At 30.5% G+C, this 67,344-nt stretch overlaps 6 protein-coding genes across 11 annotated transcripts; 1 reads left to right on the forward strand and 5 right to left on the reverse strand.

The window, feature by feature from the left end:
- Nucleotides 1-13,563: 13,563 nt before the first annotated feature.
- Nucleotides 13,564-15,298, reverse strand: LOC114178539 (myb-related protein 306). The gene is made up of 3 exons (XM_028064519.1): nt 15,031-15,298; nt 14,805-14,934; nt 13,564-14,645 (listed from the first exon to the last, which is right to left on the reverse strand). Exons 1-3 carry the CDS (start codon nt 15,161-15,163, stop codon nt 13,895-13,897), a joined length of 1,014 nt encoding a protein of 337 aa, XP_027920320.1. The 5' UTR covers nt 15,164-15,298; the 3' UTR covers nt 13,564-13,894.
- A 20,299-nt stretch (nt 15,299-35,597) lies between these two features.
- Nucleotides 35,598-38,914, reverse strand: LOC114173405 (F-box protein SKIP24). 5 transcript variants are annotated; one of them, XR_003602503.1, is made up of 7 exons: nt 38,646-38,914; nt 38,340-38,513; nt 37,579-37,741; nt 37,373-37,511; nt 36,995-37,085; nt 36,285-36,341; nt 35,598-36,109 (listed from the first exon to the last, which is right to left on the reverse strand). XR_003602503.1 is itself a non-coding variant. In XM_028057799.1 (5 exons), coding segments are annotated over exons 1-5 (705 nt in total). In that variant the 5' UTR covers nt 38,873-38,914; the 3' UTR covers nt 35,598-36,107. The 5 variants fall into 5 exon arrangements, 2 of the variants coding, with proteins under 2 accessions (XP_027913600.1, XP_027913592.1); XR_003602501.1 differs by having other exon boundaries at nt 36,285-36,446; XR_003602502.1 differs by lacking the exon at nt 36,285-36,341.
- A 5,636-nt stretch (nt 38,915-44,550) lies between these two features.
- On the reverse strand, nt 44,551-46,295 carry LOC114175129 (presenilin-like protein At1g08700). Its single transcript, XM_028059899.1, has one exon. It carries the CDS (start codon nt 46,058-46,060, stop codon nt 44,819-44,821), a length of 1,242 nt encoding a protein of 413 aa, XP_027915700.1. The 5' UTR covers nt 46,061-46,295; the 3' UTR covers nt 44,551-44,818.
- A 171-nt stretch (nt 46,296-46,466) lies between these two features.
- LOC114175123 (GDSL esterase/lipase At3g26430-like) lies at nt 46,467-50,701 on the reverse strand. The gene is made up of 5 exons (XM_028059893.1): nt 50,262-50,701; nt 47,803-48,015; nt 47,517-47,686; nt 46,963-47,233; nt 46,467-46,878 (listed from the first exon to the last, which is right to left on the reverse strand). Exons 1-5 carry the CDS (start codon nt 50,641-50,643, stop codon nt 46,616-46,618), a joined length of 1,299 nt encoding a protein of 432 aa, XP_027915694.1. The 5' UTR covers nt 50,644-50,701; the 3' UTR covers nt 46,467-46,615.
- A 902-nt stretch (nt 50,702-51,603) lies between these two features.
- On the reverse strand, nt 51,604-54,608 carry LOC114175136 (DEAD-box ATP-dependent RNA helicase 6-like). The gene is made up of 5 exons (XM_028059908.1): nt 54,258-54,608; nt 53,756-53,990; nt 53,101-53,339; nt 52,163-52,343; nt 51,604-51,825 (listed from the first exon to the last, which is right to left on the reverse strand). Exons 1-5 carry the CDS (start codon nt 54,381-54,383, stop codon nt 51,821-51,823), a joined length of 786 nt encoding a protein of 261 aa, XP_027915709.1. The 5' UTR covers nt 54,384-54,608; the 3' UTR covers nt 51,604-51,820.
- A 1,574-nt stretch (nt 54,609-56,182) lies between these two features.
- Nucleotides 56,183-60,694, forward strand: LOC114192952 (protein GrpE). 2 transcript variants are annotated; one of them, XM_028082664.1, is made up of 4 exons: nt 56,183-56,503; nt 58,817-59,335; nt 59,708-59,847; nt 60,133-60,324. In XM_028082664.1, exons 1-3 carry the CDS (start codon nt 56,255-56,257, stop codon nt 59,810-59,812), a joined length of 873 nt encoding a protein of 290 aa, XP_027938465.1. In that variant the 5' UTR covers nt 56,183-56,254; the 3' UTR covers nt 59,813-59,847; nt 60,133-60,324. The 2 variants fall into 2 exon arrangements, with proteins under 2 accessions (XP_027938465.1, XP_027938464.1); XM_028082663.1 differs by lacking the exon at nt 59,708-59,847 and having other exon boundaries at nt 56,190-56,503; nt 60,133-60,694.
- Nucleotides 60,695-67,344: the final 6,650 nt, after the last annotated feature.

A 67,344-nucleotide genomic window follows, 5' to 3' on the forward strand; every position in this document is an offset into this window, starting at 1 on the left:
AGGTGATAGAAATGTTGGACGATTACACTTAATTGCTTTAAAAAATATTTCTACACATGATCTATTCTTAGCTTTTATTTGATAATTTTTCACATGAACCACTATTTCAGTTGAAAGCAGTTCTTTTATAAATCTGTTTAACTTTCTTTTCTTATTTTGAATTGGTTCTGAGATCTCCTAAGCATGGACAAACTGAAGACAAAACTAACACAAACTTGCACTATTATTGAAGTAATTGCGAGCATTACCCTAATTTTGTGGTATCTATGGTCCAAGTGGGGCAAGGGATAGCGTGGTGCTTTGGGCCATGGAGATGAGAGTGAGAAGACAAGTCCAGAAGAAAATTGATTACTCTGAAGAGTCACTTGGTTAAGTTTTTATATCTAAATAAATTTATTTGGTCAAATGGTTTATTTTATATTCATTGCAATAGGTTTTTCTCAAACTCGAGTCCTTTTCATCTTTTTATTGTAATGAGACTACTCAGTCTCATCATATTCACAGTGTAAGTGACTATTGTTGTAATTGTAAGACCTCATGTGTGAGCTATTTGTGTGTTATTTCTGATTTACCTAATTTCTTTTCAGGTAAATTCAAAACTGTGATGAAGAAGGCAATGTTATTGAAAGTTACTCTTATCAGTTTTTTGGCAATTCATATTTTTCATGTCTGCATTTCTAAAACCTTAATGTATTTGGTGAAAATACGATTTCCAAGTTGAATTTGATTAACAACAACAATTACTCAATGAATTTCATACTAATACTTACCACTATTTGGAGATATACTATTGTTAGTTATCATGAGAAAGTGATATTGCTGAATAATTAATTATGAACCAAAATTTTAGTGACAAGGTTTGAGAATCATGATGCAATTTTAAAAAGATTTGGTCATGATTGACAAATTTACCTGTTTTAAAATGAGGACATGCAGAATAATTACTTTTAGTTATTAGTGATAAAATAAGTATTAATATTTTAACATGTATAATTCAAACATTTCTTCTACCTGTGTACTAAAGAAGGTTACCACTAACAAAATCTTTATTAGTGGTCCATAATGACCCCTGTTATAATTTTGAAGAAAATGGCACTCCTTTTCCTAATTTGAAGGCCAATTAAATGCTGTGGACTTGTAGTAAGCAAACCACTTCATTTTCCACTTTATTGCATAGATGTTGATTTTCATAGAGAGAACACAAAGATAGAACCCAATGGGTTTAATTATACTTTTTAGGAACAGGACAAACTTAAATTGCATTTAAGGTAGTGGGATCACAGTTGTAATTTGGCAATAACAATGATTTAGTAGGTTGCCCTGTTTTGTCTTAATTTCCTCTGTAGCTGTCTTTTTTTCGATCCACACTCAACCAAAGAGAAAATTTTCAGTCCTATGTTTTTCATACCCTAATGAACAACAAAAAGTCTCATGCTTTCATTCATCATCGAACATTTAACCAAAAGGGTTCATCTTGCAACCCATCATTTATTTTTATTTCTTCAAAATGACATGTGAAGTGTTTCTTATGTGATAATGGGTGATCCATTAGTGCACCGATAGACTCTGATACCATGTTAAGAAGTGGGGTTTTAAATCTAACTTAATTCCACAAAATCAATTTGTAAGGTGATGTTTGCATCTTATTTATATATTATGAAATGACCTTATTTCTAGTCGACGTGGTACCTCCAACAATATGAAAATGAGAGTGATTAAAAAATGAATTTGAATATTTGGAAAGATTAATGGAGTATGAAGGTTTGGTTGGTATGTTGATGTGGTCCCAGGTGTGGACTTGTGTTGTGTTGTGCAGAAAAGGGAAGGCCTATTGATGAGGATCTAACAAATGCAACTCTTATCTTAATTCACATGACAGCCATGCAATGTTAGGTAAAAAATATAATAGCAGTGAGGCAAACAGATTTATTACTGCTGCAAAATTTTACACCATTACCATTGTTTTTCACTTAATTATTGTCATAATTTAAAGATACATTATTGAGTTATGTTTCTGATACTGGATTTTGCTGTTAAATACTTCTGCAAGTGTCTATGCATAGCAAAAACTAACCTAACTTCTTGAACTCTCATTATAACATTGCAACTCTATCATAAATCTATTCTCTCCTACTACCAATTCAACTTTTAAAACTTTAATATTGATTAGAAAAGAGACAGAAAATTAAATTTTAATCAATTCTAGTTTCTTTGTAAATTATTACAAGGATTTTTTTTTTTTGCAGCAGTTTTATTTTTAAGATGCAGAGATGTTGAAACATGCATGACCTATTTTTTTGTCAAACAAGTTTCTTATATTTAAAAATATATTTGTGACACGTGTACATTTATTGTGCTTAAGCCAGTTGTGTTAAATGGCACAGTCCTCCTGCAATATATACCACACCACTCTTAATTAAAAAAAATAATATTTTTACGATAAAAAAAAAGAGCTAAGACATAGTTTTAGATTTTTTGTTTGAATATTGAGGTTAGATCTTTACTCGGATAAAAGAAAAAAATTGGTTATACTAAAATTCATATACTTACATTTCGGATTAAAAGAAAAATATTCGGATATTCAAAAGAGCCTCTTAAACCGGTGCTTAATCATTTTCAAGTACAAGGGTAGAGAATCTGTATTAGAAAATAAACTCTAAAGTTAATTTTCTTTTCCAAAATCAACTTTGAAAATAAATTTTCTATTTAATAATTTAATTATATATCTAATAGATATAAAATTTTCAACACTTGAACATTTCAAGCATGAAAACAAAAGTCAAATAATAAATAATATAATATATTTAATAAATCTCATAGGATATACTCTAATATACTAACTTACAGAAATATTTGATGAGATTAGATTTTTAAACTATTTTATATAGTATAGTTCAATTATATATGAGATCTTCAACCCAATTTCTTATATAGAAGAAGACTTAGACATGTGAAGTGTTAAAATAAATATTTTTGAGTGATTCAAACAATAACTAATAAAATACAAGTTCTACAAATTTATTAAGAAATATTTTAATATCATATATTAAAATGTAGACTTTAAATTTAAGTTAACTTTATATAATTTGTGTGTAAGACGAAGTTTTCCTTCAACTAATATGTTATAATTTGATTATGTTTTAATAGATGTGAATCTCCCATACGTTTAACTAGTTGAAAAGCTTCATAATTTTATTCTACATTTTACAAGTTACTAAAGGGTGAAAAAGGAGACTAACACGTGGATCATATAATTGTGGGTTCATCCTTTTGAAAACTACATTTGGATCACGTTTCAACATTACTCTTGGAGAGGCAATTACCCATACCTAGCTATGCCCGATTCATTGTCAAAAGATAAACAAAATTTTGAAAATTCTTATTCGACAACCACTTTTTCTTTTTCGGAATGAATGAGAGATGAGGAACCGCCTCTATGACCATGAAAATAAAATAAATAATTATAAGAGAGTGCCTTTGAGATAGAGCAAATCATGTGTGCATGCACTAATAAAGAAAAAAAAACTTTGGATTCTTTTTAAATAAACAAATTCTTATACCTTTGAATATAGGTAGGACTGATATTTATTCCTTGACATACTCGTTTCTTTTTAAAAACGTTTTCTTGAGAAGTTGAAACTTTATGATCGATCCATTTGTTAGTTACCTCTTTGGTTTAAGGTGTTGATACACTCGGATGATGTAATTTAAGAAAGTAATTCATTTATTTAGAGAATTTGAATTTCTTTAAAGAATAATGACTTGTTTGGACGAGAAAATTAAAAAGAAATTGAAATTGAATTTTTTTTGAAAAGTATTTCAAATAATTAAAATAATAGAATTTGAAATTCATTAAAAAAAGAAATTAAAATTTCATAAATTGTGGAATTCCTCGTTATAGTCAGAATAAAAAAAAAAGGTGGGGGCTAACTCAACCCACAATCAACTAGGATTGACTCGACTGAATTCGGTCGAATTTGGTCAAATTTCGGTCTTATTGACTTCGCCAAAATTTTGGGTCAGACTAACTTGGTTGAATTCGGCCAAATTTCGGTTGGAGTCGATTTGGCTGAGTTTGACCAAATATTTGGCTAGAGTCAACTCGACCAAATTTGGTCGAAACCAACTTGATCAAAATTAGGTTGGAGTAGTACGACCAAATTTTGGTTGGGGCCTACTTGACCTAATTAGGTTAAGATCGACTCGGCCGCAATTCGACCAGGGTTGACTTGATCAGATTTGGCCGAGTTGATTTTGGCTGAAATTTAGCGAGCGCCATCGTTCGAAATTGGGTTGCATTCGGCCGAGGTTACCCCAGATGAAATTAGTCGAATTCGACTAAGTCGTCCCCCCAAAAAATTTGGCAGAATGCAACAAAAGTTGAACTTGGCCGAAATTTGGCTGATTATGCCGAGTCGAACATGTTCGATATTTGGCCGAATTGACCCTAGCCGAATTATGGTTGAATTCGGTAGAGTCAACCTTGGTCGAATTCGATCGAATCGATTTCAATAAAAAATTTTGCCAAATTTAACCTTGTAGGCCGAGAGAGAAATTCAGAAAAATTTGGCCGAGACGACCCCATTTGAAATTCAACTAAATTTGGTCGAGTTGACTCGAACTAAAATTTTGAAAAATTTAGTCGAGTTAGCATTAGCTGAAATTTAGCCAAGTTAACCTCAACCAAAATTCAATCAAGATGGCGCGCCCAAAATTCAGCCGAATTGTCCCTAGTCGAAACTTGGAAATATTTTGATGAGTCAAGCCCCATCAAAATTTGGTCGAGTCGACCGCAATCAAAATTCGGTTAAGTCGATCCCGATTGCAATTAGGCCAAATTCGATTAAGTCATCCCCAACCAAAACTAGTTGAATGCGGTAGAGTTGTCCCTAGTCAAAATTTGGCGAAATTCAACCGAGTCGGATCTGTGGAAATTTTGGCCAAATTTGGCCGAGTCACCTTGGACAAATTCGATTGAGTCATCCCTGACCTAAATTTTGCCAAATTGATGAGTTTATGCTAATAGAAATTTGGCCGAGTTCGGTCAAGTCAACCTGATTGAAATTTGATTGAAATTAAATATTTTAAGTTCTATTTTTTCTAAAATTTAATTTCAAATTTTTATATATTAAAAGAAATATTGTTAAAATGAAAGTTTATCTCATCGGAAAAATTAAATTATTTTATCCAAACAAGAAATTGAAATGTAAGATATTTCAACTACTCTATCAAAACACATTATTTAGAAAATGGAGAGAATTTAATTATAAGGATTTCAAATGCAATACATTTCAATTTCTTAAAATTGTTGAAGTGCATTCACAATGTATAGTAAAACAAAAAAGATGTATTTATTGTGTGAAAGGCTTTTTTAGATTATGAATTTTCACTCATAGTTGACATTATTATGTTTTATTTTTTGTTTATTTTAATTTCTTATTATTATTTGATTTATCTTTTTAGATGTTTTGGGTTTTATTTAATAAAATTAAAAATATAAGTATTTGATTTACATATTTAATATTTTACAGATAAGTGAAAATATCAAAAAAATTAAGAAGAATATCAACAAAATTTAATTATCAAAGTTATCAGCAAGAGGAAATATCGACAAAGTTAGTTACTTTCTTAATTTCTTTGATATTTTCACTTATCTACAAAATATTAAATATGTAAATCCTAAATACTTATCTTTTCTAATTTTATTAAAAAAAACCTAAAATATCTAAAAAGATAATAATAAAATAAAAATAAATAAAAAATAAATAAAACATGATAATGTGAATTATCAAAATACCTCAAACTTTAAACTTTTTCATGTCTTCATGAAAACTTAAGTCATAAAGTAAGAAAAATTGAGGTCAACTCAATTTAGTCATATAAATTACCACATTCTATTTAGGTTAAAATATTCTTTTAGTCTTCTAATTCTTATAAAAAAATAAAATTAGATCTCTAAATTTTCGTTAAAATTAATATATCAAATCACTTCACCTAAAAAGTCTAAATATTTAAATTAATTTTATTTTGTAAGTGGAGTGATTTTATGTATAGATTATAAAGAAAATTTAACGTTAATCTAAAAAAAAGAGCCTAATCAAATTATTTTAAAGAATTAAAAAACTAAATTAAATCAAATATAAAAATGAAAGATAAATGTTTCATGAAAATTAGAGGACCAAAATAGGATTTGAACCTTCTAAGGTTATTGATCTTTGATACCAAAAATAAAATATAATAATATAATTTAATGAAATAATTTATTAGATTATTTGTATTTCCGTATTCAATCATGAATAATATAATTGATTGCTATTAAAATTAATTGATTAGATGAGAAAAAAACCTTTTATATAAAAAGTTTTATGAAAATTTTGAAGTTAAGAAGTTTTAATTATTACAAATCAAGTTCTCTAGCCAACAAGCATTCTTCAAGAATACTAAACTTTTTCATCTTCATACATCTTTGAAGAAGTTTCTCATTTTTAGACAATCGGTGAAATCATCACATATACTGTTGGTCTTAATTTCTTTTGGAACATTCATTAGAATAGGTTTATCTTTTTTTTAACTTTTATTATCAAAATTTAATTTTCACTACACCTAGGATTGATGTCTTTAGTACGTTTTTACATGACATTGTAGTATTTTTAATGGGTTTTCAAGAATCTTTGTACATCTTGAGTATTGCAAGTTTCACAAGGGGAATTTGGTTATTATTATTTTTTCAATGAGAAACAATCCCAATAAATTATATGGTGAGTAAAACTAAATGTAGATAAATAAAAAAATTATTTTATCTTCTTTATCTCTATTTTAAATTCTTTACAATTTAGTAGTTTGTTTGAAATATTATGTTTTATGTTTAATACCCTTTTAGTCTCTGTTTTTGTTCAAAAATATCAAGTTAATCATTTTGTTTTTTTGTCTTAATTTAGTTCCGATTTTTGAAAAATTTAAAAAATTTAGTCATTTTTGTTAAATTTCTTTAAATGGATCAAAGATTTTTCATCAAAATTGACACAAGAATTATGTTAATTACACTAAAAAAATAAACCATTTTTATTAATAACTTCAACTTTTGATGAAAAATCCTTGATATGTTTCAAAAAATTTAACAAAAAGAACAAAATTACATCAATTATTCAAAAATATGGATCAAATTGAGAATAAAAAATCAGGAGAACCAACATAAACATTTTTAGACGAAAAAATATATCAAAAAAGTAGTTAAACATATCATTTATATTCCAATCTTATCAATCAAGAGTTATTAGAAGATCTTTGAAAACATCAATCTACCCATTAGTAGTGTATAAGTTATAACACATTATTATTTACATTAAACTACTTTATCTTTTACCAAATAAAAATAGTTTCATAGTACAAAATGCTAAACACAACTCATCTACTTACAAGTATCTATATTACCTCGTCACTTATAAGTAAATGTTAAATGATTAAAAAATATCAGTTAAATGTTAAATCCTTTCAAAACCATTTTTTCTAAAATTAACTAATAATTTTTAAGACCATATATATATATATATATATATATATATATATTATTGGATTTATGAAAATAACATGTCTTGAAAAGTCTCAGTCTTAGGACAATCAAGGAATTGAGTGTTAGTGACTATATGATGGACTCTAAGTTATGATGTTCCTTGTTCCGAGTCAAAGACACTTTCTGACTATATAATGGATTTTAAGTCATGATTTCCTTGTCCCGAGCTTCAAACTTGTGTATTTAATTTTTTTTATTTCTTATACTATTGTGGAGAGTGTGATGTACTCGGGATCAAAGCATGAGTATGTTGTTTATGTGTTTATTTTATTTCTCTTTTAATAAAGTGATTTTTAAAAATTTATATATATATATATATATATATATATATATATATATATATATATATATATATATATATATAATTCGAACCTACTTTATGAATAACATGAGTTTTGTTAATATATATATTATTTATATCATTTTTAGTATGCATAAAGTTCGACCCTACGTAATGAATAACATGACTTGTGTTATTATATAAATTATATCTTTATTGTCATTTTAATACGAATTTTCATTTTATTGGAGGATGGAAATCCCTTACAGTGTATTTTAAAAAACTCACAACTATTATTGATTTATGCATATGCACCATTTGTGAGGGCACTTCAAATATTTATATATACTAACATGTGCAACTAAATGCTGTCTTTATCTTCATTAATTAAGTTGGCTATCGTGTGTCTTGTTTTTTTTCTTTTGTATGGAAAGGAATTTCCACAAATATGTGAAAAAGAAAAAGAAAATAGTTGTAGTATTTAATTTATAGTCATGAAGGGTTTGGAACTAAGAAAAAAATTGGGGTAATTTTAGAAAGAAAAAGTTATTGTGACAGTGTATGGGTACAAAGATTCAGATCTGAAATCAGTGGATACTCCTGAAATCATACTCACTTTTTATGACCCTACACTGTTACTCTCCTTTATCTCATGATACAGACTCACGTATTCATCCTATGATACAATAATATAATTTTATTAAATTTATTCATATGAAAATATAAAATTTTTTACTAAAATTCATAGAAAACTCTTCGATATATATTTTTCCAAGTCTAAATTTATTTTGACCTACTCCAGGAAAAAAACAACTTCTCAAGGCTTTTAATCTTTAAAGCAATTTTTTTTTAATAAATGTTATCATTTTTTAATTTTTATAAAATAAGAATTGCACCCACTTATATATTATGAATTGATTTTATTTTTAATCAATGTGGGACTTCTAACGTATATGAAATAAATGAAAAACACATTACACTCCATGCATAAATAACGGATTAAATTTTAATGACATTTTGCAATTTTCTTATTATACATTTGTAATACCCGCCATTTATTTGTCTTGTTTAAGTTTTTGTAAGACACAGTGAAAAAAAGAGTAATTAATATTACTTTAAACATATTGAATATGACAGCTAAATACGTAAAATATTTCAAATACACAACTCTTAGAAAGTGAGGGAAGGGAGAACTATTTATATTGCAATTTTAATCTTTACAAACTACTTAGTTATTGTCAAAGTATATGTTGTAATATATTGTAAAGAATTAAAAGGTGTTAGTTTAATGTTATATTGTTAAATCATCAATTAAAGAGTTTCTGCATAATTTTTTTTTACAATTTCATTTTTAAAAGAGGACAAATAAAAAAAAAAGGTTAATTATTATAAATATATGATGATTAGATATTGAGAAAATGTAGTATAAAATATTGTGCAGGGAATTGTGGTATAAAGGGTTAAGAAGGAAAGTGAGAGAGTGAATGTGTTGAATGGTCACCACCTGTTTTCTGAATTGGCAACATTATATAATATTAATGAATGAGTCAGAAATAGTAAATATTCTACAACTGAAGATAGCATCAATGGACAATAAATTTTTGACACCCAAATAAGATTTACTATTTTATCATTACCATCATAAAAGTTAAATTTTTTGAATGAAGAAAAAATTATGATATTTTTGGATGAAAAAAGGGAGATTTTTATTAGGATTACCCAGAAAAGTAGGCAATGAAGAAAAGGTGTGGCCTACAAAGGCATATTCATCACAACAACATAAATGATCCAACACTCCTCCACCACAACCCTACATACTCATTTATTTCCTCTTACTAACTTCACTTTTTTTACTTTTCACCACTTTTCACCACTTTTCACCAAGTTCACATCACTCACATGCTTTCTTTCTCCCTCACACTTTCACAATATTATCTACATTGCAATTTTTCTTTCCTATTCTACAACCTTTTCTTAATATTTCTACCCACCCCTAACCCTAAATATTGCTACACATTCAACACTCTCAAAATAAATCACTCAAACATAACTAATTCTGTCAATAATGCAACTTTATTACTTTGTCTTCCACTGTTTCTCTCTTGTGTTAGATACTACATTTTTCACTCACATTTTCAACTTGCATTATTCAGATTACATTTTGAGTTTTGTCTAATATCTTTTACATTTTAAAAGCCTTTGAATAATTATCTATTATTGAAGTATCTTATTTAATCAATAATACAATTTTGTATTAGTTTTAAAGTATACATTATATGTTAAATTAAGAGTGGATGAGTTGATCGATGAATTGAATATCAAAATAGATAAATATGTCATCTAATAAACTGTTTGATCATATAATGAATATTTTTTTTAATAAAACTTAATTAAAAATGCATCAATTCATGAAATAATTAAATCTAAATTAAATTGATATGATGAATCACATTTTAATTTAATTAAATAATTCTATGCATATTTTAAATTGAATAACCAGAAATACCCTGATTCTTGGCAAATTGTGATTTCATTAGAACCATTGTATTTTTACTATTTTTTATTATAATGGGTTAAGTATGGAGCTTTTTAAGAAAATTATAATATAAGGTTAAATATTAACATGAAATTTTAGATAATACCTTTTCATTTTAATGTGGATAACAAGTTTATATATATATATATATATATATATATATATATATGAGATAAAGAGAGAGAAAGAAAAAAAAGAGGATAATAGAAATAAGATAAAATAATAAAAAATACACAAATTTGTAATTACTGAAATATTTATTTTATTTAATAAGACTTTATCTTATCTTACAATAAATATTTTTTTATCCAAAAACAATTTTATTTTATTTTAAATACGGGATGTGACTAGTAAACTTTATATTTTATTTTCTCTTACATTCTATTTCTAGAGTTAATTAAATTAAAATAAATTATTTTTTCTTAACAAAGTTAATGATAACACGAGAGAATTACTCGTTCTTAATTTTTTTAACTCTAAATCAGTCTTCTTTTTATTTTTAGTTATAATTTGTGATGCGGTTATATTTCAACTTCACGTATCCGTATTTGATAACTATTTTTTAACGTATTTTAAAATACTTTATCGATAGTTTTTAATAAAATATCTAATTTATAAAGTTTAATACATTACAAAAAAATTTTTGAATAATAATCAATTTTTGAGAAAAAAAATAATTAGTCACTGATTAATTTAGGTATCAATTTAAAAACTAAAAATTATTGACAACTAAAATAGTTCCAAAAATTATACTTGGTCTCTAAATTGACAATTAAAACAATTTCTATTGTGAATTTGTTTTTAAATGATCACTTACATTAGCTATCAAGATTTTGACTACCAAACTAATTAGTTTTTAAATTGGTCACTAACATTAGCTATCAAGGTTTTAGTTACCAAAATAATTTGTCACTAAATTGGTTTCTAATTAGGAAATTGGTCTCTAACATATTTTTTGTTACGTTATTATTTAAGAGTTTTTTTGTAGTGGTACTTTTATGATGATAATAATTTATATTTTTTTATGTTGACAACTTTAGTATATATAGTTCTAATTTGGATTCACAAAATAATAATCATATATTTATTATGTTTTTAAGAATTATTGTACACTTCTCAATATTTATATATCACGTATCGTGTAAAATAAACATATTAACGTATCAGATACATGTCTTATTCGTGCAGATTATAAATATTTGTATGATTGTATTTCGTTTTGAATATTCATACCATATATGAGAAAAACAACTAAACCTTTTAAAATAAATTTAAGATAATAATCAGTTGAATATAAAAAAGTAATATATATTATTTTTAGTTTAAGAAAAAAAATTAATATAAAATTATAGGTTTAATATTTTTATTTGAATTTCATTGATAAATGAAATAATTAAACACATATTTAATTTTGAATAATTGGCACGTGTATTTATTAAAAGAAAAATTAATATTATACATAATTAGTCATAATTTTCTTGTTTTTATTTTATAAATTTAGAATTTATAAGAGTTATTTCAAAATTAATTGTGTATTAATATTAATTTTTTTATTAAACACACATGATAATCCTTAACTATCAAACATGAAATTACTTTAAACAGAGTTCAAATAAAATTATAACTATTATATTAATACTATACTTTTTTATGCTAAAACAAAACATGTCAATAATAATTTATTTTAAATTTAATTAATAAATTTTTTTGTGATGTACTAAATCAATTATTTATTTTAAAAGTAATTAATGATAAGTTATATGACATAAAAATATGTATTTTGTATTTAAAGAAATACGTATTTTGTAGTTTGAGAAAGAGGTGAGTGAGTAATATTGTAGAGACATGAATCCTGATTTGGTGAGTATTTACAAGGTATGCAAGTACTACTACAACTATGCATGAAACAGAAAATTATTGTTTTCACGTTAAAACTCAGTAGGCATATAGTTATAATAAATTTGTGTTATAATTATTATTTATTTAGTTTGGAAAATAGGAAATTATTAGAAATATTAAATGATGCACCTCATCTCTAGTTGTGCACTGCCAATCACAACATGCCGCATTTAGTCTTAAAGCTGCTGCATTAAATACACTCTTAAAGTCAAGCTGGCCTATCCACAAATTTAACATCAAATTATTGACTTTATTATTTATTACCCAATCAAATTAAACTATTTATCACACTTCATATCAACTTTTATTTTATTTTTTTACTTAATAAAATAAATAAAAAATAATCATGAATGTATATAGACTACTCTATTAACATTTTTTTCAAACAATTAGGAGCACTTTTTAGCCGTAGATGGTAAATTAATTGGTGAAAATTAGAAATTTGAAGCAATAAAAAAAAAGTGAATTGTGATTGGTGGAAGTAGGGTAGAAAGATGCAGCGTAGGAGCAGAGGATTGGAACCCGAATTGTTGCATCTTGTGAAAGTTATAAGCATATATGGGAAGCATGATATTAGCAATGGTAGACAGCTTCTCACACCGAAAGGTAAAAAGAAATCACATGCTTCCCATACCATTTTTTTTTTTTTTCCAAAAGAAAAGGAGTTTCAAGCACCCATTTCCCTTATTTGCTAGCAAGACTTTCGTGACACCATCATGTTTCACTCAGATATGGCTATTCTTCCTCTTTTCTAGACCTCATTTCATGCTTAATCACATGCTCCCATCCCACATAACATTACTTAATTCTCATTAATCATCAATTAATCAAAACAATAATTATGTTCCAGTCACCAAAATATCCCTTCTCTGCTATGAAAGAGAAATAATGGTTTGTTTCTATGTATCTGATTAGTGATAATTAATAATTCAACTGTGATTTAGCATAACAATTCATAGAGTAGGGCGATAAAGGTTTCTGGCCACAACATCCAAGATTTTTATGTGTCCATTAACTTGTACACTTGGACACTCTAGTCACATCAATTTTTTTCCCTACGTCAATTATTGACACTTGAGCTGATATATGCTAATTAACACCAAGATGCTTAATCTCTCTCTCTCTCTCTCTCTCTCTCTCTTTCTCTCCACACTAAATTAACTGTTCTTCATTTTTTCAACTATGTGTAATTTGCTAAAGAATAAAAAAGAAACCACATAGAGTTATATATTCAAAATGCATCTTCATGCAGATATTTTACCACCAAAACTGATAAGATTTTGTGAAGCCTTTGAAAATATATATATATATAACTGTTATTGAATTATTCTTCATGGACTGAAGTTAACATTAATTTGAAGTTTCTACAAGAGAAAGAGCAACATGCACTAAGCATAGTATTACTTGAAATAATTAAACCATTGATAAAGTTTCCAAGTTACAAGTTGGAGGAGATCCCAGCTGCTTCTGAGAACCTCGACCCATGTAATGGATTAAACCCTAGTCAGATCTCAGAAGAGTTTCCTTTCTCTTCTTTCTTCTGACTAGTCATATATGATTTTGAATGTCACATATCCCAAACTTATAGGGACTGTGATTTCCATGTCAATTAGAACATTGGAGACAACTCCATCATCTCCTCCACTTGACCAACGCTTTCATCTAAGAGCCACTTCTCCAGAAATGACAATGGAGGAGCACTGTTGTTGTTCTCAGATTTTTGCCTAATCCTCTCTTCATGACAGACTTCATGAGAAGATTCCGCAGCCGCTTCAGGACTCTTATCAGGCATGGAATCGCATGTGGACTTGTCCCAAGCAGCATTGTTTAGGTTCTCAAAGGACAAAATAGAATCAAACTCTTCATGAGCAGAAGCCATATCTACGCCACCCTCTTGCTCATCTTTGTTCCTTTTGTGCTGATGATGAAGGTTCAAAGCAGGCAGTGATGCACACTTCACCAGTTTGTTAGTGCTCTCAAAGTTGTTGTTGTTGTTGTTATTATCATCATCAATGCTTTGGAGCTCTTCATCATGGGATCTCTTGAGTGGCTTTGGGGAAGATCTCATCCAACCTTCCAAGAGTCTTGAGATGTTCTCGGTGCTTGACGCATATGTGGAGGACTGAGACTGACTAAGCTTAACGGAGGAGACATGGTTATTGTTGTTGCTGCTCATGTCTAAACTTCTTCTGTCGTTAAAGCTCTTTGGTAGATACTGGCCACTGGTGGCTGAGTCTGATGCTGAGTGGGGATCCATGGCAGCTTGAAATTTCTTAAGCTTCTTCTTTAGATGGGTGTTCCAATAATTCTTTATATCATTATCTGTTCTTTGCGGAAGGTACGAGGCTATGGCTGCCCATCTGCTCAACAATCAACAACTTCACAGATTCAGGCATATCATATGCATATACATAAACATATATGCTAAAATCATAAACAAATAAGTAAAAAAATCTGAATATATTGATTCTCCTTTTGTGGTTGAGAAGAGAAAATCATGATATTTGACCGAGAATTACTTGTTACCCAGTAGAGCTTGCAAATGAATTATCATTCCTTCCTCATGGGGAGTGAAGTTCCCTCTCTTGATTCCTGGCCTGAGGTAATTTGTCCATCTAAGCCTGCAACTTTTGCTGCACCTTGACAACCCTTTTCAAGGATTATATATGATCAGTTTGATTCAAGAAGATATAGTAAACAAAAGAGGAAAAGGATTTGAAGATATGAAATTAGGTAATTAATTACCAGTATTAGTAGGCACTGATCTCCAATTTCCTGGACCATGTTCTTGGATGTATGAGACAAGGATGATATCCTCCTCAGGTGTCCAAGGACCTTTCTTGATGCCAACTTTGTCACAGCAAGGAGGCCTCCCCATGAGATCCTTTGCTTGAATCCACCTTCTTTCTTTCTCCGCAAAAACTCACCACTCTCTGATCTCCTTTTCTAGCTAGGCCAAACTTCCCAAGAGAGCTTGCAAATAGTACCAATGCATGTGAGTGCTTTATATACTCCATGACTTTGATGAAACCAAAACTAAAGGGTTTTTACCATCCTTCATCTACCCATCTAAGTCACCTAACTCTTTTACTACCTTTATAATTATGCAGTCAATGTGGAAACCAAAGTCAGCGACCGAGGAGTTTCACCATTTTCTCTCTTTTTTCCTTTTCTTTTTCTTCTCTTCCTCACGTGCCACTCTCTCACCAAAACTTAATCTAATTTAATATTTCTTACCCTTCATGTCGTTACCACACTAATCAATCACCATGTTGCCTTTTTCACATATACAACTTTTGTCCACATCTAATAAATTGTGTACATTTTTCTTCTAATCTATTCTTCTGATTTATTAAAATTGAAGTCCCTAACCAAACGTAAAATTCAAAGCAAACTTAATTGTGGCATTCATTATTTTCCAACGAATACCCGGTTGTTTTTCATTTTTCGTTTTATTTCTGATTTTCATTTCCCTCTGCACAATTCAATGGCTGGTACTGCCAAAATTTAGCGGACAGCTAACAATAAATGAAATTTTCACAGAGAGGAGCAGAAAATGGCGTAAGGATCCCCAGAGAGGGTAAGAGATTTTGGTAAGGTTGTTGCTGGCTTTTGGGGAATGTTTACAGAATCTGGAACAAGTGAATAATGATTTGTGGTTACTTGTCTGTTATTGTGCAGGATAACTATTTAATTTGTACTTGTTAGCTTGTAAATATGTTGAATTCAACCCTGAATATCCATTATCATATATATATATATATATATATATGAAATTGTTATATACATATGAAGGAGACATGGAACTATGTTGTATATGGTTCCATAAGGAGTAATGCTTTCACTTTTCTGTGGTGTCAAATTTCAGCCTCTTATGTCTTCTTTTTGGACTGATGGGACTACTTAGAGCAACAGAATGCAAAATAATGAAAGATGATGGATAAAAAAAAAGGTTGAATTGTAAAAGGGTAATGATAGGATGACACCCCAAACTTACCACTTTCATTACCACCTTAAAATTAATTTGTAACTCAAGACTAATTAACTTGTAACCTATGAAAGTGGTAATGAAAGTGGTAAGTTTGGGGTGTCAAAGTATCATTTTTCTAAAAAAAAAGGTTGAATTTTCATGAGAATTGAGTTTGTTTTTCATCTTCTGGTACGAGAGAGAGAGAGAGAGAGAGAGAGAGTGTGTTTTTGCTTCTTTATGAGGAGCAGCGAGAAGCTCCTCTGAAGCATGTGTCCGAGCTGTGGCATGTACTGAAGTGGTGTGTTAGTACTTAGGTTGTGTCACTATCCATTGATCTTAATTACTCCTTCTTCTGTGTAACAGGATAACGATCTGCTATGCCACTGCTCCAAGGGTGAGTTTCATGAACATTCTGCTAAAACAACACTTCAAGATAAATTGTATTATACTCTATGTTGTGTGAGTAAGAGCACTGTTGGATAAAACAAATGAGACAAATTTACAAAAACAAATGGTGCAATTTTATTTAGAATAATAAATATAGATAAGTGGTGGTGCTTGAAGATATGAATTCTAAAAAAAAGGTTATATTTTTGAGTCTTTTTTGTCTTTTTTGTTTTACATAAAACTGTGGTTACATTTTAGTCCCTTTTCGTTTTTTTAAAGGTAGAGACGTTTTCATTATTATTATTTTTTTTATTTCTTAAAGATCTGATTGATAGTACGTTTTCGCATTTTTTTTTTTATAAGTTGTGAGTCGGTGAAGAATTTTATGATGTAGGGAATATTTTTTAATAAGTCCTGATTTATTTTAGCACTGATGTTTAATTTTGAAGTTTTGAAAATCATATTTTATGTTTAGTTGTATTTTCATGTTGTAGTTAAAGTGTAATTTTGTGAATTTTGTTCACTTGGATTTAAAAAATAATAATTGACCATTATGTTGTAATTTTTATTTTTAAAATTTTAGTTAATTTAATTAATTAATCAAATTAAAACAGTAATACTAATTAAGTATATGTCCACATTGTAATAAAATAAATTGAAATGAAAATAAATTTTGAATGACATTTATACGTGAAAAGTAATGCCATAAGGTGGCACTTTAGTAGTCGTCTTTTATGCATTTTATGCCCGTGGACGGGTGAGGTTGTAATCTAAATTGAGTGCGAATTTGTGATCGAATAATCATCATGTAATGGTTAAGTTTAGAGATGTGAAAACAGGTTATCCGGTCCGGTCTGGTTCGATTTATCACGGGTTGATCATTTAGTGAGCTAATTAAATCTAGCTCACTTATTAGCCAACCAAAAAAATTTGAACCCAATTCGGACCATCATGAGTTAGTCAGTTAAACGGGTTAGCTCACGGGCTCATTTAATTAAAAAATACAATTTTTTTTAATATTTTTTCAGTCAAAACTAAATTGTAATTATAATTAAAATTCAAATAAACTTCAATATAATCCAAATACAAACTAAAATAAAAAAATTATAAAATTATCTATGTGTTGGTTAAAAAAACAACCTAACATGATCCAAATGCAAAGCTTAACTTAACAAAAAACACTTGTGTGACCTTTTATTTGCGAATTGATGAGCGAACTTGGCTCACCATGGGTTCAACCTGGGTGAGCCGGGTAAAAAATCAATCCGTATTGAAATTTATAAAAAAATTTCAACTCAACCCAGCCTGAACCCATGGTGAATTGGGTTGGCTCGCGGGTTTCAATCCATTTTGATAGCTCTAGTTAAGTTAGATAATTGATAGTGTGACGGTGAAAAGTTTCAAGTTCTTCAATTAATCTTATCAATTATGTTATTAATCTTATCAATTAATAACATTTGTTGATCCAATGTGCACTTTAGATAATATTTATAAGACTTACAAAGTTCAATTTCATTTAGTCCAAAATAAGATCCTCTGTTTACTTATACGGGTCCAAACTTTATTATAATTCTCAATCGTGCTGTAAACCGTTAAATTTTTTACCGAGTCAACACTGACCGAATTAGGTCAAGTTGGCCCCGACCAAAATTTGGTTGTACTCACCTTCGACCAAATTTTGATCGAGTTGGATCTGACCAAATTCGGTTGAGTTAGCCCTAACCAAATATTTGGTCAAACTCAGCCGAGTTGGATCTAACCAAAATTTGGTCGAATTTGGCCAAGCCAGTCTGAACCAAATTTCGGCCAAGTTGACATTGACCGAAATTTGATCAAAATCAGTCGAATCAGTCATGGTCGATTATTGGTTATGTCGGCCTCAACTTTGTTTTTATCTTACCAATGAGGAATTCCATAATTTATGAAATTTCAATTTCCTTCTTTTTTGAGTAAATTTCAAATTCTATTGTTTAGTTATTAAAAATACCTTCTTAAAATTCCTCAATTTCAATTTTCTTTTAATTTTCTCATCCAAACACATCATTTTACTTCAAAAAATTTAAATTCTCTAAATAAATGAATTATTTTCTTAAGTTATCCCATCCAAACACACCATAAAGTTTTTCCATTGAATAAGATTTTCAATTTCATTCAATCAAACTTAATTTTTCTAACTGCAATCCAAACACACCCATATTATAGTCATATTCTTAATAAAATAGTTAAATTTTGTCAAAACAATCTAAAAAAATTCTTATTATCGAAAGTAAGGTTATTATCCAAAAAATTGTTCATATCTCCAATAATAAATAACTTTTATAATTTTTATTTTCTCAATTTATTAGAAAATTACATTCAACTAATATAAATAATTGAATTCAATTATTTATTATAATGAGAACATATACCTTAGTATTATTTTAAAATTTTTCCAAATTACATGCAATTAACATAAATAATTTGATTAATTAATCAACTTAACTAAAATTATAAAAATAAAAATTACATTATGTTAAAATATGTTTAAGAAGTATCAAATTAATAAAATTCGAATTGTATTGTATATGACTAAATTACTCTTGGTCACAACTATGGATTTCAAAAAAATTTGTACCAACGGGTATCCACAGATAAAATCCGTAATGGGTAGAAAATGGATATTGTAAATGGATACTTGCGGATAACATGTACGGGTATTTTTTATACCCGCATGTTAACGGGCGGGTATGAGTAGTATCATAATATCTGTACCTGTGGATACTCATACCTCTTAGCTTTAATAAGTTTTGATTACTGTCGGTTATAAGTGTTTTATCCATGTATAAATACTTTCTTTTTACTTTTGTGCAACAGTAACACAATTAGTAAAGTTTTTCTTCTCGCAGTTTCTCATTGCTTTTTTCTCTATTCTCTGTTTTGCTTCTGTATTCACACATTTCCTCTCCCGAGACATCAATTGTTGATCACTACCATGAAGATGAAATTCTGATATGGTATCAGAGCTCTTCGTAGGAAAAGCTCTGCTGCGCCATCTCTGATTGATTCTTTCCCTTCTGGATTCTTCGTCTTTTTCTTCGATTCTTGCCCTAGATTCTTGTCGAAGAGCTTTGCTTCTCCTTTATCTTCTTTCATCGATGGCAGAAGAAAAGATTCAAGCCACATCTGTGGATAGTTGCTTGTACATTCACCCTAGCGAAAATCCAACCACTTGTCTCGTTTCTCCAGTTCTTGATGGTAACAATTACCATTCTTGGAGCAGAGCAATGGAGACTGCGTTAAGCGCAAAGAATAAGCTGGAGTTTATGGACGGGACATTGTCTGAACCAAAAAGGGAAGATAAAGATTATGCTTCTTGGAGAAGATGCAACAAGATGGTGGTTTCTTGGATTATTCACTCGGTTTCTGAACAAATTCGTCAAAGTGTGTTGTGGATGGAAAATGCGGAGGACATCTGGAATGATTTAAGGTCCAGATACTTCCAAGGAAATTTGTTTCGCATCTCTGAATTGAAGGCTAACGCTGCTGCCCTTAAACAGGGCGACCTTACTATCACAGAGTACTTTACCAAGCTATGTATCATGTGGGACGAGTTGGACAATTTTCGCCCCGACCCTGTGTGTTCCTGCAAGGAGAAGTGTCCATGTGGAGTTCTTTCCCTAATTTGTCAACGAAAGAGAGAAGACCAAGCTATGCAGTTTCTGAACGGGTTGAATGATCAATACTCTAATGTGAAGTCTCATGTTCTGTTAATGGAGCCCATACCTACCATAGCCAAGATTTTCTCTTATGTGTTGCAGCAGGAGAGGCAACTCAATGGAGACGCTGTCCAGAATGAGTCCAAAGTTAACAATGTCAGCTCCATAAATTCTGTCAATTCCAATGCTTGTCATTTTTGTGGGCGTCCAGGACACGCAGAGGCTGTATGCTATAAAAAACATGGATTTCCTGGTCAAGAAAACAAAGATAAGGGCAAGAAGATGTGTGTGCATTGTGGAAGAACAGGTCATACTGTGGATAATTGTTACAGGAAACACGGGTTTCCTCCTGGGTTCAAATCCAATAATTCAAGGGTAGCTGTTGAGAGTAGTGCGAATAGCATTGAAGCTGTACGAGAAAATGCCAATGAGAATGCAGGAAATGGTTTTGGAGTGCCACACAATTCTGACAGTACTGGTGATCTGAAACTTTCACAACAGCAATATCGAACCCTTTTGAAGATGATACAGAAGTCTGAGACTGATGGTAACATTGAACCCACAAATAATCAAGTTAGCTCCATCAACACTTGTGTGAACGGTAAGCTTGGAGGTAAAGTCTTTACGGTTAACAGCTTTAATAGAGATAAAAGTTGTTGGATCCTTGACTCTGGTGCAGCAGATCATGTATCCTGTTGCATAGATAATTTTCTGTCTTACTATCCTGTCATTCCTGTCATGGTTAAACTGCCTAATGGAAGGAATGTTAGGGCTACTCACAAAGGAGTTGTTAAAATTAGTGAAAAACTTTTTCTTCAAGATGTTTTATACATTCCAGATTTTGACTACAACCTTATTTCTGTATCACGGTTGGTTTCCAACCACAATTTTGAACTAATTTTCTTTTCAAAATATTGTATAATTCAGGACATAAAGACCAAAGAGAGGATTGGTATAGTTGATGTTGACGCTGGATTATATGCTGTTTGTTTGCAAAATACTGATTCTTGCTGCCTGAATGTTACTTCTCTTCATGATGATGCTGATATATGGCATTTAAGGATGGGACATTTGTCTGCTGGCAGACTTGAAATAATGAAGAGGCAATATCGTTTTATTAGTAGTAGAAATGATTTTGTTTGTAACACTTGCCATCTGGCAAAACAGAGAAAACTTCCCTTTGTTAATAGCAAATCTAGGGCTGAGTGCCAATTTGACTTGATTCATGTGGATATATGGGGACCTTGTCCCAGTGTTTCAATGAATGGAAATAGGTATTTTTTTGACCATTGTTGACGACTACACACGTCATACTTGGGTAATTCTCTTGAAAAATAAATCTGAAGCTAGGAATTGCTTGATTAATTTTATCGAACTTGTGATGACTCAATTTGAGAAAGTAGTTAAATGCATAAGATCTGATAACGGTATAGAATTTAAAATGGATAGTTTTTATGCTTCCCGTGGCATCATTCATCAAACCACTTGTGTTGAGACACCCGAGCAAAATGCCATAGCTGAAAGAAAGCATCAACACATTCTTAATGTGGCTAGATCTTTACTCTTTCAAGCAAACTTATGTGAACAATTTTGGTGTTTTGCTGTGAAACATGCTGTTTATCTCATAAATAGAATTCCCACTCCATATCTTAATAATGTTTCACCTTATGAAAAATTGTATGATAAGTTGAGTGACATTTCTGATATTAAAGTGTTTGGTTGTTTATGTTATACCGGTACTCTTACTGCACAGAGGAAGAAACTTGATCCTAGAGCCAGTCCTGGAATGTTTTTGGGATAAACTTGATCCTAGAGCCAGTCCTGGATTGTTTTTGGGATATAAGCCCAACACAAAGGGATATTTAGTTTTTAATTTGAAAAATCACAGTGTCACTATATCCAGAAATGTGCTTTTCTATGAAACTGTTTTTCCCTATAGGAAACGTGATGATGACAATGAGGATAGACAACAACTTCCCTTACCTATGTACAACAGTTTTGATTACTGTGGTGACAGTGAAGCTCCTCTGTCAGATGGAGACCAATCAGCTGTTGATAAAGATCCAAGCACCAGTTCAGACTTTATTCAGGAAGACACTCACACCACACGGGTTAGAAATCTGCCTTCCTATCTTAAGGATTATGAGGTAATTATCAACTCTGCTAGCAATAAAAACGTTTTAAGTAGCAAGTATCCTATCTCCTCTTTCATGCGTTATGACAAACTGTCTTTGAGTTTTAAAAATGTTGTTAATTCCATTGATGCTGACCGTGAACCAAGAAGCTATAATGAAGCCTGTAAACATTCTTATTGGATAGAAGCCATGCATAATGAGATTAGTGCTTTAGAAAGTAATAATACCTGGACTGTCACTACTTTGCCACAAAGTAAGATTGCTATAGGGTGTAGGTGGGTTTATAAAATCAAAAGGAAGGCTGATGGGAGCATAGATAGATACAAGGCTAGGCTTGTTGCTAAGGGTTATACCCAGTTAGAGGGTCTAGATTTTCTTGACACCTTTTCCCCTGTAGCCAAACTTACCACTGTTAGACTTTTACTTTCTATTGCTACTGTGAATGACTGGCACCTTAAGCAGTTAGATGTGAATAATGCATTCTTGCATGGAGAATTGCATGAGGAAATTTATATGCAGGTTCCACCAGGTATGGACAGCAGTGCTGGACAGGTTTGCAAATTAAATAAGTCTCTTTATGGGCTAAGACAAGCCAGCAGACAATGGTATGAAAAACTGTCTTCTTTCCTTATCTTTCAAGGTTATGCTAGATCTAATGCAGATCACTCATTGTTTCTTAGACGTACTGACAATAGCATAACTATTGCATTAGTTTATGTGGATGACATAATTTTGGCTGGAAATGATGTAGTTGAGATAGAAAAGCTGACACACCTCCTTAATGAAACTTTCAAAATTAAAAACCTTGGAGATTTAACATATTTTCTTGGATTAGAGGTTGCTAGAAAAAAACAGGAATTCATTTATGTCAAAGAAAATATGTTTTAGATCTTCTTGAAGATGCAGGAATGATGAACTGCGCTCCAGCCATTACTCCTATGAATCACAAGCTTGCTGCTGATATGGGAGACATCCTTCCTGATCCTTCTTCTTATAGAAGACTGATAGGGAAGCTTATATACCTGACAAATACACGACCCGATATCACCCATGCTGTCCAACATCTAAGCCAATTTGTTTCTGCACCAACTAGTGTACATCAACAAGCTGCCATGAGAATCCTAAGGTATTTGAAGAAAACTCCAGGAAATGGTATCTTCCTTGCTGCCAACAGTGAAGCTCAATTGAAGGGGTATAGTGACTCAGACTGGGCTGGATGTGCAGAGACAAGAAAGTTTGTGACAGGTTACATTATATACTTTGGGAATTCTCCTGTTTCATGGCGTTCAAAGAAGCAGCCTACTGTTTCTAGAAGTTCAACTGAGGTTGAATATAGGGCCCTTGCTGCCACAACTTGTGAGATTCAATGGTTAAAATACCTACTTGATGATATTGGAATTAATCATAGGAGTCCTGCTGTCCTTTACTGCGATAATCAATCGGCTATCCAAATTGCATCTAATCAAGTCATGCACGAGAGAACTAAGCACATAGAGATAGATTGTCATATTGTGAGGGAAAAGATAAACAATGGATTGCTGAAGCTTCTGCCTGTGTCAAGCAAATCACAACTTGCTGACATTCTTACTAAGCCTTTGCCTCCTGTTGATTTCAATAGTATATGTTTCAAGCTGGGAATGTTAAACTTGTACTCCCAGCTTGAGGGGGGCTCTTAGCTTTAATAAGTTTTGATTACTGTCGGTTATAAGTGTTTTATCCATGTATAAATACTTTCTTTTTACTTTTGTGCAACAGTAACACAATTAGTAAAGTTTTTCTTCTCGCAGTTTCTCATTGCTTTTTTCTCTATTCTCTGTTTTGCTTCTGTATTCACACATTTCCTCTCCCGAGACATCAATTGTTGATCATTACCATGAAGATGAAATTCTGATAATACCCGATATACTTTAATTTAAATAAAAAAAACATGATTAAAACATTAACACATTAATTTTGAATGGGTTATTTTTTATTAATTGGTTTTAAAAAATCTCAATTTATTTGTAAATTGTCATTGAACACTATCTAGATGGGTTATTTGCACTTTGTTTGAAATTTATGAATGTTATGCATTGTATTTTTATTTGAATTTATGGTTAAAATATGTTGTTAAATATTACAATTTTCTTTTGTAAATACCCGCAGATACCCGTGGATATTAAAAAAATATGCGGGTACCCGCATAACGGTTACCCGCATGGATATGAGTATGGATACGGGGCAAATATTTATCCAGCGGGTAGGGTACGAGGGAACTACTACACATATCCTACCTGCCCCGTTGACATCCCTAGTCACGACAAAACTTGCTCCTAGATAAGTGCATGTTCAACTAAGATGACATTGCTATGACTGTATTAGTCACATTATCCACAATAAGTCACAATAATTCAATATTAGCAAGTAAATGGGCCACGTGGTCCATACCAATTTAGGTAAGGATCCATCAACAATAGTATAAATAACACATTTTACGAAGTAGGTTAATAATGTTTATTAATTATCGCATACTATTCGCTGACACACTTGATTGATTTGAGCGTTATAGTGTCTTCTCCAAGCACAATCCCTACCCTTAGAGATGTCAAAATGGGTTTTAACCCGTGAGTCAACCCTGCTCACCATAAGTTTGAACCGAATTGGGTTGAGAAAAATTCAGTTTTTTTGAAAATTGGGTTGAACTCAACCAGGCTCACTTAACCCACGGGTTAAATGGGTTTGAGCTGGATTGAAGGTGGGTTGACCCACTTAACCCACCAACATTGTTTTACAATTTTTTTATTTTTTTAATAATTATTTACTACTCCTAATTATATAGGTTCACAATTTCATATTTTTAAATGCTAGAATGTTGCTCAATGATATTTGAATAGTTTAAATGTTTAATTAATTTGATTGCCAAGTTATATACTTTAATATTTAACTATAATATTTATAGTAAATTACTCAAGCAACCGTTTTATAAACAAATTTTTCTAAATTAGCATGACAAAAATGTGTAATTTTTTTATTTATATTTTTTGATTAGCATAACAGAAAATATGTAATATTAGTCATGTTTTCTTGGATTATATGGATACTTTCTTTGGAAACAATTCATCATATATTGGTAGTGAGCATGATGAAGACATTGGTTCTTGATTTTACTGTGATTGTCATCTCATGGATTACTTAAAAAACTATTTAAATATTTAAATATTTAAAAGTAAATAAATATATATTTTTTATGTGAGTTGGTGAGTCAATCCACTTAACCCACCAAACCCATGATGGGTTAAGTCGGTTTGCAAAATTTTGGGTTCATTATAAAGTAAGTCGAGTTAGATTCACTCATTTTCAATCTGACTTATGGTGAGCCAACCCGTGTGAGCCGGATTGGTTCATTTTGACATATCTATCTTCCCTAAAGAAAGACAAATATCCTGAAGGAGGATGAATACCTTTGGAGATAAAGACTTAGAGTGTTGGAAGTGCTTTTGAAAATCTTGACAAGATATATGTTCGGCTATGTAAGAACACAAACAATTGCACCAAACTATAACAAAAATTACAACCAAATATAAAATATTATTTTAAAAAATTTAAAATTAAAAACATTTGACAAAAAACTGTGAAGTAAGTACACTTTAGGTGAAATGAAAAAAAAAATTAAACCAACTCATTTTATTGTGAAATACTTTTTGAACCAAAACATATACAAGTTTGAATCACTTGTAGTTAAAAAATATGAATGCAATAATATTATAATAGACCTCAATTCAGTATCCTAAGCATTAACTTGTCCACTAAATTTTTCAACTTCCTTATATAGGCAATGCAACACATCCATGTATCATTATGGGTGAAATAAACTTCTTCATTACATGCTTTGGTTTTTACTTATGATCTGTTTCAACTTTCAATCATTTCACTTCTTTCATTCACAATAATTAATTACCTATTATGCCTTTAGATAGCATTTCTGCTTATTTAATTCGCATTAATTAACTCTTTCCATTATTATCATCTTCAGTTAATTACCGCTTGAATTTGTTTACTAGAGTAGGAAGGTAGGCTCTGTGCCATTGACACTTTACATATAAAAGTTTTTATAGTGTTGAAAATAAATAAAATTATCAAATAGCATAGACAATTATTTACACGTGAAATAAACAATGTTATGTTTTTAAGTATCAGTTTAATTTTCACATTTATATTATAGTTTAATTTCAAAATGTGTACTTTATTAATTAATAATTTTGACTTGTATCATCGTTTATTATATAATGGAACATGTTTACTTGAATTTTTGTTGAGAAAGACTTTCGATACATAAATCATATTGTACTCATCTGAGTCGGCCATCAAGACAAATCTTTAGATCTGATACTAATGATGAGTCTTTCAAAAAGATTCACTTGGAAGACACAAAACCAAAGAGATACGAACTCGTCCCATATAAAAGATTGACATCATCTTCAATTCAAAATCTTAAGATAATGAGTTTATGAGTTTTATTCTTTATGTATAAACATTATCTCACCACTCAAAAACTCATAGATTTGTCATTGATAACACACCATTGAAAGTCTACTTGAAAATTAAAAAACAAAAAATATATAGAAATTTTTACGTTGAAAATGGCAAAGAAAGAGAAGAAAGAAGGAGGGATTTGAAGGAGAAAAAAAAGGACACGTGAAAGAATGGTACTAAAGAAAAAATAGGTTAAGATAATTTTGAAATTAAGTTGAGAGTTAGATAGAAAGTGTAGTGGTAGCATTGGATAAGGAAAAAGTCATAGGGATCATTAATTTGTAAATCAAAAGACTAAGCAAGTATTTTAGAATGGTTGAAAGTCTTAAATATTTGAAGAAATGATGCATAAAATTAAAAGGAGTGGTCGGTCCTTTGAGTAAAAAGCATTAAAGAGGAGGCTTGAAGGGTTCCATCCTCTTCCATGGATGAGTTTGAATGTGTTCATCAAAGTCATCAAATACATACCCCACAAACAATTGACCTTCGTGTAACTATCTACAACACATACTTCTACGTAATCTTCCCATCCTCCTACTCCTATTTCATGTACTTTCAAACCCTTTTAATCTTTACAATTTTTTCTATCTCTCATTGAAAAATAATATGCTTTTCTAATCACCTTCTAAAAAAATCTCCTCATATTTGTTTTTATCACCAAAAACAAATATAATACATAGAAACAATATTAACCAATAATATATACTATATATCAACTTAATGTATTACTCAAATATGCTTAGATTAGATTAATTAAGTGTCATAATAGTCTTGTCATGTGATTAATACTCTAAGTAAGATATGATCGACCACTAGTTGCAATCACATTAAGAGGTGAAGATGTTAATGTTTATTAGGCCAAGACGAGTTCCATCTATAACATGGATGATATTTTTTATTTTGGGTTAAATATGTTTTTGATCCCTCGAATTTCAGTGAAATTTGGAATTATTCTCTCTTCTAAACTTTATGCTAATTTAGTCCTTCATTTTTAAAAATACGTGAATTTAGTCCTTTTAACCAAATTTTGTTAAGTTTATCTGACGTTTTAAGTGCATTTCATGATAGTACTTGAATTGTTTACACCGTTTGACACATTTTTGCTTCATTGTTAACTTAAATATTATCATAAAATGCGTTTAAAAAGTCAAATAAACTTATTAAAATTTGGTAGAAAGGAATAAATCCACGCATTTTTAAAGATGAAGGACTAAATTGGTATAAAGTTTCGAAGATGGACTAATTCCAAAACTCACTAAAACTTGAGGGACAAAAACATATTTAGCCCTTTTATTTTTTTGTTTGTCTATCATCATTTGTTTGTGAGTAGAAATTACAAAACTAATTTATGAAATTGTGATGGGTTTATACTTATCATAGTTTATTGTGATAAATTATTCAGCGTATCGGTTAAAAATTATTTTTAACAACATTTCTTATCGTAAAAGCCAAGTTATAAAATAATAAGTCAAGATGGTTGTTGCATTTTTTTTCTCCCTCTCTCTCACTACTTTCCTTTTCATGGTCATTATAAAAACATAGTATTAAAAATATCTAAACATAATTTTAATGCATGTCCCCTTTTCATTTACGTCCACAATGAATTTTGGGTCCATTTGTGCTTCGGTAATACTAAATTTCGTATAGTTGTATTTTTTTTTATTATATATAGAATTTCTTTAACTAGTAAAGAATCAAAGTTGTAATAACTAAGTGGGTAATTAAAATTGATTTCTAATTAATCAGTATAAATGAAGAAATGCAGTGTCATAGTTTTAGTTTTAGCCTAAGTTTTGCTTCCCAATACATTTTGTACGTGTCCTCATCAGGATTTCCAGAAGAAACCACACCAACATTGACATCACTTGCATATTGTCAACAAAGAAAGAAAAGTTAGTACTATGTGATATTCAATCAATTAATAAATAACAAAACATATAATTAATTATATGTGCAGATATTTTTAGTTAAATTGATATATTAATCATTTTTAGTTAATTGAAATTCTTTTTCTGATAATAAAAAAGTAATTTAAGTAAAAGTTTTAAGTTTCGATTGCGAGAAAGTTTATTGTTTTGAATTGTTAGTCTGTCTATTGGTAAATTTTCTTCTCTTTGATTTTTTAACTATTATCATAATTATCATTGTCATCACTTTATCATCATTTTTCCGTTGTGATAAATTACCACTAACTAACTTCACTACATTTATAATTATCACACATTTATTAACTATTTTTATATCATGCTAATCATCTCTCATTCTCATAACCATTACATAAAAAGATTTAGATTATATATATATATATATATATATATATATATATATATATATATATATATATATATATATATATATAATCAATATGACATAAGTTTTACTCTATACTGAAAAACAATTGTGCAGAGATAGAAATATTTTGGTTTTTTAGGTGAGAAATATTGTGAAGGAAGTAAAATAAATAAGTGAAATTATATGAAAAAGAGAAAATTAAAAAAAATTTGGTAGAAAAAAAGGAAGATAAAGAAGAAAAAAAAACATATAAAAAGAAGGGATATAATGAATTCTACTAATTTTTAAATTATTTATACTTTATTTACTCTTCTTTAAAAAAATGGAACTTATTTTCATTTGTCCTTCTTAATGCACTATTAGTATTTTAATTAAAGAGAAATAATTCTGCCTTTTATCTAAAATTAGTGATAAAAAAAATAGTAAAGTCCATCTAATCTTTATTTAATTGCTCCCTTTCTGAATCATACCAAATGGTTAAACGTTATGATCTTGAATTATTATTATTATTAGGGTTAAATATATTTTTGTTTCTTAACTTTAAGTGAAAATTGAATTTAGTCCCTCTTCAAAATTTTGGTCTAATTTAGTCCTCCAATTTTAGAAATGTTTGAATTCAGTTATTTTAACCAATTTTTTGAAAGTTTATTTAACGTTTGAAACACGTTTCATGAGAGCATTTGAGTTGTTTACCCCGTTTGACACATTTCTACTTCAATGTTAACTAAGAAACTATCTTGAAATACGTTTGAAATGTCAAATAAACTTAATAAAGTTTTGTTAAAAGGACTAAATCCAAACATTTATAAAGTTGAAAGACTAAATTGTGTCAAAGTTTTTAAAAAGAACTAATTTTAATTTTTACTGAAAGTTAAGGGACAAAAATATATTTAACCCTTATTATTATTATTATTGTGGTGGCCTACATGTCTCCTTCCATGGTTGTAGAGAAAGTGGTAGATTAAGAGGACTTAAATATTTCTTTACTTAGTTAAAAGTAGTAATAAATGTTTGTTGTTTTTTACCTCCTTTTTCTCCTTTACTTTCTTTATCTATCTCTGATTCTTGCACATGGTACAACCTATTGGTTTATCTTTATCATCTCATAATAATGTTAAAGAATAATAGTGGATATTAATTAATTGTGAAAGCAAAATTTGCTTATGATGGTAAGTGATAACGTTTATCTAAACTGGTCATACACGCAAACCCTTCTTCTGTACCGATTAGGTAAATACTAGCATGGTACCACACCCTACTCAACAATAATATTACAAATCACATTTACAAAATCATCTCAATATATGTACTTTATGTACACCACTTTTGTTAAGGTTTCCAAGTCAAACAATCAAATTATTCATTATTCTTTCTAGTAGTTATATTTTTTTTTTCTAATTATAAAATTGGATTTCAAAATATCATTTAAGAATATTCACGCTAATATGCTCCTCTTAACAATTAACGAAAATTATATATATAAATTGAGTCTTTGAGATATGTATATCTCATGCATGAACTAATTATTTATTCATTATAACAAGGGATATAATAAGTTTAATAAACTTTATTAAAATAGATTATGATCACTACTAAAATAATTCATATTTTCTCCCAATTTTGTTTTGAAAATTTTTTCGTCAAAAATACTTACAAATTTTGTTGTAAAAAAAAAATTATAAGAAATTGTTACAAATTTTCTTGCAAAATATTTTGTATAAAACACTTTTTACAATAAATTGTGTAGGAAATACTTGCAAATTTTATAATTTTGTAGAAAATGATTATCCATAAAGGAATTACTTGCCAATTAAAATTCTTAAAAAAATTGACACAAAAAAGTCTTTTTTTATAAATTTTTTTTAGCAAAATTGTAAGAAAAATTTTATGTAATATAAAAATTTCTATCAGTAAATATTATATTAAATGAGTAAGTTTAGATCTAACTTATTCATAAAATTAATTTGTAAGATAATAATCATCTTTATTATATATTTTTAAATTTATTATTATTTATAATTGACGTAAAACTTCCAATAAATATATCAAAATCTTCTGGGTTTGAAAAACAGAGAGCTTCAACTCTTTTTATTTTCACTTGAAGAAGATTTTCAAATATGAATATTTTAGTATGAGAAAATAATGACCAAGATAACGTGTAATTTAATGAAAAGTTATATAAATAAAACGTGTGTATAAAATGAAAACGAAAAATAAAAAAGAAAATAGAGAAGCACAGTACTGAGTAGAGTGATACTGATCACATATTCTCACGTTTTGGATCTGTGTATAGAAAACATTAATTAATTAGAAAGCAACTTATCTCACTTTCAAAGTTTCAACTTAAAACTTTTCTAAAAAAATTTAATGTCCAAATAGGTCGCACCGTTCACTGTTGATGTGAAAGTATTACGTAATTTAAAGTCCAAATCGCCATCAAATGTATTGTATATACCAAACTTTATTACGTGATTATCCTATTTCACCTACACTATGTAAAATAAGCCTTATTAGCGAATTAAATGAAAAATGGAAAGATAATTATATTCTATATTTCACATGGTCATGATTGTAACACCTAATTTAGTAATATCAATTTATAGTATTACATAATTGATAAAGAAAAGTATAAATCAACATATAATCATATAAAATATATTTACAAATTTTTTATAAGAAAACAAAACTGAACATTTTAAAGAAAATTAATATTTCATCAATTAAGAGAATTTATACAATATAAAAATACATATCTAAACAACAACTACTCTCTCTAAGAAGACCATCAAGAGTCTCATTATTTCACACATTCACTCACATATATTATCTTATATTTATGTAAAACATATGATCATTGCAGGTGGACAAACCACAACATAACATATAAGATAAGCTAGTACAGCTATAAAAAACCATATGTATTATAAATTTTCTAATCATCTAACTAGCCAATCACATATAACAAAAAAAAAAAATCAAATATCTACACAAAATATGCCCTCTCTGACATAAATCACAATTTACGGACTCTCAAGACTTAGACATTTGACTCATTTATGAAAAGCACATGTATTGAGCTAACTCAGATTTTACATTTGTCATGTGAACACTCAGTAGATTTTTGAAATTACCACATGGGCTCTATTACACCCTTAATATATCAGGACCTATGTCCTCATCACCATGACAGGGTTAATTTCTATAGTTTGCTAGAATGGTTCCCTTTTCACACAAAAATCCAAGTATAGAAACCTTCATCGATTCTCACAATTAGATATCTTGCTCTGTGTGAGTTGGATGCTAACTAAATCAAGATAATCTTATCAGCTCTTCCATACACTCTCATTACATCGACATTCAAAACATCATATTTCTCATCACAAATTATCTTCATCATTCATATAATCCAAACGTCACATTTCTCATATCATCTTAAATCATTACACCATGTCATGCATATGTATTTAACCTCAACCCAAATTCATCACATATCATTTATTTCAATTGAAATGTTAACAAAGTGAAAAATGTAATTTTATAATGACAACCCAAAAATTAAACTAAGGTAGCACCCATCACCTTGTACTTGTCGCTAAAATACCAGAATTTCTTGTAACTTATTGTCAAGTGAGCTCCCAGTGGTATTAGGTGTACCTAAATATGGTATGCAAATATGTGTTATCCAGTTTTAGATTCTCGTTAAACCATCTAATATTGTATAATAATGATGAATAACTGAACTCATCACTGTTAACCATGATTACTATAACCATTCATACTTCAAAATGATATGAAAATTACATGTAATGTGGTATTAATCATTCTAACTAGTCCAAACTTCGTTCTACGTAGATATGAATCCATACAAAGTAAATGTTGCACAAAAATAAACTTAGAATAAAATTATAAACATCAACTTTGTTTCTAGAAAAACATACAAATAATCGAAATAAAAAAAAAGGACAAAAAAACACGGGCTTCCACTAAACTAAGGTGTTAAAAGAAATTACACTCGGATGAGTAGTGTCCTTATGAAAAACTTTACCTATTAAACCTTGGGTTAAATATGTTTTTGATCCCTCAAGTTTCAGGGAAATTTGGAATTAGTCCCTCATCAAAACTTTTGATCAATTTAGTCCTTCATCTTTCAAAATGTATGAATTTAGTCCTTTTAACCAAATTTTGTTAAGTTTATCTGACGTTTCAAGCGCATTTTATGATAGTATTTAAATTATTTACACTGTTTGACACATTTTTGCTTCAATGTTAACTTAAATACTATCATGAAATGTGCTTGAAACGTCATATAAACTTAACAAAATTTGGTTAAAAGGACTAAATTCACGTATTTTGAAATATGAAGGACTAAATTGGTATAAAGTTTTGACGAGGGACTAATTCCAAAATTCACTGAAACTTGAGGGACTAAAAACATATTTAACCCTTAAACCTTTAGTAACTAGCATGAAATTAGTCCTTATATATTCTATGAAATATTTTATATAATGAAAATTTTCCTTAACAACTAAATACTTAATGCCATTGATTTTGACTTGTTGGAGAAAAGAACTCATAATTGATTATCGGAAATTCACAATAGAGTTTCAATGATTTTTCAATACCATTGACCGACCACATGCAAACTTATGGAGAAGTTTCACAATCATATCTCAATGTTGGATGCTTCAAAACAAGTAATAAACTTTATGGCCAGGTTGAAGAAAATACCATAGTTTGTTTAGTAGACTTTTAAGAGATAACTCCTCCAACCAACAAATACATGTATCTAGCAAAATCAAAGTGAGAAAGTGACTAGAAATTTCTTTTGTACTTCTCATAATTTTTCTAAGTGGAGAAGTTTGATTTAGGAGAATTTCATTCTTCTTACCTAGACTCTTGTTTGTTGAAAACTTTACATAATAAAATTCCCTCATATAAGGAGATTCAATTTATGGGAATTAATATGTGCTACATGTGTTCTTTAAGCAAGCAATAATACAATGCTGCCAAATTATGGAAGGTTTCAACAAAGTCTAAATTTGGATTTGGCCATATACACAATTTAATGGTACATCTAGATGTCATGTAATTGTTTTTAGAAAAATGTGAATATTGATATTACTAACTTTACTATTTTAAAGTTCTTTGATATTTGAAAAATATCAAAAAAGAAAGTAGCGCACTCCAAGTCATTTGGAAGATGCCTAATATTGGTTGGATTGACTTTAACACTGATAGAATTGTTAAAAAGGCCTTCTTAGTCATATTGCTTTTGGAAGCATTTTCAAGGAGTTGTCAATAAATTTTATTATTACTATATTGACACTAAATATTTCAAGGAGTTGTCAATAAATCCTTTTATGTGGAGTTTATTATTACTATATTGACAATAAATATTTTTATGAATTGTAGTTATAGACGCTTGTGGTTAGAATGTGACTCTATATTGATTGATCAAACTTTTTAAAAGTTGTGATGATATAAACACTAAGGTTTCTCATATTTATTGTGAAGACAATCATTGTGCTATCAAATTTCCTAACTTCGAGATTGAAGTAAGTTGTTTATAAACATGAATTTGGTTTGATATTCTATGTTTTTATCTTTGTTTTTTCCTTTATATGAAGTATTTTTGTGAGATGACATGATTATTAAACATTAAGATCAACACAGTCGAGACAATTTTCATATTAATATATAACAAGGGAACCTTTTTAACAAGATATTTATACAAACAAATAATGTGTAAACTAAAATAGTTATCAAAATGGTTTGAATGAACAAATTGATCAGATTACTCTGAGCCAAAAAAAAAATCATAAAGTTAGATTAATTTTGATTATATATATATATATATATATATATATATATATATATATATATATATATAGGTAATGTGGAGTTAAGGTTAGGCGAGAAAGAGAAGGGAAAAAGTAGAGAAGAGAGAGATAGAAATGATAGAGATGGGTGTGGAAGATGAAAATGAGAGCATCGACAACCCTCATCTAACATTCATGATGGACCAAACAAAAACCCTTTTTCTATCATATGTGACCTTCGTAAATAAAAATTTGCAATAAAGGTTCACCACAATTTTACTTGCTTGTACACAAGATACAGTAATTTAGTTCCAACAAGCCATGTGAAATAGGAATCTAGTGTACAATTGTTCTATTCAACCTGTTCAAGATTATGCTAACATATTTAATATCAGTCTCCTACTTGTTTCTACCATTCAAACTTTCTTGATTAGAATTGATTCTACTTAAACTCTGGATTAATTTTTTTTTTTGTACTTTAAATTTTGAAGACACATCAAAATAACAACACAGAAAAATATGTATACCATTGGTTTTTAAGCCTACCCATAACAATAACGGTTTTTTTCAATGAATTTTGGCTTCAAGGGAGCATGCAGCAACTGAACAGAAATGCTATAACTCAAACCAGTAGAAAATAACTAAAACATTAACAAATGGCTGTAATGGGGTAATGCAACTAACTAAAGAATAATGGTACAACATGTGAAGCCCTTAAAATTGTTTTTTTTTTTTTTAATTTAAATACTTCACTAATAGTACTTCTTAATCTGCATATGATACACTCCATCCTTTGATCTAGCTTTCCTCAAACTTAAAGGTTTCCAAAAGCCCAGAGGCTACAATCTGCATTTCATCAAGTTCCTCAGGCTCTCACTACGTATTGCTAATACATTCTACGTACAGTAATAGGAGGATTTGCGCAGTCAGTCTTCATGGACAGAACAATTTCCCAGTTTCAATGGAAGAAGGATCAGCAAATTTCATCAACACATCAACCAATGCAATGTTTTCCTGCCCAAAAATATAATTATTATTTATTAGTACAAAATGAAAGATAGACAATGCAACTTCTTCCGTGTTCCAATGTAGAAAGCACAAAAATAAGAAACCAAAGTTTGGCTAACATCGAGTTATATAAGAATCTATAATTGTCAATGAATAAAGATAAACCAAAGCTTTTTCTCACCATTTGTGATCAGTTAGATGGATCAAACAATGCCTGTGTTTTTACCAAAAGCAAATTCTGTAGATATGCGTCAATATGGAAAATGTAGAAAGTGTAAATTGTGTTACACCAGCATCAGATTTATATTATAGATATAAAACATTCCACTTTGCTGATCTGTATCTGAAAATAATAATGCCACAGAAAGCATAGAGTTATTGTGACACCTAAGCCTCAGAATCACAATCAGGGGAGGACCTATGTTAAATTGATGAGGTGCATTCACTCTGTGTATAACTGAAATTTTATACTTTAGCCCCTCATTTTTATATATTTAAAACCTACATCCCCAATTTCTACTCTGACGTCAAATTTTCTTTTACTATCTAGTTTCGTTCATTCATTCGGTTCCATTTTTAACTTTGAGTACTTTTCACTTTATTTAGCTAGACAATCTATTCCGTGTCAATTTATCCATTCCATGATGATGACGATGATAATTATAATAGTTAATACTATTAGATTTATTTTTTAAAATATATTGTCCCCAACGATCCGAGATCCTGAATTTTCTACTATCAGATTGAGTAACCACATCTTCTACTAGTACAAGATACAATTCATAACATGTAAAGAACCTATGCAAGGCAAGAACATTACTAACACACATTTGCAAATCTTCTTAATAAGGAGCAGATAGTTTTGCAATAAACAGTTGGTCAGAAACACACCAACAAATATAAACCATAACGTTTGGTCCCTCCTCTGGAGAAAATTGCAAAAGGATTATTCATCTATCCTGTTTTGTTTCATTTTTTTGTACTGCATAATCAAGAAAACACGCCTTAATCTTAATACTAGTTTTGCAAGAAAACTGAACAAAAGATAAAAACCAGAAGGGCAAACAATTCCAATATTATTATTGATAATGATCATAATTGCTGTGACAATGATTTAATCTATAAGGAATGAATTTGAAAAGGAAACAGAGTAGAAAAGGTGAATCAATGAAGCAAAAAAGCAGGAAAAAAAAACACTATCCTTAGGGCAAGCAATAGATTTGATTTTGTATACAGATATTTTTGGAGGAATTAGCATTAGAGACTCACAGCTATTGCATATTTTCAGCTTCTTCCGCTTGACATGCTTTCTATCCACTTGGCTTATGGTCTTATGCTCCTCCATAGGGTGATACTTCATAGACGCCAACTCTTCTTTTGCAGTATCAAGCCTGCGCTTTTCATCTTTCTGGTACAATTTTGTGTAAGTAACAACCCAACGAAGCTTTACATGTGATACGGAAATCAACACTTACATAGAACAACTCCAACCCTGCAATCTGTTGCTTACAAAGCTTTAGTTCCATCTCAAGACCGTGTATCCGACATTCAGCAGGGACAGCACTCTGCTCAACCATTTGTTTTTGCCTACTCCGGACAACCTCCGGTTGCCACACATTCAAAGCTACAAAGGCTTGTCTACACAAAAAAAAAAAAAAAAAAAAACATCATAAATGCAGTAAAGCCTACAGCAAACCCATCATGGAGCAAAAAATACAGCTCATACTCTTAGAATATTGGGTTTAGGTGCCTAACTCAATCTTGTAAAATCAGTTGGTGAGGTAAGAACTATCCAAACTTCATTTAAGCCATATTTGTAGTCTATGTGAGACAAAACACCATCCAGGCTCCAATTGAGTATCCAATGATGTAGCAACTATGGCCTCCAATGAGGCCAAGACTATGGCAGCTAAGGGTAACTATAATTTATTTAGGTGACTTCCCAATGGATAAACATTACAATAGTCAATAGATACAAACCTAAGAAGAGTAATATTAAGTTCTTAATCAGTAGTTACCGGGAAATGAAAAATCAATTCACCCCATTACAGTTCTGTTATATAAACAAGAACATTAAAATTCACACATAACACCAAAAAGATAATATAACCAATATGTTGAAAAAGATAGCATATAGAATCGGCATTAGCATTCAACTACAACAGAGATGAATAAAAGAAAAAGCCTTTGGTGTGTGTGTGTGTGTGTGAAATGAATGATTAAGTGGGTAGAGTACCTGGCCCTACGCAAATTGGACAAGTCTTGAGCGGTTTGTGTGGCTGTGGCGGTTTCTTGAGCAACACGTGTCTGAATTTCTCTGAGTCTTCTAGAATGTTCCGCAATCTGGCTCTCCTTTCTCAACACAGCCCTCCTATGAGCAGCTATTCTCCTCTCCTTGTCCCTCTCAAACCTAATTACCCAAAAACTCACTTCATAAATAAGTAATAAAATTTGAACTTTGAAAATACCCAGATAAGAAAATCACACAAAAAAGCAAAAGGGCGAACTAAGAAAAGTTGAAAACGCGGGACAGGTCTCGCACCTTAATTTATATAGGGATTTAGAAGAACTGGAAGAAGAAGAAGAAGAAAGATGGGGTTGGGGATAGTCGGCGGAGAGAAGGCGGTTCCAAAGAAGATCCTCGGAGGAGAGGCGGCGCAGGCGGCGGCATGAGATGGAGACGCAGCAGAGATCCTTGTAGCTGAAACCGCTGTTCTGGATTCCGATTTCTAGGATTCGGCGCCACAGTTCTTCCGGGAGAAAGGACATTCTCCGAATTCCAACAAAATGTTCGAATGTGATTATTGTAGCCTATAATATATGCAATAACATTTAGTTATATTTCCGATAAATATATGATCTATTAAATTAAATTTACTCTGTAAAATGTTAATAAACTTTTTTTAAAAAAATTAGATTTAACTTATTCAGTGAAAAAATTCAATTAAAATATTGATTTGTCGTAAATATATTTTTATTAAGAATTATATTACAACAATTTGAATTGCATCCCGTATAAATCAAGTTGGTAGAGGAAAAACAAGGAATTATCTATATTATTTTTAGACATGTTCAAGTATGCATCTAATGTTTCATTTGAATAGTCCTATATCCAGGTTAAACTTTGCTATTTAAATTATACAAGAAAATCACTTTTAGTCGACTTATTTATTTCAAGAATCAAATATATATTTAAGTCGTGTAAAATGATAATAATAATGTATTTTTTAAAATTAAAAATAATTTTATTAAAGTATATATAGCGCTATCATAATTTATATATGAAATCATTATATTTAAAAAAAATTAAAATTATTTTTATTTATGTAACTTAAATTTTAAAAATATAATTTTGTATGTTTTTTTATTTCAGAATTATCTTTTAAATTTTTGTAAAATATGATCAAAGTATTGTATGTTAGTTTACCACAATGTTACATTAAATTTAAACATTATAATTCGTTGGTAAATGTCATTTAATTTGACATCTTTAATTATTTTTATCAAATAATTTGTAATGAGTCTAGATAAATAAATTTATCAAATATTTCACTTTCTTTTTTACAAGATTTTGTATTACAATGTTTATTACTAAACTTAATAACCTATAAGATTTATATTAACGTGACTTTAATTTGTTTTTAAGTGAATAAATTATAATTTTTTGAGCCACTTGTAACATATTTAAAAAGGAAACATTTCTTTATACATAGAATCTTTGAGTGATACTTATACAATTGTAAACACTAATGTTAATAGTGTTAGTTGTTAATGGTTTGGTGATTGTTTTCTACATTTACAGCCATTAAAATTTTTATTATATATTTAGTTGAAGTTATTGTTAGCTTTATGAGAATGATGCACTCAAGCTCAAAACACAGCGGTAAAACCAAGACGACTAAAAATAGGGCAATGATTAATTGATATGCATGAACTCAGCATATGCCTAACTTGTTTATGTAGAAAAACTTATGCATAAATGCTTCTAGCACGATTAGCACAATTTTACAATGCACTAAACTAGATTAAGGTGATGCTAAACTGTGAATGTCAAATGATAATGTTGGAGGTTCAAGCATACATAACCAAGGTGTACTATATGCAGATTTTCTGGACATATTTGAGGTTCAAATCATAAACATGACATTGAAATAACACTTGGAAAGCAATAATAGAAATTCCATCTACATAAGGGTAAATTTTGTACTTTGTAAGGTGATATGGATTGTGTCTCTATGCAAGCCATTTAGATCACTTTCGACGTATGGTTAAAATTCTATTGCTAAAGTTTATAGAATGAAATTTGTGGATCATAGTGTATAAACCTTACAATTACCTAATTTACTTGTGTACATGGAGCTTGAGTAAACTTTTCTACTACATTCACATGCTTCGTTTTTTCTACTCTTACTTCATTGTCACCTCTTCATTTCCACAATTATTCTATTCCTTTAATGGAAAGATCCACTCTAGTTAAGGTGACACCATATTGTTATCCTCGTAGTCAACAAGAAAAAAAATGAGAAGTTAATGACAAATATGCTTTAAGAGATAATTGTTCAATCAAGCAGGAGCATTTTTTTCATCTCATGTAATCCTTACGAAGAAGAAAGTTGATTTTTGATAAGTTTATGCAAATTATCAAGATCTTTACGCCATACCAATCAAAGATAGTTTTTCAATTCCAATGATGGATGAATTAATCAATGAATTATTCGATACTTCTCCTTTTATATGTATATTTGAGATAAAATTATCATCAAGTTGTGTTGACACGAAAAGACATATAAAAAAAAAAAACACATTTCACACACTTAGACACTTTGAGTGGTCTGTCATGGCTTTTGCCTTGACCAATGCTCTGACTATGTTTTAAAGTTTAATGGATGATATCTTTAAAGATATATCGTGGAAGTTTGTTCTCATTTTCTTAATGAATTTTTAATATATGATTTTTCATGGAATAGGCATCTATTTAGAAGTTCTTTTCCATATCCTTCAACAACAATAATTATATGTTTGATTTTCTAATGTTCATCTAAAATGTAGAAAATTGAGAGTTTAGCCCATATTCTTTTAGGCCTAGGTGTGGCTATGGATACTTCAAAGTTGAAAGTTGTCAAAGAGTGACTTTAATTTATGTAGTACAAATACCAACACGGATACGAAACACAACATAGACACTTCGACACGTGTAGTCTCCAAAATGTTGGACACAAAAACACATATCTATATAATAGACCATAATGAATTATTTAATCTACCAACTAATATTTATATACTCAAAATAACAAGGTTAATCAAATATAATAATCTAAATATATTATAACCTAATACAAAAAATAAATCTAATCCATCTATCTAATATTCAAAAAGTGAAAAATACTGATCATATAAAATTTGTTTATTATTTCTATAATCATAATAAAAATTTATACAATAAATTTATAAATTTATAAGTTTTTACAAAATAATTATATTTATCCTTGTGTTTTAGCTATGATAAGATTATGTAAAAGACAAATATTTCAAATGGGACATTTCTCCAATAGATGTCGTGCGAGTATTGGCTTTCGATACACGAACACGTCATTTGTGAGGCGAGTCTAAACTTCTTAGACTTTAACAATAAATTTTAAGCAATTGCAAGGATTTCTCAATTTAACTAGATATTATACATTATTTGTGAAAGGATATGCTTGGCTAGTAGCACCTTGATTGACTTATTGCAAAATGTACAGTATGGCCTACCGCCGGACCATCGGTCAGGTGGATCCTCATTTATGAAGACAACCGACTGGACGCACGACCCATCGGTCGGATGGCCACACCAAAACCTGAATCAATAATCAGGTTTAAAACGCAATTGGGCCATGATTAAGAAACCCTAATCACAGGCCCAAACCAAAAACTATAAATAGAAGCCCAAGGTAGGTTGGTAAGCACCTTCAACTCGCATTTTATTACAGCATTTACTGCTACCTACCATCGGTCTTAAACTGACTTAAGCATCAGAGCCTTTTAAACAGGTACCCCGATCGCCCGACCAGCCAAACGGGAGGAGAGTCGAGTTACGGAGGGAAATGCAGGACCTGGATGTTAACTGTGGATGGATCCGAGAAGAGCTTGACTAGACGACTGAGCGGCAAGAGAAAGAACTGTATAAGCTCGTTAAGGAAGACGTCAGACAAGAGGAGAAAAAAGGTAATTGAAGTGTTGATTGTAGGTGTTTGGTCCCTACACCCGAAACACAAAAATATGCATTTTACTAGAATGAAGTACGAAAATTCAATAGAAGGATGCACTTATGACAACAGCGATGCTACCGCTTTCCAATTTTTCAAAATTGTGTTGTTTTGGAACCGGTTGCATCAAGCTCATAAAAGCGATGTTGAGTCAAGGAAACCATCCCATAGTATATTTCTCAAAGAAGTTATCTATACAATGTAAACATAATCAACATATACATAAGAAATGTATGCTAATATGAAGGCGTTGATTGAGTTTAAGCATTCCTTGGTCACAAGTTTGTAATTAAAACTACTAAAAAAGCTTCAAAGAACTCTTTAGACCAATGGTTGCAAACGCCAAAGAAGCATGAGTTGGTTTCAGAGTATTGTATAAACTGAGAAAAGAAAATATCCGGACAAATGAGTTGTCAAGGAGTTTTATGATGGCATGTTTTAGGCCTAATCAATGGCTTAAGAAGGTTGCAAAACTAATTCAAACTTAAGTCAAATTCCTCACAACTAGTCACCTCCCAAAAATTTTGCCATTAGGAAGAGAATTGTTGTTCAAGAAGCACGATCAGTACTGCTCTGACAGGAGAGGTACCTATGACGACCATCGTACATTTCTTGGAGGGAAAACAAGGTACATGGCAAAACAGGAAAACAATGTAGTATCATGTAGTCAGAAATAGAATGAAGATCACTGGCCCATGCAATATAAGAGATTATGAGAATTGAATACTAAAGACATCTACAATACAAGGGTCGTCATAATCGGGACCTAAAGCTTAAAACCTAGGTTTTATAAGAAACTCCATTGGAACATGCTGATATGGAATGAGAAGATCTTCAAGACTCTGTCATTAGAATTAAAAATTATTTCTCATGTTGCAAACGCTGTACTTACAATGAATGAACTATAAATAAAAAATTATAAAAATGTATGTTTTATAAAACTCTTAAGTTAGAACAAAACTTACAAGATTTTAAAAATAACGTGACATACTAAGATTTACATGAAGTAAAATAAGACTTTATACCATGACTCTTGCATTAGAGATGACCTAAGAACTTTATAAGTTGCAAACTCTAAACCTGTGAAAATCTACAATTAGCAATCGCGGTAATTCGCAGTCCTGTTTTTTAATGATAGAATCAAGCCTGTGAAAGCAGATAAACACTTCATTAAAATGAAAAAAAAAAAAGAAAAATAGGCAGATCTGCATGCCCTATGTCCTTACGAAAGTGCAAATTCCAAACATTATCAGATTATTTAGATGAGCTGTCTATGGAAGAAATTCTTCAAACCCAATTGAGAATAGGGGGATAAAGTATGTTTCAATTCCAAGACCTAGATAAAAGGACTTATGTTAAGAGTGTAGAATACCAGTAGATAGTATTGATATTAATTTGGATTTATAAGGTATATAACTTGGAGCGTCTATAAGGGGGAGGTCAAGACCCTAAAAGTTAATTTGGTTGATATTCATACAGTATCACTTCATTCTTATAACAACAGTGAGGAGAAAGAGACTCAAATCTGCCCTTCCCCCTCCAAAAAAAAAGAAATGGACCATGTGTAGCACTTGAATTTCAGTTTATAGATAAGGACAACCATAAATAGATCTAGAAAAGAAAGAAGACAAGGGGCAGGACACAATACACTAAAAGCTATTCTCAACAAAGTAAACAACTTAGAACTGTATAAGAGGCAAAACATATTACTCAATGGCATAAGAAGGGAACCTTTAACTGCTGCCAGACTTAAATCAATCAGATATTTGTAAGCAAAGTTTGTCTATAATCTGCAAGGAACTAATGGTAAGCCATGCATAAATACATCCTCAGTTACACACCATATACTCAAAGTTCTTGCATGAACCATGAAATTTACTTGTTTACATTATAGTATTAGCATATATGCAGATCACTCTTTTCATGCACATTATCTGGAAAAAGAAAACTCTTTTCATGCACATCAATATGTAATCACCCGTCAATGCTACCCTCTTGCTTAAAGTCAAAATTTCAACAAACATGAAAAACAGCCTTCTGAATTGTTTTCGGTTTGTAAGAAATATACTAATCTCAAAAAATGATGGACAATATCCCTTATGATGTCCATAAATAAGAACGTGAAAAGAAAACAGCTTGGAGGCTATAAACTGTACGAAAAATCCAAACATACACTCAAGTAGATGTGATAAACTCAACAAATGCCAGTAAATACTAACTTCCTCTCCAAATCTCATGTACATCAAAAGGACAAGGAAGACATTGCTTAAAATTTACAATCTCTAGAAAAAAGGGCATGGAAGGGATGGTTGAATTGCATTTCATTTCAAACGTCAGTTACAACACTATCAGTGAGTGAGACAATGAGCACAAGTATATGATTTGCTGTAATAGATATAATCCTACTTAATCACTCAAACCACTAGAACATTCCTAAAGCCTAGCCTGCCAAACCTGTATCTCATAAACCTCAAAACATCATCAAATTGGTGGCAGTCCCAACAATGAAGGGCTCCATCAGCAGCCGCGTCAAAAAATAGAACAGAACCCCCAGGGCGATCGAAATTGGAAGTGCCGGCAGAGCCTGCCGGCACACCGACAACAATATCAGTGTGCACCCCAGTCCCGAAATAATGGCAAGATAACACGCATACACTGTCATCAAATCATACATAGCAGCTCTCCCCACAAGAACACTGTAGAAAACAAAGTCCCCAAGACCAAGCTTAATCCCCCTTTCCCCACCAATCTCCCTCATCACCCTCTCGGCCTCCTCACCATCCCCAATCCCACTCATTTCAACAAGGGGAGACATCTCCTCATTAATAACATCCTCACCAAATCTCATTCCACCAACCAATGGGGAACTTTCCCCTTCATCGCTCCTACCATGATTCACATCAATGTCGTCCTCGTCATCATTGTTACTTACATTATCTCTAGAAACTACCTGAAGCTCAATTCTAGAAGCCTCAGAATCCGAAACCCCGGCGACTATAAATCCTAGGGCGGCGGGGGTTCGGGTAGCGACAGTCGGACGCGCCTCGTAGACCAACGCCGGCAGCTCCTCGTTCCGGGTGGACGCCAAATCGACAAGGAGCTTCAGCGGGCCGCCGGGGGCAAGAACAGCGACCAAATCGTAGAGAGCGAGCGCAACGAGAAGCGTCCACGTTGTCCACTCGGGCAATTTGGTGAACCAAGCGGCGACGATGATCCCGAGGCAGACCATGTACGCTTGGCGGAGAATAATTGGGATCCCGCCGGCGAAGACGGAGAGTACTCCGACGACGGTGAAATTGAAGAGCAGAAGCAAGGAGGTTACCGCGTCGAGGGGGATGGAGAAGCGCTGGAGGAGGGAGAGGAGGATGGATCCGCCCATGGAGGCGAGGACGAAGAAGGCGGAGAAGCGCGTGTAGTGGCGGAGGAAGGCGGTGCAGTTGTAGTAGTAGAGGAGGACGAGGAGGAAGGTGACAATCGCGATGAGACCGACGAAGACGACGGCGTTGAGGAGCGCGCCCTCAAACTTCTCCGCAGGGCTATCGGTGGGGTTCTCGGCATAGACAAGGTTGGCGGCGGTTGTGATGGTGGCGGCGGAGGATGACGGCGAGGAGAGGGCGTAGACCAGGAGAACCACCAGGAACATGCAGATCGACACCGGACTCATCACACCGATGATTTCAACGCCCAGACATTCCAGAACGCTCGGTTCCATTCTCGCGATTTTTTAGGGTTTTTTTTTTCTTTTTTCTTTTGGTTTCTCTCAGCGCTCCAACTCCGTAACGTTAACAAACTCCATTCTCTTCTGAACCTTGCGTAAGAGTTTCTCTTCTTTCTACGCACGCTCATGCAGAGTTGGGCACTACTTAATTTCCTGTTTTTATCATCCAACAAAGAAATTTATCCCCTTTTTAGGTGTAAGATTATTCTTTGACTCACTGCCCAATCCATTAGTTCCTCCTCTCAAAAACATTATAAAATAAATTTACGATTATTTGTTAATATATGTGTTTGGTAAAAACAACTTACGATTTTGTGAAACAACGTGGTAATTGTCCAGAGAAACATCATTTTTATCTTATTTTTACATTTCACTTAATACTGGTTTCAAAGGTCAACTCTGACTCAAACAGTTTCAACTTAATTAAATTCATTTTCGACATCTGTGCCTCACATATCGTAATAATCAAATACATACTTTACCATTTTTTATTGAATCTTTTTTAAAAGATACAAAGAAAACAGTACAAGGATGTTAGCAATCTTTCTGTCAAAGATTCCTATGACAAGCCATGTTCAGAGGAATAGGTGGATCAGAAAATGCACCATCAACAATCTGTTCAAGCACCCTTTTGTTTGCAGCCTCAGTGTAATGAACACCATCCCAATTTACCCAAACAGATGGATCCTTGCATGGCTTCCCCACCAGAATCTCTTTCCCACCATGCTTAATCTTAGCACCACATCCAATGTGCAAATTGTAGTTGTACTTTCCACCATGTCCACAACATGCCCTCAATGGTTCCTCAAAACCTGCATTCAATAAACACAACTCATTCTCCCACACATTTTCACAAACTAAACAAGTCCAAACCAGAGACAAGACAAAGGGTTTACCATGCTTCTTCGGATGACTAATGAGAGAGTACTTCGCTGCGTAAACATCAACATAAGTGATGGCAGCCAGGGGAAGCTCTTTTCTGAGTTGAACCACAACCTTTTTCAATTCACGATTGAAGAACTTGGCCACATCATTGTAAGGGGTTGCACATCCTGCTTCGTCCACTAACGACCGTTTTACTGGGTGAAGATCCATTATGTATGGCAAACAACCAACAGGACCCGTATTGTGAACCCAAAATGACCTTCCTCCATGATTATATACATACTAAAAACACCAAACAAATACACAAACATCTGTCATGCACATGCTGTTCGTTTGTTTTCTGATTAAACCTTATACAGTTCCTATATAGTCTTCAATTTAAGTTTTAGTTCATATACTTGTAAGAATACAGTGGTTTTAGTACATGAATCAAACACATAGACATAACTAATTCTCGATATTAAAGTTACTCAAAACAGTTTCTATTTTCCACAGCAGAAAATAAAACTCCAAATGTTAAACCCAGAATGTCTGAATCAGCAACCAGAAACATCACATACACTACCTTGATTACGTTCTTGAATTGAGCCAAAACATCTGGAACATATGCTTTAACTTGATCCGTGGACATGTTGTGGAAGTAACCAGATGCCAAGTCATTTTGACCAATATCAAACGTGTACAATGCCTGAGAAAAGTACTCTGCTTTTGGTAACAATGTTTTGTATACTCCACCTAAGAGGAGTGAAAAGTGATGATGCTCAGTTATTTAAGGTAAATAAAGTGAATCCATAAACATGTCCACATGAAGAATAGAAGAAGGGAAAATATGGTTCATGTGTTGGCATTACCTTTGTTGCGAAAAAATTGGGTTCTGCGTTGGAAATCGCTGAATTGATTGAATTGAACGTCGAGAGAGAAAGGGCTGAAGCCTCCAGTTTGATGAAGGGTTGTGTTCTGAGGTCTAATGGTGGATCCAGCAGTTGCAAAGTTGGCTCCATGGCTATAATTTGACCCAACAGAATCAAGAAATGCATTCAAGTAAGGCAGACCCAGCTTCTTGGCTTTTGATGCAAATATCAAAAATCAAGCTCAAATTAATTAGCATTTCTCAAGATCAAGAACACTTTTTTAAATTGAAATGGCATGGAAGCTATAATCTATGGCTGTGTGTAGAAAATTCAGGGTTGCCAACATTTTTGTAGAAATCTAATATAATATAAATTGTTTTTTTTTATATATTAATTTGCTAGTTTCTTTAGTTGCAAAATCAGATATCCGAATTTGTTTATCAAATTTGCATTTCACTCTAAATAAAAAAAAAAAAAATAGCCAAAAACCATTCAATCTATCTTGTATCATTGTTGATCTTAGATGGAATTTAACTGGTTTTAATTTTAAACGATTTCTTTCTACATTTGCAAGAATCACTTGTATGGTTAATAATACTTTATAAATGCATATATTACAAAAAAAATATATTTTAATATTTTATTGGAGTGCTATTTCTCTTCTCTTAATTATAAAAATAAATCAAGACCATCAATGCTCTCAATTACTTAAACTTTTCAAGAGTAACGCAATATTTTTGTAGTTAATCATCATCATTTAAAGTTTTAAATTTTTTAGATTAATTTGCTATAAATAATATACATTAATTACAATGATAATAGTAATTATTCAATCAATCAACCTAACAAATATGATAAGCTAAATAAAACTAATCAATCATAGTTGTTGTTAAAAGAAAAAGAAAACCAATCTTAAGTATAGCTTCTTATTACAACATATATTAGGATAAGAAATGCCTTTTGCACTCCATACAATTTTAAATGCACAAAAGTATGTCCAAAAAAAATATTATTTTCATCATGTTTTTAAAATTTAAACATAATGTTTAGATATTTATTAATTATGATAGATAAAAAGTCATATGAATAATTATTTTAACACTTGAATTATATAGTTAAAATTTCTTTTAATTACATATGTAATTTATAGTATTGGTTTCTCATATATTGTTATGATCATTTTTAAAAGCCAAAAAAATGGGGACAAAAGAGGTTAGAAGTGCGTGTGTGGTCCATGTATCACATGCTACAATGCATAAATCACTTAAAGGTATTTGAAAGTTCTATCTATCACTTATTATAATTTTGTCTACACTATATATATATATATATATATATATATATATATAAATGCGAGAGAGACATATATACTAAATATTGCATTTCATAAAAATAAAAAGGTTTTCATTTTCTGTAAATACTCCTATAATTTCAACAACAAACATTAATTTGACAAAGTGAATTAAAAAATACATTAAAAATTGTCAAATTTATTTATTTTAACTTTAAAAGAAAAGCAAGAAGTATGTGTTGAAACAGTGCATTTAATATTCATAGATAGTGTTATTCTTAAAGTTTGCATCAAGTTTTCTTTACATTAGCGATAGTGAAAATAAATTATCAGTGTCATCATTATAAACAAAAGAAAATCGAACTTAAAACTTCACACATTACCCAAATTCACACCACTTATACCAACCTTATCGGGTACTACACACATTTATTATAATTTGAGAATTTTATGCAAAGAATATCTCATGCATTCTATAAAAAAACTATAAGTGATTGAAAAATTACATTGGAAATTTCCAAGTATAGAACAATAATATTTCAAAATGGCTCTATTTTTTAAAATGGTCAAATAATGTATCTCCCAAAAATTAAACAATAAAATTTGATTGCTGAGTTATCTGAAGAGTCATATTATATACTTTTTAAGACACAAAACCTTAAGCAAAGAAATCTTAAACGACTGCAATGTTTGGTGTGATAGATATCACCTTAGAAAAAAATGTATTTTATGGATAGTGACAAAACCCAATGAATCTGTCGGTGGATTTTTCAAGATACTCTTTTTAAAATACAAACGAACGCAACTCAACAAAATTAAAGAACTTGGTCTTATCCAAAGTCAAGAAAATGTTCAATCATTCAAAAAAACCAAGCTCTTTCAAAAGAGCAGATTTTATGCAAGAAAAAGAAGAACAACAGTATCCAAGTTCTGCAAACTATACACACTCACTCAAGACTCAAAGTACTGATTTTGAAATCTGGAAGAGAGAATCAAAGTGAACTCAGATAGATACAGCATCAATATTACATCACTCTCAATCACCTAAAATTTTGAGGCAACATAACATTTTAAGACAATAGACTCTCATTTTTACTCGATATAAAACTTCGACTCAGTACTTGAATTTCCAAAAGAAAATAAAGATAGAAAGAGTAGAAGTAAGAACCTATGAAATCAACAATGAGACGGCCATCACAGTAACGGCCAGCAGGGTGGTGGAAGAAGGATTCTCCGTGGGGAGGACCAGCTTGTCCAAAGGCAGCAGAGAGGCCTCCAGTGTCAGAATTTGAGTCACCAAAGTTGAAGATTGCAGGGAAATGACACTGTTTTGAAGCTGAAACTGAGTTTCTGGTATTGAAACAAAGTTCAACAGATATCACAAACAAAAGGGTCATTAACCTACTCCAACTCTTCATTTTCATGTTCTTGTAGCAACAGTTTTGATCTAATTTCAAAAGGGTGAGAGAGGAAGAAAAAGGGTATGGAGTAGGGAACAGAAAGTAGGACCTAAGTTGAGAGATGTACTGAATGATGTTACTGAACAGCATAAAAAGGGGTTAACTGTTCACACATGTGTTTGTTTGGATTTTATCCATTATTTCGTGGAATTTTGAAAAAAAGGGTTGTTTTCCTTTAAAGCATGCATCTTATTAAGATTTTTCCTTTTCTTTTCTGTATCTCTTTGTATGATTCGTTGAATCAATTATATATTTCTCTTTTCTGTTGTGTTTCTTTCCATTTCTAAGAATTATACTCTTCTGTTATCTATGCACTGAAATCTTGTTTAATGGTAATAAAAACATGTTGCCATAAATATATTTGGACATATCCACATGCTCTTCAACATCTAGTAAAAAGGATGAAAGGGAAAAATATGTGCAAATATTATAAGATAGGAAAAAAGTGATAACAATTGAAAGATATTAATATGGTGTTTAAATGTTGAAATATTAATAAATCATTTCTCCAACAAAAATATGTTATGATTGTAAAAAAAAAAAAACGAAGTAGATACTGTTTGAGTGTAAAATATATGATGGAACCCACCCACCACTATCTGTCTCATTTAGGATTATATTTTGAGTTGTTAGGTTGTAGTTTTGAATTATGTTTGGTGAATTCATCTCTTTGATATGCAGAAGTTATGAAGATCAACTGTGTCCAAATATTAATACATTGTTTCTCTTTCTTGGCCTTTTTATCAGTTAAGGCAAATATTTTTTGAAATTTTTTGCTTAAAATGATAGAAAAATTTATTAAGCTTGAGATATTTGTGTCCCTTGACAATGCAGTATATTATTGTTTTATTCTGTTAAGTAGTCCCAAATGTTATTGAAATATGATTGCAAAAACAATTAAAACTCTTTGGAATTTTATCAAATACTTGGAATGAGAAATACTTTAGAAATTTCATATAGAATAAACTAAATCACGCAAGTTAAATTAAAAGGCAAAAGCTAACTATGAATCAAATACTACAAGTTTATCATTCTTTAAATTCATCAAACTAAATGAAGGTTATGTTTCATTTACCAAATCTGATCTATCAATTTATACATTGTATTAAAAAACAATTACTTGACATCTAATTATAGACTTTCTGAAGTAACATATAATAGCTTGGAGACTTTATTTTTTCCTTAGAGGAATTAGCTTGTAAGCATGTTATAACATCATAAACGACACTAACAATACAGAGTATTCACTGCTTGAGCAACAGCCAAATCAACCTGAAAGAGATATACATGCACACAAATCAGTAACAGCATCTGCATAATTGAATTGTATAACAGTGGAATAGAATTAGACAAGGCAACCTCTTGCTTCAATAAAGGGCAATAGTGATAAACATTAGGTGCAAAAGTACAATTAATAGTTAAATAAAAATTATAAAGCATAAACCATATCAAATGAACCATAAACCCCAACACCCCCTCCCGAACACACCCGAGAGACAATAGATAGAAGTAGATGTGTTACAAACAAAATTTTGATATCAATCAACTTTCATCAGTGGGAAAGATCAATTGCTCACAAGATCTATTTACAGATATTTACATATAATACCTTTCAGAGTTAGCTCATCCGTAATGTTAATAACGTATGGCTTGCGTAGATATCTATCTTTGAAGTCCTTAACATTAACAGGAAATGTAGCAGAAAACATCAGAATTTGACGGCTTTCAGGAAGAAATTGAATAAGCTGTTCTATTGAAGGTTGGAACACTGGGGAGAGAAGCTTATCAGCCTGAGAGAAAATTATATAAAACCTTGTTATTGTCATTTTTTTTCTAGTTTGATAAACAAACAATTCATTATTGGTGCAGAAGTTACATGTACAAAGAGGAAACAAAGAAACCTAAGAACAAGAAACACGATATATACCATGTCAATCTCTTCATACATCACCGTCCAGTAAACAGTCTAGCATTTTATTCCAACTAAATTCATCAAGCAAATGAACATAAGAGGAATTAATGTTAAAAGTTCTAGAGAATGAACGATGCACCAATACTTGAATCTGTGTCACCTATCCGTGTCTAATGTATCTAATACTTTAAGATATACTTTTGTGATGACAATAATTTATAATTTTTTAGTTTGATAATATTTAATGCATTTGATTTTAATTTGAATTCACACAATAACAATCACATATTTACCTTATTTTTTAAATTTTTTGTACATTTTTCAATATGCATATATCACATATTGTATTCTATTATTTATTTTATCCTATTATTTTTACAATAAGTATATATGTGTATTAAATACGTGTCATATGTGATACACGTATAGTATCTAATACACATATTGTATCCGTTAGGAAATAAAGAAAAACGTCATTGGCTCAATATTTATAACATGAATCAGAGTCACAATAAACAAAGCCATTGTTTCTGCATTCTTACCCTCATCTTCAATCCCTTTTGTAATGCTATAAACAGTATAAATTAGTCAATGTATCTCTATCATTCAGTAAATTTCAAGAGAAATGTAACTACCTCATCCATAACAAGCATAGAGCAATATTTCAGAATGCAAACACCCTTCTTTACAAGATCTAATACTCTTCCTGGAGTTCCAACTAGCAGATGAACTGGTTGATATAAACGCATAATATCATGTGTCAGGCTGGTAACACCTGTTGTAACCATAACTTGAATTTTCAAATGTTTTCCAAGTTCTCTACACACTTGGGATGTTTGCAAAGCCAGCTCTGTAGTTGGGACCAATATTACAACTGCATTACAGTATATAACAAAGGCAATGATCAAGACCTGAGTGATTTTTTTTTTTTTAAAACGTGGCTTCATAAAAATACACTTAAAAAGGTCAAAGAAACGGGCAATTAGTATCTTTCTGGAGTATGGACAAAATGCTGAAAGAAGATAAGAAAAAACAATATTAAATCAAGCTTGTTTAAGTGAATACTCGGGAAATAATGTTACAAAACTAGTTGGACCTTCCCTATCAACAATCATAAATACCAGTTAATTCTCTCTCTGCGTATCTCAGTTTTAATAAGAAAACACTGCTTTAGTGAGCCAACAAGCAGCCAGATACAAGAAAGGCCAACAAATTGGGAACAATAAACATAATCACTTCAATTATATTTATGAGAATTCTTAAAATACTTAATGTAAGTAGAGGTCGAACCTTGAATAACATTATTATCCTGATCAATTTTTTCCAATCCAGGAATGCAAAATGCAGCTATTTTGTCTGTTCCTTTATTAGCCCTAGCAAGAATGTCACTACCAGTAAGAGCAATGGGAATGCTTTCTTTTTGGATAGGAGATGGCCTCTCAAAACCCTTCTCGTATATTCCCATAAGCAGCTCACGCTTCAAATAGTAATCCTCAAATTCATTTCCTTTAGTAACTGTCACATCCTTAGAAAAACAATGAATAAAGCTCAAGACTTGCAGAAATAATATAATATAAAGGGTAAGAGATTACAACAGTTAACAAGAATTGCAACAAAGTGTGATTACGATAGAGATTTTGAAATTTAATTGTCCAAATTACTGAAAAATGTCAGTCTCAGATGCCTAGGAAACAGAGTATATTGTACTAAATAAGGCATTATTTAGTACGCCGGCGAAGACGGAGAGTACTCCGACGTCGGTGAAATTGAAGAGCAGAAGCAAGGAGGTTACCGCATCGAGGGGGGTGGAGAAGCGCTGGAGTAGGGAGACGAGGATGGATCCGGCCACGGAGGCGAGGACAAAGAAGGCGGAGAAGCGCGTGTAGCGGCGGAGGAAGAAAGTACAGTGAAAGAACATGTGTCCAAAACTACGTAAATTTTGCGTCTTTGAAACTAACTTGCAAGATATGATGAAGTTTGAAGGGGTAGATGTGAGACTTAGGGGAGAATTTTACAATAATTCAACCTTCCACCACCAAGCTAATGATGGGTTCCGAAGTTGGCATATAAGCCAAGTCATTAGAGGATCCCTCAGCAACAATAGTAACCTTAATAGTTGGACTAATTGTGTGTCTTTTACAACACATATTCTTTATCAAGAACAACAAACTGGGTTATTTATACCTTGTGTCTCCTACAATTGTTTATAATTAATGCGACTAATTATCTTACAAGAAAAAGAAGGTAATTTTTCATATTTGATATTAGCGACAAAAGCATAGTTAAGTTAGTAGATCGGAACACTTATTGTGATATCAACTATCTTGTAAGTCAAACTTTGGTAGCACAAACCATTCAATGGCAAGTGCACCAGTTGCATAACAGTGAGTAATACATATTTATCATTCTCAAAACACTTATATTATACATTACAATAATTAAAATCGATAACTGATTTGACAAAATAATATTTTCATAAAATTTGTTGATGTTTAAGGCTTAAAACTATACAAAAATAAGTAATTTTTTTTTTAAATTTTATCAAACATTTAAAATGTAAAATAGATTAAATATGATACAATATATTATTGCTAGGGTTAGATTTCACAAGTCTCACTTTCATACATATAATCACTCAATTTCTCTCCAATTTAGTACTAAAGTCAACTCACATGATTATTTAAACCTTAATTTCTTAGTAGAATAAATCTAGATTTTATTGTTGAGAGTCAATTCCTTGAATACTCAACAAATAAACCAACTTTCACAACAAGGATTTAAGACTACTATTGAATCAAACTTCATTCCTAGATATAAGCTTAATTAGATTTTTTTTTCGATTATAGATTACAAAAGATATTTTCAAATATCCAATAAATCAAGTATCAAGTTATAGATGATAAAACCACAACAAACATTAAACACATAAATAAAATACTAATATTGAATAGAAATACATATATAAATATAGACAATATCAATTATATGAGAGTTTAGTCGGTAACATCTATCTCAAACAAAATAAATTTAACTTTTAATTATCACGAAGAGTGAAAAAAAAAAGTAAATCACAAAAGAAAATGGAGATTAAAAATGTGACAATGTTGATAAAAAAGTATGGTTTGAAAAAAATAGAACACTTAGAAGAGGAAAAATCTATACAAAACAAATTTCTCACATGGTGATCAACACATACCCGATGAATGAAAATACAAAACATTATTATAACTCAAAACCAAGCTCAAACCATGATAAACATACCCAATGAGAAAAGAGAACATTGATGAAAATATAGGGAGATAAACATAAGATATTTCAAGTGAATGTTTTTGTAATAAACAAATTAAAATAAACTACTTATATCGAATTGAAAAGTTAAACAAAAAACCACATATGATAGTTGTGAAGTAATAGCATGGAGAATTTATTTCAATAATCGTATCTATAGCAAAACCTTCTTTATATATAAAATTCTTTTATTAATTAAGATATAAATATAAATAGACCAAAACTGTACAATTTTTTTTTATTAAACTAAAATAAAATGGACTGACGACTGCGCAACCTAAGATTGTTCTAGAAATTTGATATTAGATTTCGTATCCAAGGGTTTCCTCTAAAACGAACACTACTCAATCACCACCATCTGATTAAGCCACACCCCACCTAATCCAACGGTCGTTTCCTTCCCACCATATTTTTCATTTCTTAAGCGTCGTGCACTCGCCACTCACTTGCCCCTTATCTCTCTATTCCTCTGTCTCTCTCTCTCTCTTTCTCTCTCTCCTAATGGCCACTGTTCTCAGAACCCCCACTTTCCGGCCAACGCCTCCGCCACGCGCTGCTAAGTCGCCGAAACTATCGCGAGTCGCCGTTGTCTCGTTCAGACAGAGCACTAACTGCAGGAGAAAACCCTCGCTCCTCTCCTCCCTGGGGTTTCCTGCTGTTCCCTCTCTGCGGTTCGTCAGGTTCGTGCCCTTCGCTTTCGACGGCGACACCGAGGCTCCACAGGTTCAGGAACCGGAGGTTCAGGTTTTGGTGAGGATAGCTAACGCTTTTGTCTTTTGTTACTTATTTATCGGCGGAGGAATCGGAACCAATTTTAAATTTCGGGTTTCCTATTTGTTTGGAATTTTAGCATTTTCTGATTTGGTACAAGGAGACATATGTTAAAATGATTATAGACAGTGTGCCGTAAAATCGACTGGGTGTGACATAAGAGTGTGAGGGGTGTGTTAAGATTCTACGTAAATTAGACACAATGGCCGATGCATTCCTTATAATTAATTGTGTTGTGCTATTGTTCCCTCTTAGAAATGTCTTTAGGAGTTGAGTTATACCTAGTTTGTTTTCAATTGTAATATCAATCACCTGTTTCCTTCAAATGTATACTTTAGTATGGTCTTGCGACTAACTTTTTAAGTTAAGTCCACATGAGGTTTGCGATAAGGATGAAACTTAGATAAAGTTCCGTAAGTGCTGTTTTGTCACTTCCTAATCAGAATTGGTGTTTCATCTTGAAAATTTGCGTATTTAAGCTTTGCATTCGAAAATTATACAAATTACCGAGGTCACACTCCAATTCTAATTGTCCAAAGATTGAATATAGGGTTTTAAGTATTAATGCTGCTATTTAATGTTTGAGGGTATGATGTTGTAGTTTTTGGGTAAGCAATGCTGCACAGCTGGAATGTATATAGGGCTTAGTGGTTTATGTATGCCGAGGAGTATGGAAGGTTTAGCGAAATAAAAGTTAAGCAGATAATGGCCGGTTCTTCTGGTGCAGTACACAATGAAAGAAGAAGACTCTTCTTGATGATACTGATCTAGTATTTAGGGAAAAGGATCTTCCATAAAAAGGGTGAGGTTTGACACATGTAGTTCAAGATGGGACTTTTCAGACTTCATTACATTCCTACATGATCTTTTAGAAATTATAAATTATGATTATCAACCCTTTGTTGTCTAACTCTATACCCTTGTGACTTTATGATTGTAGATAGAGATAATGGATTAACTTGCTATCAAACTCTAGTTGGGACAAACTTAGATAATCTCGTTAAAATTGTGTAAATTGGCATAAACACGAATTAGCTACTTTGGAATGAGTGTTTTTTTTTTCTCCCTGTTCACCCTTTGGCAATAGTGTTTTACTAGGGCCAAATGATTTGGAGAAATTAGCTCTTTTGAAATGTTTTCACTTGAGGAACTTGTGTTTATATGCATGCACATTACAGAGCTGCTGTTGATATGTTTTAATAAGTTTTATAGGTTTAGTTGCTCAGTTGGTCCCCAAATTATTTTAAAAATTTTAAGTAGGTCCCTTAACTAAGAAAGTTTGGAATTGAGTCTTGGTAATGCACATCTTTTTTAATCCTTGGAAGGGCTAGAACTAGAAAGTGACAATCTATGGCATTGTTTGACAGCCAGAAATTGACCATCTTAAATTGGCATTTTCAGGTGGTTTCATCCCGCCAATAAAAGGAGGGAATAAGGAATATTCCGTGGTAGATAATGGTTAAAGGATCACTAACCCTAGGGACTTGATTAAAAGAAATCATATGATTAAGGACCTATTTGAAAATTCCCATATAATTAGGGATCGACTCAGTAATTAAAGGCTTTTTATAATATGGAATCTCCATTAGTTCATGTAAACTCATTAGTTTGACAGCATCTTGTATTAAACTACTACGTCCTAGGAAGGCATAATTTACAAGAAAACAACTCTCTTATTGTAATATTGGATTTTTATTGCTACCTCAAGCACATTAGGTGAGTCAGTAGAACATGTAATCAACAAAATATAACAAAATCGAATCAATAAATAACACATAAAGAAAATTAAATAAAATATCTTGAAATTATAGAAGATAGCTCCATTATAATTATTTTCGTTTCTACTTGCTTCTTTGTCAACTAGTTTAAGATTCCTCCTTGAGTTTAATTGAACTATCTAGTTTGACAAGCTTGTAGGCATGTGTTATGATATTTAGCATGTTTCTAATTTTCCTCCCTCGTTACATTTTTTCCCCGTGTTATATTATATTATTTTGTTCTTTAGCATTTGCACTGTAGTAGTCATCTTTCATACTATGCATACCTCTTCCTAATGTAAGAGACATCAAGCCATATTTGATTTTTTTTATCACTACACTACATATTACTCTTCATAATGGAGTATGAATTTATCAATACAAGGTTTTGACTCCACACCACCTTTTTTGGCTCATACAATTTTAGACTTTTCTAGTATGATTTCACGCTTGAGGAATACACATCACTGACATTTTGTAATTTGACTAGCTCAACAAAGAAAATAATGGGGGTTCTTATGTACTAATGTGACAGGACCCTTTAGATGGTGCTGTTGACGTAAAGGACAGTGCAAGTGACAATGAGGGTAGTGATGCTGATGAAGCATCTGCTTCACCTTTTGTATTGTTACTTCAATCATACAAAGAAGCATTGGCTAGTAACGATGAAGTCAAAATCGCAGAGCTGGAATTGTCATTAAAATCCATTGAAGATGAGCAAATAGAACTTGAACGGAAAATAACTACTTTATCTGAAGAGTTGTCAGTAGAAAAGGATCGGATTCTAAGGATTAGTGCGGACTTTGACAATTTTCGGAAGAGGACAGAGAGAGATCGCCTTTCACTGGTCACAAATGCTCAGGGTGAAGTTGTGGAAAGTTTATTGCCTGTATTGGATAATTTTGAGAGAGCAAAAACCCAGATTAAGGTGGAGACAGAGGGAGAGGAGAAAATAAACAACAGCTATCAGAGTATATATAAACAGTTCAATGAAATTCTAGCTTCCCTAGGAGTTGAACCAGTGGAGACAGTTGGAACACCCTTTGATCCACTGGTAAGTTAATCAGCATTCAGTAATTTCAATGAGTAGACTTGTAGATAAATTCAAGTTTATCTAACTTTCAAGGAAAATAATCTTATCATTGTAGAGGGGATACTGTTTTATGTAAAAATGAAATTGAGAAATTTAACTTTTCTAAAGGCTGGAATGCACCAAACTTCTATAATTGTCAATTTTTTTTCGTGCACTAATGCCCTTAAATTTTGTTCAACTTCTGTAATATAATTTATAGTCTTTGGATTATTTCAATGGACTTTAGCTTTCATGAAAAATATCTTATTTTTGTTTTAAGAAAACATGTTTTCTTTGGTTCCAGTCTTCCATTACATTTTTTATGGCATAATGCTGTCATCTATGATGATGCAGGCACGCAAACCTGTTGGCTCGAAATTCAATCATGTCCTTGATGAACTTTTTCAAACACTTTATCAAGCTTGTTCAGGTTTCATGAAGACCTTGACACGCTTTTAACCCAAAGCAATTCGTGATTGTTTCGAGCCAACTTGGTGAGTGTAAAACTGCATCACAAAAAATGAGAAGGGTTTTAGTAAAATCTGTTTTTAATCTCATCTCAACACATAATGTTAGTTAGTTAGAGAATTACTTCCAGATGGTTGGCTTTATAATACTTTATTTCAAACCTTTTGTGTCAGCTACAGCCATAAATGAAACACTAGACATATGGTTCTGTTGTCTAGAAATTTTATTTTGTTTGTTTCTGAAGTATCGGACATTAGAGTCATGAGAACTAGTTTTTCTGATAAATCATATTTTCATTTTACTTGTTAAAGCTACATGAAGCAATTATGCGTGAGGATTCTGCTGAATTTGAGGATGGGATCATAATTCAAGAATTCAGAAAGGGTTTTAAACTTGGTGACCGTCTATTACGTCCATCAATGGTGAAGGTATCAGCTGGTCCTGGACCTGCAAAGCCTGAACAGGAAGCACCGCAAGAACAAGTTAACACTGAAATCTCGGAGGACAGTAAAGAGAACGAGGGTGGAACAGAAGCAGAGTCTGCTTGAGTGGTCAAAACTTTTGCATGATTTCAGTTTTGAAATAGTAGATCAATTTTAATCTCCAGGGACATAATGTTGGCTGTAAGAGTTGCTCCAGAAAGTATTCCACTCAAGTTTCCCCTAAAAGAAAGTAGTCTCGTGAGATTTTGAATTATATTTTGAATTTTTATGTCTTTCCATGGCTTTCGTAGAGATGACTAAATTTTCAGAGGTACCATTTTCCTGAAAGGAAGATTAAGTTGCAAATGATCAATTACTTTGCACCTGAAATCAGAATATAAATTCTTTGGTTTGACAATGCAATGCTGCAATGCATGACTTATTTTGGTTCTTTGAAAGCCTCAATTATTCTGTACATAATTTTACACAACTGAAAACAGTCACACATCTATCCTGTTTGTTGATTAACGAAAAAAAACAATCCACATCTCATCTTGACTGTCATTAGGTACAGAGGGAAAAGGAATTGCTAACAAAATGAAAACAGTGTAGGATTGTAATGCGTGAACTTGAAAAAGGAAACATTATTATGTGCTTAGAATTTTTTTAGAAGCTTGAACAAATCCAAGCTTCAAGCCTACAGTATCATTCTTAGTTTTTAGTCCACTCAGAATAGATATTGTGCCAGTCTTTGAAAGTGTGCTAGAGAGTATAAATAGAGCTTATGTATGGAAAATGTAACCTTTTTACTCAAATAGCATCATCTGTGTGGTCCATGAACTGCGGTGTCTTCGTTACTCTGCATAATACACCAATGCTATTGCTTTATGCACTCCCACAATTACACAATTACTAACTGCACCCTCAAAACAAGAGAAAAAAACTCAAATACTGTTTACCGCTATCACTATCATTGTTACCATTACTGCCGCTGCAGCATATGAAGAGAGAAAAAGACTCAAATACTGTTCACTATCACTGTTGGAAAGTTTTTTCAAAATGTATTTTTGTGTTCCGGAAATTCTTTTTCGAAAACTTTATTTCGAAAAATATATTTTGAAAATTTTATTTCGAAAATTTTGTTTTGAAAATTGCATTTCAGAAACACTGTTCTAGAAATTTTGTTCTGTAAATTTCATTTCAAAACTTTTGATCCAGAAATTTTGGGAAGTTTTTTTTTTTTTTTCAGAAAGTTTTCAAATTATATATTTTGAAGGTCTCTTTTATGGATAGTAAAATGATATTTTAAAATGAGGCTGCAGAAAGTAAAAGCCACACACCAAACCCAAAATGAGAATCAAGATATTCACAGAAAAGAAATCATCAAAAACAATCTGATACACCCAAAAGATTATCCAATTCAGAGTTTTTTTTTTTTTCATTTTGCTATTAACACTCCCATCTCAGTGTTCAATACAGCATTCCATAAGAAATCAACATTAAAATTGCAACAAACAATGTTTGTCAAAAAATTCCCATCAATACCTGTAAAGGCTCTTATAGTATTTGTGTAACATAGGAAATGTAACTTGTAGAATAGTAAACTTATATATTTGAAGCTGAAATTTGCGAAACAGTTCAGAATGGAATAGAAGGGGAAGGCACAAAATACTCAATTAAATCATTATGATGCAGTAGCATAAAACAAATATACTTATATATTATAATTTTTCTTATTAAGTATAATTTCTTAGAGAAATAACGTTATTAAATTTTTAGAAACTCTTTTTACCATGAAGATTAGTTTCAGTGCAGTTTGTTATAAGACTGCGTCAGGCCTTTCGCAACCTACACATTGTTCCTTGATTTGTTAGAGGTCAATTAATTAAATTAAATGTTTGGAGTTATGTTAAAATCTAATTTTTAATATTTTTTATAATTTTAGAGAAGAAAATAGATACGTGGATCGTATGATTAATATAGGTTTTGTGTTGATACTAGTTGTATCATTCTATTAGGATTGATTTTTTGTAGGAATACATATGATCTTCCTAAATTTATATTTGCGTAGTTGTTCTCTTTTGCTTTGCATTGATTTGGTTTAAACCCATGTTTTTGTATTTTTTCTTTCTTTCTTTTTTATGGTATTTTCTTTCATATGGGCATGTGATTGTTAGATTTGGAACGCTAATCTTGTTGCAAGTGGAAACATTAACCATGGTGAGTTTCATTTTTACAATTAAAGAAAATAACATACAAAACGATAATAGTTTGTAAAAAGAAATAAAATTTGGATTAAGGAAAGAGTATAGAGAACATGTCTTTTGTAAGAGATTTTCAACGGATAAATTTGTCACTTGAAAAATTTTCAAGAATAAGAACCAAAGTAATACTCTATTCTCCCAAACATGTTTCACACTATAGAATTTCATTCAACCTTTAAAAATGTGTCTTCAAGTGAGTTTGACTTTATTTATAGTCAATAATTTCATTCAAGAAGAAAGGAAGATGGTTATAAGCAATATAGATCGAAGAAAAAAAATTTTAAGTATGAACACAAAATTAATGATAACATCTAGTGTGAATACAAGCCTAATTAAGTTAAAGATCTCACTAATTCTATGTTTAACACTTAGTTAAATTTTAAATCGTGCTTAACATATGGGTTGTTCCTTGATTTAAAGAGAAACACATGAGTGAATGAGTGATTTCTTGATTTAAGAAGAAACACATAAGTGGTTCCTTAATTTAAAAAAAAAAAAACACATGAGAAGTTCTTTTATTTAAGGAGAAAAATATGAGAAGTTCCTTTATTTAAGAAAAAACGATTCATTAATTTAAGGATGAATTTAAAAAATTACATACGGTTATAATTTTTGTCATATTGGGCTATCGGCCCAAAATTAACTTATTCTTATTAATAATTAATAAAATAAACCAACCAAACTCCAACTATTATTCAATTATTAATCATTTTGATATATTAAATAATATCTTCTATATTGTTAAAATTTCTATAACTAATTTTATTTTTGAATCAAGCAAACAAATAAAAATATGTGAAACTATAACTTTAAATTAAACAAAGTTACGAATTCGAGTAAAGTTATTCGTGAATTGAAATCGAATTAAGTTTAAGCTGTAATATTTTTTAGGTTTAATAAAAGTAATATATTTTTATTAATTTTAGCTTGAAATTAATTAAATTCAACATTATCAATCTCTCCCAAAACCCGACATACGGTAAAATCAATTTTAAATAAACCCAGCAATTTAATATATTTTAACTTTTTTTTCTGTCTGTTTATCTTAATTACTTGTGATTAATAAATTTAGATCGTACTAATTTCAGTGTCCCAAACAATTTTCATATTTTAGTCAATATGCACCACAAAAACAAATTTTCTTTTTATATTCATTATCTTTAATGGGCCTGTCACTTTTGTGGCTTCATATCAATAACTTTCTGCTATATCCTCATAAACATTAATGTGAAAAACTACAAATAGATGAACAAAGTCTTCTGCCACGACGTCAACATAAACTAAAACTTTCATATTCAATCCAAACTCATCAAATTTCCATAAATATTTGTTGGTTTTTTCTTTTTTTTTTTGTTTATTTTAGTGGTATGTTAAAATTTCTACAAGGATACGTCAAATCACCTAATAAATTTATATTGTTTCATATGTCATGTTCACATCTCTACATGTAGATGTCAATCACCAAATAAATTTATATTGTTTGATAGTATTTATATTTTAAAATTTTTACAAACTTTCAATTTATTTCATCTAAAGGAGTTCTAATTTCTTTGTTATCTAGCAAAGACACATGAAGGGTAGTTGTAGAGTAATTGAAAGTATGAAAACTAAGTTAAATAATTTAATATTTCTTTTTAATTATTACCCAATTTGATCACTCCAAGGGAGGAAGTCCACTTACAAAACTCTTAAGTCAGTAAAAAAAATAAATAGGTGAGTATTTGTGAGTGAAAAAGTAACTAGTACTCGTTATAATAGCATATAGCATATATTTATAAAATTGTTCAATGGTTTATGTGAAAATTTTTGATTTGGTTTATGTATTTATTATTTTGTTTTAATTTAGTCTTAATTTTTTTTAGATTGGATTAATTTCATTTTTTTCAAATTGAGACTAAATTTAACTTTTATATAAATATTTACAAATTTCATAAAGTTGTTTATAAATATTTGCATTCAACTTTATTGAAAAAATTTGTTTTAATAATATCTAAAATAACTTATTCAACTTTATTTAAAAAATTTGTTTTAATAATATCTAAAATAACTTTATAAATTCAAATGTAAAATTTTAAAATAGTTTTATAAAAGTTACAAAATTTAAATCTTTGTAATTGTTATAAAATTGTTGGAAAATTTTACATTTGAATTTATAAAATTTTCTAGAAATTATTAAAACAAAATTTTAAATAAAATTCAACGCAAAATTTAAATTTAAATAAACTTAATTTAGTTAAGAATATCTTTTATAATAAAAAAATTAATTATAATATTTATATAAAAGTTAAACTTTGTCTCAATTTGGAAGGGGTGAAATTATTCCAGATTAAAAAGAAATTATGACTAAATTGAGACAAAATAACAAATACAGGGACCAAATCGAGATTTTTCACATAAACAATTGACACGTGGCAAATTATAATTTGAAATGTGGCAACCTTTTTTTTAATTAAAAAAAATTAAAAAAAAAAACTACAAGTTGACACGTGGTAAAATCCTATTTTGACATGTGTCAACTGTTTTTTAAATAAAAAAAGTAAAAAACAAAGATTTGAAAAAAAAAATAAATTATGAACTGACATTTGACACACAGGTAATTGGAACAAATTTTCAAAAAATATGACCCAATTGAGATAATTTAGAAGTTGAGTACCCAATTGAGATTTTGTAACGAAAACGAAGAGCTTCTGTGTAATTAAACCATTATAAAATTTATAAACATGTTGATATAATATATATTTGTTAGTATTTGTAACTGAAAGAATAATTATAAGATGGTTGTATTCCTTGTAATAATATATATATATATATATATATTTATTTATTTATTTATTTATTTATAGGTTTTATAGACATGTTAATATATAGTATAATAACATATATGATACATAATTAGGGTAAAATATGAATGACAAAATAAATATAAAAGATAATCAAAGTATTTCATAGATCTCGTTAAACTTTTGTTGTTTAGATATATGTTGGGTCTTGACACGTTATATCATTATATTAAATTGATGGTCAGCAGTAGTGGATCTTAACCATAAGTTTTGAAAAGACCAAAATAATATAATTTCACTAAAACTTGAGGGACCAAAAATATATTTAACCCTTTAAAAATTGGTTCCTTTAACGGAATAATTTGATCTTTGGTATAATGTTGTGAAAAATATAATCTATCTTGTTTCTATTTTTACGAATAGCTTCACTTTTACCACTTTTGAATAATAAATCTATTATTTTATTCTTAATCAATATACCTAATTTTTAAAATAATATTAAAAATAATTTATCATACATTAATAAAAAAAATTGAGAAGCGTAAATATTAAAGGAAAAATATAGTATAGTTAAGTCACAATTAAAAATTGGTTATGAAAAAACATATAATACATTGTTTTTTCTTCTATATTCATAAAAAATGAATATACTAAAGGCTCATGAGATAAAAGAAACAATGTTAACTATTAAATTTATATTTCATTATCAAGTAAGATAAAAGATAATTACTTTTCTTTTCTTCAAAAAAGAAATAAGATAAATGAGAAATGAGAGAAAAAATAATTACCTTTTCTCTTAAAAAAGATATGGCCGTGAGAGATGAGTACAATTTTTGTAAAACTAACAAGACAACAAGAAAGGACAAAAAAAATATCTTAATAAATATTTGACTTAATTATTCTTTTTGTTATTGTTTTAGTTCAAAAATATTAAGTTGGTCCTCCAATTTTGTTTAGTTTCAATTTGGTTTTGAATTTTGAAAAATTGTTGCAATTTGGTTATTTTTATTAAATTTCTTGAAATGAATCAATGTTTTTTCATTAAAATTAAAGTTGTAAATAAAGATTGTTTTGTTTTGTTGGTGTAATTAATATAATCTCACTATCAATCTTGATGAAAATCTTCATCCGCTTCAATAAATTTAACAAGAATGACCAAATTGCATTAATTTTTCAAACGTCGAGATTAAATTGAGACTAACAAAAACTTGATGATCAACTGATATTTTTAGATGAAAATAGTGACCAAAAGATTAATTAAACCTAAATATTTCTATTCTTTATATATTTAATTTTATGTTTTATTATCCATTAACATTAATTGGTTATATTTTATAAAAGAAATAAAAAGAGAAACAATTTAATTTTCATCCATTTATAAAATATACTACCTATAATTTAAATTTTTTTTAAAAAAAATTCAAAACTTTCAAAATGTATATAATTTAAAAAAAAATAAAAAATCTTTGGGGTGCCATGACCCCTCCCAACCCCTACGATGCTCCGACGTTGATGATTAGATAAGTACACTTATAATGTACAATAATTTTAAATAATAATAAAATTAATTTGAAATGAAAAAGTTAAAAATATGACTTATTTTTCAAATTTAAATCACATTGCTTAAAAGAAAACTCAGTTTAATATACTCTATGTTTAATATACTCTATTAATGAGATTTTCATTTTGCCAAATCCTTTTTTACCACTTTAACTGAGATTAAAAGTAAAAAAAAAAACAAAAACAAAAACAAAAAATAAAGGACAAAATGTGGTTTATCCCAGAAAAAAAAAGCCTAACTAAGTTTTCTATTATATTCAATAGAGTTGTCAAAACGGGTAATCTGATCCGATTTGGTTCGATCCATCACGGGTTGGTCACTTAGTGAGTCAACCTAATCTGACTCATTTAATAACAGCAAAAAAATTGTGAACCCGACTCGACCCACATGAATTGGTGGATTAGAGGAGTTGACTCATTGGCTCACTTAATTAAAAAGAATACAATTTTTTTCTTCAATCTAAAAAAAAAAAACTAAATTATAATAACTTGAATAG

Source organism: Vigna unguiculata, chromosome 1 (assembly GCF_004118075.2).
Source record: "Vigna unguiculata cultivar IT97K-499-35 chromosome 1, ASM411807v1, whole genome shotgun sequence".
Taxonomy (NCBI): Eukaryota; Viridiplantae; Streptophyta; class Magnoliopsida; order Fabales; family Fabaceae; genus Vigna; species Vigna unguiculata.

Bases quoted from the DNA above. Each gene is read 5' to 3' on its own strand.
- LOC114178539 (XM_028064519.1), bottom strand. From the start codon at position 15,163: ATGGGGAGGCCTCCTTGCTGTGACAAAGTTGGCATCAAGAAAGGTCCT. The intron at 14,935-15,030 runs GTAATTAATTAC...ATCCTTGAAAAG, and splicing joins ATCAGTGCCTACTAATACTG to GGTTGTCAAGGTGCAGCAAA. The intron at 14,646-14,804 runs GTAATTCTCGGT...ATTGTTGAGCAG, and splicing joins CAAGCTCTACTGGGTAACAA to ATGGGCAGCCATAGCCTCGT.
- LOC114173405 (XM_028057791.1), bottom strand. From the start codon at position 38,872: ATGTCCTTTCTCCCGGAAGAACTGTGGCGCCGAATCCTAGAAATCGGA. The intron at 38,514-38,645 runs GTGCGAGACCTG...TTGGGTAATTAG, and splicing joins AAATCCCTATATAAATTAAG to GTTTGAGAGGGACAAGGAGA. The intron at 37,086-37,372 runs GTGAGTCTCTAA...TTGATTATGCAG, and splicing joins GCTGAAAATATGCAATAGCT to TACAAAAAAATGAAACAAAA.
- LOC114175129 (XM_028059899.1), bottom strand. From the start codon at position 46,060: ATGGAACCGAGCGTTCTGGAATGTCTGGGCGTTGAAATCATCGGTGTG.
- LOC114175123 (XM_028059893.1), bottom strand. From the start codon at position 50,643: ATGCTGTTCAGTAACATCATTCAGTACATCTCTCAACTTAGGTCCTAC. The intron at 48,016-50,261 runs GTTCTTACTTCT...TTGCATCAAAAG, and splicing joins TCTCATTGTTGATTTCATAG to CCAAGAAGCTGGGTCTGCCT. The intron at 46,879-46,962 runs GTAAACCCTTTG...TATTGAATGCAG, and splicing joins TAGTCATCCGAAGAAGCATG to GTTTTGAGGAACCATTGAGG.
- LOC114175136 (XM_028059908.1), bottom strand. From the start codon at position 54,383: ATGTTCTTTCACTGTACTTTCTTCCTCCGCCGCTACACGCGCTTCTCC. The intron at 53,991-54,257 runs GTAACCTCCTTG...TGTTTTTCTAAG, and splicing joins TCTCCACCCCCCTCGATGCG to GATGTGACAGTTACTAAAGG. The intron at 52,344-53,100 runs GTAGTTACATTT...ATTTTCTCTCAG, and splicing joins CTATGCTTGTTATGGATGAG to GCTGATAAGCTTCTCTCCCC.
- LOC114192952 (XM_028082663.1), top strand. From the start codon at position 56,255: ATGGCCACTGTTCTCAGAACCCCCACTTTCCGGCCAACGCCTCCGCCA. The intron at 56,504-58,816 runs GTGAGGATAGCT...CTAATGTGACAG, and splicing joins AACCGGAGGTTCAGGTTTTG to GACCCTTTAGATGGTGCTGT. The intron at 59,336-60,132 runs GTAAGTTAATCA...TACTTGTTAAAG, and splicing joins GAACACCCTTTGATCCACTG to CTACATGAAGCAATTATGCG.